Here is a 72,089-nt window from a genome sequence, read left to right on the forward strand (position 1 = left end):
AATGAGAGTTATTTGTTGGTGACAGCACACTGCGTTAAAGACCTGGAGCTGGCATCTTCCCTCCTAGAGTGCTTTAAATACGACGAAATGCACACGTCAGAAAAGCTCTCCGAAGAACTGCGACATGTCGCAAGGGAATGGGGCATTCAAGAAAAAGTCGTGTGTGTTGTTAGCTACAGTGCTGCTAATATTGTGGCAGCTATAAGACTCACAGGCTGGTAACACATACCCTGCTTTGCACACACAATCAATTTAATTGCTCAGAATGGGCTTCCACACATTCAACCCATTTCGAATAAAGTAAAAAAAAAGTTCAATTTTTAAAAGAAGTTCACAGGCCTGCACGAAACTGAAAATGATGCAGGAACAGTTAATGAGCCAGTTCTGACACAAAGACAGGACACTGTTACAAGTTGGAATTCAACCTATAAAATACTGCGAAGAACAATCGAGGTTAAGAATTCCCTAATGACGGTTATCACTCTGAATTATCCGGATCTTCCAAATCTGACTGCAGAGGACATTGCAAGTCTAACACAGGCCTGTGACCTGTTGAAAGTTTTCAAAGACTGCACGGAGGAAAGGTCAAGTGAAAATGTTGTCAGTGCCTCTAAAGTTATACTCCTTAGTCGCTCATTGAAAAAATGGTGTTGCAGGTTTCTTAATATCACTGAAATTCATGTAGACGTGCAGCAAATGGCCGAAAACCTAGCTAAGGACCTAAAATGACGGTTTCGAAATATAGAGGAAAATTCCATTTTCGCAGAAGCAACTTCATTAAATCCCCAGTTCAAAGTACTGGTTTTCCTGATAAAAATTCTGCTGAGAAGGTGAAATTAAACCTGATCAGGCACTGTGAGAAATTTGTGACAAACACATCCACTGCTACTGCAACAATCTCAGTTCCAACCACTGAATCTACTTCTAGTCTCTGGCTCGAATTTGACGAAGTGTTTTCCAGGCTGCAGAGTAGTCCACACCCGAGAGCTGCTGCAGTGGTGGAAGTGGACAAATATTTACAAGAGCCCCTGCTACAGAGACAAGGCAGTCCACTTCAGTGGTGGTCTGAACGGCTGTCAGTATACCCCTCGCTCTTTGAACTTGCAAAAATACGACTGTGTATTGTTGCAACCTCCACGCCGTGTGAAAGAGTGTTCTCGAAGGCAGGACACCTTATAACTGACAGAAGAAATCCCCTGACAGGAAAAAGTGGAACAAATAATGTTATCAAACGGAAATCTCTGAACATTCGCCAAATCCGTTGATGTTTATTCATAAATATATATGTATTTTTTAAAAATAATTAGAACAATCCTTAAATTGACATTTAGTGTAATTATTTCAATAATGTGTATGAGATAAACAATCCAACATGAACGATTATCTTTCAAGCGTGGATTCGACTCATGCTTCAGTTCCAGACTCAGAAGGTAAGCATTTTACTTTCATATTGGCTGTGCGAGTTCACACAGCCAGCCTCTTCGTTTGTATCTTTAATTCATTCGTCTGCAAGCGCTGCCAACGGTAGGCTACCCGTAGAGGCGAAGTATAACTGCACAAAGAGTCACGGGTAATGTTGTCAGAACTGCAAGAAGCAGCTGACGCTGCCTTCCCCTCGCCCCTCACCACACCAACCCCTCCTCAACCTATCGTTCCCCACAAACGCCGCGCGATCCGTCGACAGGCAGTAGAGGGAGGACTGAAGTGAAGGGACGATGAGTGACGTAGCGCCGATGTAGTGGGAGAGGGAAAGGGGATGAGAGTGAGTGAACTAGAACAAAGTGTGGAGTGTGCTATCTGTGAAGAATTTGAAGTACCAGTTCATTGAAATTGAGTGGTTAGTTCAAACTTCACTGGAGTGAAGCGTTCATTTGAACGACTCATTCACTAGCTGGCAGTGCAGCATTTCGCGATGGCGATCTACCTGCCCAGCCGTCAACCGGTCTGACTTTTGTGTCCTACATGACACTTCAACCTTGAACCTTGACCCTAACTTCTTACCGGATGAGCAACCCGGCCACATCTAACGACACTGGTCAAAACACATCTAGACGTGGCATGTTTATCTACGCCGTACTCTCATCTCTATGTGAAACGGTTCTGTACTGTGCCACGTCGGTTGTAGTTCACTGACGCTTTTAACGGGTTGCCAGAGTACAGACACACTTCTTCTACTACGACTGGTGCCGTTTTTACTTTGACTAACGCTTGTCCTAAAAGGTAATTTTATATAATCAAACTCTGCTGTCTACTATTTGTAGAACTTTTGCCCTACTTCGTTTTCTGAGGCTAAAGTGTCCGTTTTTATGTAATAGGACTATTCTGAGCAAATCCTTACTTTGCTTTTGTTTCAAATTCCATCATCTGGTAGCAAGGTGAACTGATGCGACGTAAATGACGTCAATAAAGTAACATCCTATGTTCTCCTACATTTTGAAATCAATAAAGGATTCTTTTACACATCAAAATGAGTAAATATATAGCATTGTGAAATTCGCCTGTACTCCGCCCCTCCATAAACTAATGTCAATAGCGTTAGCAGATTTTTGTGAATCGAGATTACACACTCCATGGTTAGCGGCGCCATCCGGTAGTCGGCGCTTTCGTGTAGTAAAAACATACACACATATATACATTACATACGCGGCCAGTTCCCTGACGGCTGTAGTACAGCCACTCCCTGGTTCCTGCAGCGTTGCGAGTGACGGGCCATACCTACATCCGCACATGGGCTGTGTGATAGTTACCTCTGTCACAGTCTGTGCATTCCAACACAATAGTGGCATTATGAGCAGTGGACCTGTATGGCTGACGTTGCACACTGCGTATCCAATACGACCTACTTTCGGCAAGTTCAGTGCTTGATTTGTGACGATACGCATAGGTACTCCCCGCTGGTGTCTCGGTCTTGGGAAAAAAAAAGGATCGATACTGCAAATTTTGAGACGTGGTATGATAGAACATTATCTTTTTAGTAGTAAAGATGTTGTACAGTCACTTTTGAAATGCACAGAAAAGCGTTAAAATAGCGTCTTAAGAGGCCAGTTGGGAGAAACACATATCTGCCCCCCCCCCCCTTACACTGCCACCGTGGAAGGTCACCACAGTATCGGAACCCGTTTTTTACAAATCAAGCACTAGCTGAGGTTAAAGCTGTACACCACTTACCAAATGCATTTCATGTCATTATTTTTGTCACGGTATATAAAAATTTTCAGTGTGTGCATGGCAGCAAGAGCGATTCAGCTCAACAGATTATGGCGCTGTGTAATGCCTGGCGGCTGATACGTACCAATAAATATTACTACTTGTGTGTGTGAATGGAATTTTAAGCATAAAACGTATTATGCTATAGTTGACCTCTTTTATGCTACGTTTTTGTATTTTAGATCTCAAGAAGTCTCGTCAATGATCTGAAACTAGTAATCAGTAGAGGAGTTTTAGCGCCCTTGAAATACGACTTTTATCCACACATTTTAACATAACAGATCGCCCATCATCCCTTTTGAAAATGGGAAATAATAACGAAAAAGAACTTTAACTTTTGTGCCCAAGGGCATATTTTGCACTGGGTTGACGCCACCTGCGACCGCAATTCTAATTCGGTCTAAATCTCATTTGGCAACCCAGAATGCCAGTTTGATGGCGCATTGTTGAATGTCTAGTTGCTTAGCTTCATTTTTATGGTTGATTTATAGACTAACCATAATTATTAGCAGTTTGTCACAGTTGAGCAAACGTGTTTCTTTTCAGGAAGATTTTCTACATTGAGTCATAGAGACCTGAACGAGGCGGAAATTTTCGCTTAACATCTAATAGACGAACAAGTATCAGAGTTAAGGGATTTCGAGTTCAATTATATAGACATTGAAGAAAATAAAAATAAAGAAGATACGGGGAGGGGTGGGGGCAATGAAGAAACAATGCACACGACAACACTCCCCATATGCTACAAGTTCTGGTACAGTGCATCCAGGAGCAGCTCCAAGAAAACGCAAATGTGGTTCTGCGAACTTGACCCATAAACCTCAACGAAGAAGTACAGCTGGGAAAGAAGTATCTGAATCAATCAAAAAAATTTTCACTCCTGAAATGGTTAGGAAAATAACTGACGATACAATTGTATCATGTGAATGCAAAAAATGGATCCCTTGTTAGCGATTCTGAACTATACGCTGTACAGTAACACATACTACAATATACTGCCCTACTTAACTTAATCTGTTACATTAGTTTGCTTTTAGCATCTAAGATGTACGTACTCACTTTGGATTTGACGATGTATTCGTTGTGACGCCTGATTTGAAACCAACAATCTGCAGAAATCGAATGTTTGAAAATAAGAGATACCCCCCAAATAAGCAAAAAAAAAAAAAAAAAAAAAAAAAAAAAAAAAAAAAAAAAAAAAAAAAAAACATTGGATCTTAAAGCCGATACATTTGTCCGAAAATGGAACAAAAATACGTAGTTTTATTCGGTAAGTCGCAAAAAGAGACGTCCTAAGGGACTTTATAAATACAGCGTTCATGTAGGGTTTAGATGCGACCATTAGATTCCTGTTTATAGCCTAAATACAGCATTCATGTACGGTTTAGATAGAACCATTAGATTTCGATGTTATAGCCAATAAGTCGTTAAAAGTGATGTCGCTATGAACGGTCTCGACTGAATATATCCACAGAACGCGTGGCATGTAATTGAAAAAGTGGCGCGCCAACGCGTCTCCTCGAGGCGTTCAGGCTTGCAGCGAAATGACCACGACGAGAAAAATTGAGGAATTGCAGCCAATATAAGAGGCCTTGCCGACGATGGCCCCAACCACGCGACATTCGCGAGCGGAACAGGAGTAGGCGGGTGACAGTGTGAGGAGAAATGTTGTTGAGAATAGGTTCTGGGTTCGAACCCCAGTCCAACACAAAGCTTCACGTCACGGCATTTCAAATAAGTTACATGTGAAGAAGCAATATTTAGCATCTCTCGTAGTTCGTTAACAAGGACGATAGATGCTGGGTAGGAATCCGCGTCCGTTAAAAATGTTTACGTTATGTAATTTATAGTTGATATTTGCTAACTGATACTGTCTAAAATCGAGGTATATCACTCTCTGTATGCATAGTCAGGAATGACTGTAGGTTTCCGTCAGTCACTAAATCTTTGCTTAGTCTACATGACCTGGGTTTGAATCCATATGCAGAACGAGACGGTTCGTCGTGTCATTTGAAGTTCATAGATATTCTCAACTAGCTGCTCGTCAATAACTTAAATTTGTAATGCCATTTTGCGTTAAATAATAAGTACGGTATGTTACTTTCAAGAAAAAAACATGAAAATGACGAACTTACTACGTGCATTACCTATCCGACGTTACAATGAGAGTGGTAACATTTGAGGTATGTCATTTATTGTCATAAATGTGAGCTTACAAGCGTTAAGGACAGTTTATATGTGATAAGGGGTTCCCTGATATTAGTACTATCGTGGTATTACTTTACATCTTGAGTTACTGCGATACAGAGCAGTGTTTCATAGTGATGACTTGTTGGAAGCAGTTTCAACGGTCAAACGACTGTACTGAGAGGCTATTAGAGGACCTGCTAAACAGCTGCGTTATGCGGGTTGCATGCGATTCAGGCAAAATGCAATTCGATTCGTTCGGATACTTTTGAGCATGACTGTTCGTACATAAGTTGTGTACCAGAAAGGAGTATTATGGGTCCGATACAAGTAGGCATATTCTCACCATTTACGTACGTAATCGTTCATTGCTTACGGAAAGATTCCGGACAGTAACGTACACAGTGTAAGTACTGGCATCAGAGGCGGTACCTTCAGTGTCGGCGCTGTGTGGTCAGGAAGGGGCAAAGTGCAAGCACGTTCTGTGAAAGAAATATTAGGCGCTGCTGTGACTAATAGTAAGGGCACAGAAGTATTTTGTTTGTAAACATTGTAGGGGGTGTTCTTGGAGGCAGATTATCTGTGAAAATATTCCTACGTTATTCAAAGAATTCGTAAATAAAATATTGTCAACCGATCTGACTAAAAATTGAACTAATTTTTGGCATCACATAAAACCAGCAAGCGGATCAAAACCATGAGCTGAGTCGCTCAGTAACCATACTACCACAGAAACGGAAGACGACAGACAGAAGGCGAAATACAGAGCTGCCATGAATCATTCACTCGTTTCCAGAATTCTAAATTTTCCGAAATATTACATGTAGAAATATGATTGGTGTATGGATATAACAGCCAACTCAGCGAGTTTAAACTGTGCCGACCACCTCACATTAACAATGCGGCGCCTTGCCAAAATGCCGACAAAGCGAGAGAAGAGTTTTCTCGTGTTGTAATATGCGGGATATTTGACCAAATGTGGCAGCTGCAATCGTGTAGGGGTGTGAACGAGATTTCTGTACGCGGTCCAAAGAAGTCAACAGCAGGCGCAAGCCGCGAACTCTAAACACCGCAACAAAGTGTGTGGAACACCGTGCGTCGGCAGTCACACATCGAACCGCGACGTCTGCATTTCTCACAACTATTAAAAGCAGAAGGCTGCGGCCGGCGCCTTCTGATTTGCGCCACAATGCACGGACCGGTTGAGGATGGACATTTCGTCCCCATGCTCATATTCAGCAACGAAGCAACCTTGCATTTATCCGAAAATGTTTATCTCCGCCATGTGAGAGTGTGACGTCCTGAGGATCGTCGTAGTTCCTTCACAGAATAACAACGGCCCATTCAAGCTTTGTCTGCGACGCTGGACAGAAAACATTAACCATCGGAGAATCTGGTTGATGCGCCGCAATTTCATGAGGATTTTCAGTAGCCCACACTCACATTGCGGAGGTTAAGTTTTTCAGATATATTCTAGGTTGCTTTGTCGCTGAAGATCAGCATGGAGGTTCATCCTCCAGTGATCCCTCCGTTGTGGCGCGAATCTGAATGCGCCGGCCGCAACCTTCTGCTTTTAATTGTTGTACGGGCTGCAGACGGTACGGTTCGAAGTGTAACAGCCGACGCACGGTCTTCCACACACTTTCCTGCGGTATTTAGAGTTCGCGGCTTGTCGCTGCTGTTGACTTCTTTGTACAAAAATCTCGCTCACCCTCCTCCACGGGCGAAGCTGCCACATGTGGTAAAATATCCCGCATATTCCAACACACGAAAACTCTTCTCTCGCCTTTTCGGCATTTTCACAAGGCGCTGCATTCGTAAGATCAGGTGTTCCGCACAGTCTAAACTCGCTGAGGTGAAAAATATTTCGGAAAATGCAGAATTCTGGAAACCAGTGAATGATTTATTGGTAGCCCTGTATTTCGCCTCCTGTGTCGTCTTCCATTGCTGTGACGGTATGGTCACTGAGCGACTCAACTCATGATTTCGATCCCGTTGTTGTTTTCACGTGAGGCCAAAAGTTCTCTTAATTATTAGTCGGAAAGGTTGACAGTTGTATTTACAAATTCTTTTAATAATATAGATAATATTTGCACACAAAACCTGCCTCCAAGGATTCTCCTGATAATGTTAAGAGTCAAAGTACTTCTGTGCATCCCGCAGCGCCTAACATTTCATTCACAGAATGTACTAGCTCTTCTGTACTAACTAATCACACAGTGCCAAAACTATGTAGTGACTTCAATGCTACTACCTATACTGCGCACATTACCATCTGCCATCTTGCCGTAAGCAATCAACGGTGACGTACGTAAATGGTGAGTATATGCCTACTTGCATCCGACTTTTATTACTCCTTTCCAGTACACTATTCAGTAAGTACGAACATGCAAACCAACGCAATTTCGCACCTGTCTGACGTACTCATAGACCAAGACACAGGTATCGTTAATAGGTAGCGTGTGTGGCCGGCCCTGGTGACCGAGCGGTTCTGGTGCTACAGTCTGGAACCGCGCGACCGCTACGGTCGCAGGTTTGAATCCTACCTCGGGCATGGATGTTTGTGTTGTACTTATGTTTGTTAGGTTTCAGTAGTTCTAAGTTCTAGGGGACTTATGACCTCAGCAGTTGAGTCCCATAGTGCTCAGAACCATTTTTAGGTAGCGTGTGTTTGACTTCCGTAATTAAATCTAGAACTTCTTTCTGTGCAGCCTCAAGAATGAAATATTAATACCCCAATGGCTTTATTCTTCCTGCAAAACAATGCTGAGAAATTTATGTATGATAGTGTTTTCTAACAGGTATGGTGAGCTATCAGTGCCGCTATTCATTAACTTTTAATTCACGTCTTACTGACAGTTTACTTATAGAATCAGTGGCGAGTGGCTGCTTTCCTTACCTGAAATACCGATTACAAGATACGAAGTGCCACAGTAACTGACCTAACGTTCTTTAAAGGGCAGATGGACCTGTACTGTATCACTGGCTTGTACCGATAATGTACATCATTTTCGTTACCACTCACGAATGATTCTGCGTCCTGTTTATTTTTCATTTAAGGCATACTGATTCTGTAGCTGATTTCACTTTTGCCTTTCATCTAGTGATGTAGTGCCCGAACACAAAGCTCCGACGTCATTTGCATGGGAAAATTTAGTCGATAATTTCACATCTCCAGACAAAAACCGATCGTAAAGGTTTGATATTTTGCACAGAAACGAATATTCTTTTAAATGGCGGTTATCGCAAGTAATGCTTTTGAAAGCCATCTAACAATTTGTTTTTGAAACTCGGAAACCGGTAATGGTTTTGTGTAAATAAACTTTCCATATCATATTCATGGTTGACTGCTCTAATTAAGTTATAATCTTTATAATTTTACTGCAGCCTAGTTTCTCATGCTGTTTGTTTTCGAGAATGCAGCGATAGATAGCAGGCACTATATAGTGCGTCTCAAATCAACATGAATGTTATTCAAAAGACCATTAGTAATTGATACGCGTTACCACTGCATTGGAAAGCACGTTTCCTCATAACATTAGCACTAAAAAGTTCAACTCGATTATCCATTATATCATTCAGAAGACGCACTAGATGATACCGATAACTCGCGTCATAAGTATGCACGATAATATTCTTCAGATCCATTTGTTCCTTTTTAGGCCACTCGGCCAATGGGTTAACGAAAATTTGAAAGCGCACGAAAGACTAGAACTTAATATTGCGACGCAGCAAAACGGAGCAAACGAAACAAAACCGTGGACGGGACAGCACGGCCTGTATTAGCCTGGGACGTGTTGACTGCCCGCGCCCACGTGTCAACAGGCGTACGAGGCTGGCTGCACCGATGCCTCTTTGTGCGAAGGCTGCGTCCGTCTTGTGCACACGCAAATTTACACAGGTGTAAACGTACGTTTCCACTAGCTACGAACTGTGCCCAATGCTGAAAAATACTGAACCTGCCGTTCCAATTGCATTAGGATCCATGACAACATCAAAATGGACATAAGACACTCGTCGAAATGTAACGTGCATAAAATATCTGACACAGCAAGAATAATTTTTACTGTAATACTCCATTTCTTTGGCTCTGCTAACTAACAACCATATTGGAACCTGTAAACCCAGCCGGCCGTGGTGGCCGAGCGGTTCTAGGCGTTCAGTCCGGAACCGCGTGACTGCTACAGCCGCAGGTTCGAATCCTGTCTCGGGCATGGATGTGTGTGATGTCCTTAGGTTGGTTAGGTTTAAGTAGTTCTAAGCTATAGGGGACTGATGACCACAGATGTTGAGTCCCATAGTGCTCAGAGCCATTAGAACCATTTGAACCTGTCAACCCAGCCGAGACCTCGGGCTATGCAGCACGTCACTTTTCCACCACAACCTACATTAGAAAAAATACGTAATAAAGCAGCTATGTAAACATCACTGCGTCATGGACTGTGCGGCTGATTCCGGCGGAGGTTCGAGTACTCCTTCGGGCATGGATGTGTATGTTTGTCCTTAGGATAATTTACGTTAAGTAGTGTGTAAGCTTAGGAACTGATGACCTTAACAGTTAGGTCCCATAAGATTTCACACATAAAAAAAACATCACTTCGTTATGTTGTATCCGTAGGTATATATGACGTCACGCAGCACATCATTGCGCCACGGGGCAGTGTCGACGCCCCCTATTGGTAGCTGCGACCTGCTCCAGTCGCCTGTACTGGGAAGACGCGTATTTGCAGAACCTAAGGAGTGTTGATGCTTCAAAAAGGTGAAACAAGACTGAAGTCAGACAACTGCAGACTTTTTTTAACTGGCTAACTACTAAATGGTGTATGACCAAATGGGCCAGAAATGCGACAGCGAAATCCTCGCGAATCGCTTTTTTCTTCAGCAGAGCCATAGAAGTACCGTGTGGTCGTAAGTAAAATGTAGCCACTCACCGAGGTCCATTGTGGTCTGTAATTACCGTATGGCAACGAAATTTGGCAGGTGTGCTGAGGCGTTAATGCGAAACCAGTTTGCAACGGAGGAAATCAGTTCTGGTTTTAGTTACCAGGTGCGAATCTGTCGTTGTGCAACGTCTCGCCGAAGTCTTCGGTGCTCATACTGACAAATTGTGCAGCTGGCGGTTAATAACAAGATCTACATTCTGCCCTTCTCACTTGTTTGACCCTTCCTGCCCACGTTCCGTTGCCAATCCATTACATATGGAAACATTTCTATACGTCTTTCTTCCGTTGATAGAGCCATTTGGTGGCCAAAATCGAAAATAATTCCCTTCCAGTGTAAATCGGTTCCGCAAGGGGGCTTTAGTATACCACGTTTCGCTACCATACAATAGTTGCAGTCCACACTGGACCCCTGTGAGTGGCTCAACTTCAGATTATGAGCACCCAGTGCTACAGTACCGTTACTGCCAGCCCAAGTATCGTGTGAGACACCACACTGTCAAATATTCTGCTGGTGGACAGAACACGTGAAGAATTAAAAGCACCCAGAAACATTGTACACATTCGTAAGTCACCAGCGATCTTAATCCGTAATTATGGGCAATCGATGTGTGCTTCAGAGAGCGAATTCCACACATTATCGATTAAATAGCGGCCTTTTTCTGAAACTGTTTTGGCTCCGGCCACCCTTCATTCGTCAACGTCACATTTCCCGACAATTCAGCACTACTAATCTCGCTACACACGAGACGTTTTGGACAGGTCTTCAATTCGGTGCATCAATTGCGTTGCACATTTTGCGACAGCCGAGTATAAGAACGGAAACCACCACACACACTTCAGTGTCACGAAAGTGAGGACCAGTTGGAGCTCAGATTTCGGGTTACGCATTATTCATAAAATTCGTGGAACTTTTATTTAATCATCCCGTCCCTCACGTGTGAAGACAGTCACTCTTATGTGACATCACGCGTCCTGTGCTGCGATTGGATGCGGCGAGCAAACTGGACAGTTGCTGTGCTGATCTACCTGTTTGCGAAGTTAAAGTTGGCAATTTCATAGTTTTGGTACTCAAATTTGCGTTTTATGACGATATGCAGTCTAAATGATATACGGCATTTCTGAAGTCTTCAAGATTTTGAGTACTTTATCATGCTAAAGTGTCGGTAAATCTGGCGTCAGTGGCTACCGATAATTCCCTAAAAGTGACTTACCATCAGTAACGGGTAAGGCTTCTGTAACAGTATCTGCCTAAACGAAATAGTATTTGCTATAGGTTTCAGTCAAATATAATTAGCAAATGCCGCCACAAATGTAATTCCGACGTGATTCAGTGCTCTGACGGAAACTAATAACAAATCTACGTCGAATCTCGCAAATATTGCACTGGAAATGGCACCAATTAAATCTAGATTCTGTCGTCGTTATAGGCCGCATATAAAAATTTACACTGCAGTTTAATTGTGTCATTTGAACGTCAGATAAAGAAGTTGGCAAGTGACAGTCAATCAGCATCATTCATTCTTTGGTCACGTAAGATACGACTATTGCGCAAGCACGATTGCGACAACTTTTCTGCACAACAAGCCGCAGAGAACACGACGCGTCTCAAAGACCTCTCATGCGTTACTTTGTCTCTTATCAGGCAAATAATAACACGTGACAGCCACACAAAGCACTGCAGAGTTGGGTTCAAATGGCTCTGAGCACTATGGGATTTAACTTCTGTGGTCATCAGTCCCCTAGAACTTAGAACTACTTAAACCTAGCTAACCTAAGGACATCAGACACATCCATGCCCGAGGGAGGATTCGAACCTGCGACCGCAGCGGTCACGCGGTTCCAGACCGTAGCGGCTAGAACCGCTCGGCCACTCCGGCCGGCGCTGCAGACTTGTATAGAGCAAAAAAATTGTGGTGTGTGATCGCTTCTCTTTGATCAGCAAATCACAAACGAAACGTGACGTCACAGAACGATAAAAAGAATACGGATGTTTTATTTCATGAAACGCAAACATTACGATAAATTTTCAAGAATTCGCCAACAAGCAACCAAATCTTCGCCTCAGTCTAACGTAGGTTGGGGAAAGCAACAGATCGCTCGTGCATCACAACCTAAATTCCAGAAAATGTAAAAATACTGAAATAAACACAAATGCCGCGTTTCATCGTCAGAAACATGTCGGCATGACGCCACGAGTTCTGATTCGCGAGTGGAGTACAGGATTCGGAATGCCTACGCACTGAACAACTGCGGACGTCTGATTACTTTGCAGATGAGTTAACGCCTGTAATATCTGACGTTAAGCATGTAAGCGATGAAAAGTTTAGGAACGGTTTGAAATTATTCTCAACGTGTGCTCGAAGTCGCCAAGTGCTCAAATACTGGGTGTATAACGTTCGCGTATTTCAGCGCCGTGCGTTACGTTACCTCGCGACATGCCTTAAGTTTACAACTGTGATACTTTTCTTACTGTGTGAAAGCCGTAACGGCAGGTTATACCTTTGAATGAGTACCTTACAACATTTTAGATGTTCAAATTCGGCCAAATTAAGCGAAATGTTGAAAAATAAACTTCTGTCAGCACTGCAAGCCGCAACAGAGGCAACCGGCAGTCACTCTCGGCTGTCGGTCCAGAATTACAGACAACCACGGTTGCTGGAATCAGTGGCGGAAGACGCCGTGTCGCACTAAAACTCACTCAGTCCGAAGTGCTGACTGTTTCATGGTTTTCGCATACTTGCGTCCTCTACGAACATTGGTTATTTCGTTGCAGTGACTTAACCAGGAACGCGTGGTTTTCGTTTCCAACAACTGTGGTACGAGAAATCTGCAGGAATCGACAATGGTACATCGAAACACTGCCCGACTGAATGTGGCGCTATTTTCCGTTCGTTGCACGCTATTCTCGCTCAAGGTATCAGTGATTAAACGACTGTAACAAGGCGATAAATAACGAATAATAAATTATTAAACACTCGACGCATTAATTTAACAAACTATTCGCCATCCCTAATGTTCGTATCGATCCTAATTGTTAAAGTAAGACAATGTATTAAACAAGAGCAGTTCCGTCGTGAGTTACGCGACAAGCCACACAAAAGCGAGCAGAACAACAGCCGCAGCTTCCAAGTAACCCAGTAGAGGCCGGCCGCCCGCCTCACCTGTCTCTGGTGTTCTCGCCGACAGGCTGGACTGCGCCGCACGCCGACACACGCCTGCCCGCTCCGCCACAACTGGGCCGGACAGACAGCCGGGGCGCGCGGCTGCCCCACTTCTCACCCCCACCACCCCCCCCTCAAACGAAACATTGACGTCATGGGGCGGCGTTGCTAGCTCGGCCCGCGGCATGCGAGGGAACGGCTGCACCAGAGAGCGAGGCGTCTACGTCCGTGTCGGCATTGCCGGACCGCCAGCGTCCATCCCCGCCACAGTCCGTTCATCTCGTTCCGTGCTATACAGCTGGTAACAACACACCCCCCCCCCTTTACATGGGGCTCCCAAAACCGCATTTCGTATACCGATTTCCCAATACCACTTCTGGTGAACGCAACGATGGAACTGAGACGCTGTATTTTGGTCACGGGACCAGGAGAGGTGTGAACAGAAGATTGTATTCGTACTTACACATTAGCTATTCACGGTCATATGACACATTTGTAGTCGATGCAACCGACGTGGTGGTGTTGGGTCCCTATGGGACTAAACTGCTGACGTCATCGGTCCCTAGGCTTGCACACTACTTAATCCAAGTTAAACTAACTTACACTAAGGACAGCACACACACCCATGCCCTAGGGAGGACTCGAACCTCCGAAGGGCTGAGCCGTGCAGATGCCACCGACGCGATGTCTCCGGACTGTTACAGACTACAGTGAAAGGCAGGCGGCAGTTGCAACACAGGTTTCGGCGAGCTCGCTTGAGTGCGCTCCATTGTCTGTTGGCAGTTGTGTGTTAAACTAACTCGCGCCCCTTAATACGAGGAGAAGAAAGTGTTCTTCCTCTAAAACGATGAAAGAAGAGTTCCCTTTCTTGAAGTACACCACGACTATACAAACATACGCTGTGTCGTTCGGTGTTTTTCATTGAACATGGCGTACGTGTCGATAAAACACAACTCACAAAGAAAAACAAACACCTGTTGCCAGTTTTTGCAAGAATTTCTAGCAGCGTAACTTTCTTTTCAAGTACGAATAAAAACAAACAGAGGAAGACTTTGGCGTATCAGGTTGAAAATTATGTCACATTCTAGCTTCGATGGCGTGATGGCAGTGGAAAAGTTTTGTGCTTGTAGGTGAAGCCAGGGAAAAGTTACGGCCACGTATGTGACACGCTTGAACAGTCGAAACGACAAGCGGTGAAGAATGTCATTTAGATCTGACGACCAACATGCATCCACACCTTAAACGCATGCAAAGATTTTTAAACAGGTTTGTACAGTCATTTGGGCTAAAATTGTTTCTTTTGAAAGAGAGAACAGCCGGCCGCGGTGGCCGTGCGGTTCTGGCGCTGCAGTACGGAACCGTGGGGCTGCTACGGTCGCAGGTTCGAATCCTGCCTCGGGCATGGGTGTGTGTGATGTCCTTAGGTTAGTTAGGTTTAAGTAGTTCTAAGTTCTAGGGGACTTATGACCTAAGATGTTGAGCCCCATAGTGCTCAGAGCCATCCATTTGAAAGAGAGTGTTGAAGCATTCCTCATTGGTCCGTCACTGGGCAAACTACAACGACTTTTGTTCCAGTGTCAGTCTGCAACCACTTGCATATTAAGCACTGCCGATAATTCACTGCCGTCCATCCAGCCCGGGAAACGCAATATATGCAGATGTAGACACCTACTTTAGAAAATGTACACATATTCTGTACTGATCGCGGCCGGCCACGTTCCATGATACACAGCCGTGACGTCGTAACATGGACACATTCGTGTCCGACTCTGCAGCACCACGTATACAGCCCCTACCATCGACAGAGCTTGGCCTTACAGTCTTCTTACTCACGATGATACGCTTAGTATTGCAAACGATTTGTCCTACTATTAAGTTTTACCATTTGAATCGTGTAATTTTTGTGCTGCTACACTTTTAATATACTCTCAAAACATATAAATGGCGTACATCTAATCGATCGTTACGAAAACGGTGATCACAAGTGCCAAATGCACAAATTTCCATCATTTTATTTTCTGCATCGACAATCGAATCGTACAACCTTTGTTGTCAGAGGGTTTTTGTTGCAGTTTGCTTCCTCCTCAGCGAAGTAGTGCTGTGATTTCTTACACACTCCAGTCACGTATCAAATCGGTATGAAAGTTGCCTTGATGGCAATAGAGAAGAAATTTATCATTACTAGGTGCTCGTACGAAGTTTGGTGTCCGCTATCCGACGTGTCCGGAAAGTCCATATTAGAAAACTGAACTGCAAACTGGCACGCATCGTTCATGTACGTAATCACTGAAAACCATGTCCCAACCAGGGCAAACACAGTTGCTGAGGTAAAACTAGTGTGTGCTATTAGAATCTTGTCTTTAATATACTGAGTTTACATAGGAAAGTCTCTGAGGGGCTCAGAACATTTCTGTGAATGACGCATACTACTTTAGTTTCGATCAGACCGATGCTTCGAAGTAAGTATCAAAAATTGCAGTTACTGTTCCGTAGTTTATCCACATACGGTTCCGGAGGCAATATGCAGCAGCTTTCAGACTAATCCAGATTTCTAAAAAATGAAGCTACGTTGTCTTCTTGTCTTCAGAAACTGATAGCACCTCTTAGTTCCGACAGGTTAAGCTTATCCGTCCCTCCATGTGGACCACAACGTCACACACGCTATGTTAGTCTTGTGGCGCTGGTATAGATTGAGACCAGAAAGAAAAAAAAACGATAAAGTCATTATAGATAAGTTCCTTCCATTGATTTCCGTGTATGTTATTCAGCTCTCTGTGTATGCAATGCTTTATTTGAGAAGTAAGGATGTGTCTCTAGTTACTAACGGTAGCAAAATTTTGCCCACAGCTGAAACTCCGGTTCCAAACCAGAGACGCCATGAAATGATGTCGCCCTTACTAACGAGGCGATGAAGCGAGTTGATCAACTCTGGGTTAATTTTCTGTTTTTTTTTTTTCATTTTCATCGCTTGTGGGGATAGACTGAAAGAGCGTACTGATATCTCTCTTAATCATCAGAAAACACTATAAGAAATGGTACTCTCTCCCGATGAAATTATAAGAAAAGCCTTCACCTCATCTTCGTAATCGCATTTCTTTCCAGTTCGCCGCTCTGTAGTTCGTTAGTATCATATAAACGGACGATTAAAACGACACGGCGTTTACAATAAACTGCCGCGAAACATGCTGCGGGCAGAAAATTCCGTTACAACTGCAAACAGAGTTGCTGGCGACGGCATTCTTGCGTCAGACGCCGTCCGTGTTCTTACCGAGTTAAAACCTTAGTGGCAGTTCCACAGTATTTTAAAATATTTTGCCCCACGTAGCGACGTAAATGATTCGACGAATTGTTCTGGACAAACGCCGCTGTCTCGATTGAAATTACTGTTGCGAAATCTGACCTGTGTGGCCTCTCTGATAACAGAAAACGTAAAGCAATATTATGATATAGAAATGTCTGTACCTCCCGGTTTTGCGTTGATAACAGTACTGCAAATATTTTTGTCTGAAACCAAGGTGCGAAATATTATACACAGATAAGTCGAATTTAATTTTCCGTCTCTTGCAACCGACAGAGCTTTGTCACTGCCTCAGCGACTGATTGTTGCTGTTAGCATCGCGGATTGTTGCCACTTGTAACTCTCCCGCGAGTAATGGCTGTTATATGGAGTAAATGAGAACGACAAAGAAATTTGCATGCATGTGTTTATCACCGAAATGAGAGCGAATCTATATTTGACGCAGAGACTACGTTTTTAAAATGTACTCACAGCACAGCCTCGCGTATCCCTCAAGTTGCGAGTCGCGTGTCCACTCCCACATGTGAGTCACACTGACAGTCGCTGGCCAGTTTTACCATCTTAACGCATCCGCACACTTCCTGTTTCGCACTCGGCACATTCATGGATGGCCTTCTGTCTCAGCTGCCTCCAGCTGATGTTACTCTACATTCCTGGGAACGAGGCGATTGTGTGAGAAAATCTTCCGGAAAACATGTGTAGAAATCGTCAGAAAATACCGCCAAAATGTTTTTATCCAAGCCAATTAACACATGTGATACTTTTATTATGCTCACCTGGATGACACGCGTTTTGCGGAATAGGGATAGCGGTAACGAGTAGAACGTATTTACACCTCATTGTTTTGAAGACATATTGGCTAGAAAAGTTCCTCTAGAGTCAAGGCGAAGTCTTAATCACGTACGTTGGATTAGCGGATACATTGTCACCAGCCATCGTGAACATGTAATAATCAACTTAACAGCATCATCTGTATTTTATGGATGCGAATTTTGAACTCGTGGCAGTGTGTCCAGCTGTTCACCTTCTGTTTCTACAAATTGCTTTCGTCAATTGGCAACAGATAGAAAACCATCCGTCTAGGGCCTTTAACCACTAAACATGAGAGGAGGAAGACTGCATTCAAGCCAACAATTAATTTCTCTGAAAAGGCGATGAAAAGGAAAAAGCTCGTGTCAGTGGTATTATTTTGTCGTTTGGCTGATCGGCGTCGATCGGGAAAACGAAGATCGCCAAAGCTTTATTTTACGGCGCCTGACTGCTTTATACACCTCTCGTAGGCGCATGTGAAACTGTGCACACACACCACGTTTCATGAGTTCGGCCATAGAGGTAAACATGTACACGGAGCACACATCTATTCTTCAAAACTTAAGTGGATTAGACAGTTACGTTATCTACACTTGGAATCAATTACTGATTTCAACAATTGATCTTGTTGTATTAGTATCACACATGTAGTAATTCAATTAACCTACTTTCCCCAACAGTCACAATGTTAATGCGATAACTATCCTTGTTACGTTTGGCCAGGTAGAGCGACAGCAAACGTTTCAAACACTGTCCTGTCATTTCTTTATTTTCACAAACGACAGAACTACAGTAATTCGACGAATTCCTGTAATGTGGCTCATTTAGCTGGCCATTTCCACAGAAGACTAAATATCGGGAAGGCACGTAGTTTTCTGGCCATTTCCTCAGGACTGCGTGTTATGTGTGGCATTATGCTTTAACAAGTAACATCCGTAATGTCCTATTTTTGTACGGAATAAAACGCAACGATTTTGCTTAATCCGGTACAGATGCCGGCACAATATCGAGATAACAAGCGTAACGTACCAGAAAACTTTACTAGTAGAGCAAATTCATAATAGTGGGTTAGAGGTTCTGTCGTGTCAAAAATTTTTGCCATTTATAGAGTTTTAGATCTGACCACCGACATAGCCTACTTTCATCCAACCCAAGGATTCTGGAATTTGTTTGCTGCGTAGCTTGTGCTGCCATTTGGGTTCAAATTCCCACTGTCGAAAGAGTGTCCAAACATTCGTCAGTGCTCCGTCAATGGGCAAACTGTAGCGACTTTTGTTTCACGTGTGTTTCTGATGGTTAGCAGGCACTTTCACGATACGTCATAGCGACAGCTCACCGCCGTCAGCCCAGCCAAGCCCTAGAAACGCATATGCAGATGCATAGACCTACTACGGAAAATTTACGTATGTTCTACATATAACGCGTTCCATGAGACACAACCGCGACGTTATGACCTCTGCACTCGTGTCCTGTTTATTACGACCGACTTCCCTTCCAAACGCCACATATGCAGCCCCTACCTTATGCTCTGTTCGCTAAGACGATACGTTTAGTGTTCCACAGACACGTTCAGAGTACCAGGTAAAAGGACCGGTGGCGCGAGTAAACATGTTCAGAGCACATAGGGACAGGTACAAAGGCGTGCGGGTTAACACGTTCAGAGCAGTTAAAGGGTTAACAAATAGATGACGTATAACTAATAGGTCGTTTGGAACATTTCGGGTTACAAGTGCCAAACGCATAAATTTCCATCGCTTGATTTCTGCCTCGACAATCGGATCGCGCAACTTCAGTTGCCAAAGTGTTAACGTTGTAGTTGCATCATCCTCCGCAAAGTAGTTCTGCAACATCCCACACATTCCGACCACGTATCAAATCAGTATCAAAGCTGCCTTGATGACGACACAGAATACATTTATGATTAATATTTGCTCCAACAAATGTGTTGTGCACTCTACGTCGTGTTTAAATAGTTCTAACCAGAAAACTGTACTAGAAATTGGCGACAGTTATACGCAATCTTTGAAAACCGTCGCCCAATCACCGGAAACACAGTTGCTGTGCTAGAATCACTGTGTACTACTAGAATTTTTAATTTGTCATTGATGCGTTGACTTTTACGTAACAAAGCGACTGTTGTACTCAGAAGATCTGCATGCATAATGCATACTACGATTCTTCTGTTTCGTTCAGATCGACGCTTCGACGTAAACATTTTGGAGCCAGTTTAGTCAGAACTGGTAACATATTGGTAGTGTGTGATGCTACGCATTCTTTTGGTCATAAGAGACTGATAGATCCTCTTTGTTCCGACAGATTGTACTTCGCCGTTCCTGCACGTCACACAGAGTATGTTAGTTTTGTGCCGTAGGTTTATAGTAAGACAAGAAAGAAAAACAAAAGACACCTGAGATCAGTATATGTAACGAAGTGATTCATTACCGTGTATGTTACTCACCTCTCGGTGTGTGAACTGCTCTGTTTGGAAACTGAGCAAGTGTCGGTAGCAAACTTTTGTCAACGGCTGAATCTCCATTTTCAAACTGGAGGTCGTCCGTACTAGCGAGACGATGAAGCGATTTGCCCACTCGGGGTAAATCTGTATTTTAGTTTCGTTGCTTAGGGGGACTGAAACAGCATAGTGTTGTCTCCCTTAATCCACAGAAAACACGGTAAGAAAGGTTAGTTACGCTCTTCCGATTAAACTGCAGCTAAGAAAAGCCTTCAGCTTATCGTCGTAATCGCAGTTCTTTCCTGCTGACCGCCCTGGCCGGCCAGAGTGGCCGAGCGGTTCTAGGCACTACAGTCTGGAACCGCACGACCGCTACTGTCGCAGGTTCGAATCCTGTCTCGGGCATGTATGTGTGTGATGTCCTTAGGTTAGTTAGGTTTAAGTAGTTCTCAGTTCTAGGGGACTGATGACCTCAGAAGGTAAGTCCCATAGTGCTGAGAACCATTTGAACCATTTTTTGACCGCCCTGTAATACGTCAGAGTCAGATAAACGGACAATTAAAATGATGCGGTGTTTACAGTAAACTGCTGCGAAAACAGCTGTGGGGCGGAAATTCCGTTACAACTGGGAACGGAGTTTCTCGCGACGGCATTCTTGCGCCAGACCCCGTCCGTGCTCTTGTCGAATTAAAACCTTAGTATTTTAGAAAGGTCCATCGCCTTTGTTTCGGCGCCGTATCACTACCGTCGTGCTGCCAGGCAAGGTGTCGACGTCTGCGACGCTGTTTCCCCACGTCGGGACGTAAATGATTCGACGAACTTCTCTACTGGACAGTCGCTGTACATGCTGGAAGTTTTACGAACTCTGATCTGTGCGGCCTCTCTGACGACAGAAAAATATAAAGCCCTTTTCTTATACCAAAGAATGTCTTGTATTTCTGTGTTTCTCGTTGACAACAGTGCTCTAAATATTATTACGTAAAACGCTAGGCGAAGTGTTACACTTAGATGAGGCAAGTAACAGACGAGGGAAAATGTAAGAAATATGGCGCGCTTCCCAGAATTAACTGTTCCCGTCGCTACTCATATTCAGATCTCGGCAGGGCGTCTATTGGTGACACAATATGGTGACCTCATAACATCGATACGATCCTGCACTGCCACTGTAATCGAGTGACCCTGGCCTCAAATTCCTCTTACTAAGGTACTGAAGAAACATTTTTTTCCATTTTAATGTGACTCATTTTTGCTCTAATATGCGTCAAATATATCTTGAAAACGCAAACGGCGGACATCTTTCCGACCGGTTTCTACTCTTCTGGCTACAACCGCCAACTAATAGAATTTTTAATCGCCCTGTCTGCTGATTCAGCAAAAGAATCGCCTGAGCCGTCCAGACGACATGTTTACATCGCTGTGACGTCTTCTTTCCCGAAATGATGCTGTGGTCTCCACAGCACATTTCGGTCACATATAAAACTGGCTCGTACTCGTCTTGTTTACAGTGTGGCAACACGTACAGTTGTCATTTCTGTAGCCTCTTGTCAAGCATGCCGTCCATTCTGCACCGTGTTTGAATAGTCGATACCACACAGCCACAAAAGAAATAAGTGCGCAACCTGTATCTACACTTAATTCAAAACCGTGTACCAGTAAGCGTAACTTTGGTTGCTCAAACGCTTCGAAAGCTTTAACGGACGTGGATGAAACTTTTGAACATCCCTTTGTGTGCAATCTCCTGCTCCTCCTTATACTTTTACTGGCATCCGTAAGAAATGCATCCCCTCCACCGTTTCTTAATGTCTCCTCTCATATTAGATAAACACCGACAAGTTCGCTGTATCAAGGACAGACGCCTAAAAATTATGGAGCTCGCAACATGGAGGCTTCTTGAGCCTAGCAAAACCTATTAAGGTTTAATACGTAAACATGACTGGAGACGAGCGATATCCAAAATTTTCGTCTTCTGAATGTCGTGTTCCTTGTAAACGTCGTACCGTTCACCTTGCCTGCTCAGTAAATAGGCTACATGGAAATTCGCAGCAAATATTAAATTCTGGTCGACGGCTGCGTGGTGCAATAGATCATTGTCCATATATTTTAGGTATGTATTGAGATACTAAGAGAAGCTAATATCACCGTATTTAACAGTGTCTGAGTCATTACTGCCTAATCAGAGACGATATAAAAGGAACAATGTGACCAACGCAGTTAAAAATTTTGTTTTGTTTTTAATGCTTTGGCAATTCACCAACGGTGCATAGTCTTTACTTTCATTAATACAAATTCTGCGGTGTCTCACGTGTTGCCCCATAATAACATGACTGACACTCTTGTCACGATACTTATACATTTGCTACATTACTGCCGGCCGCGGTGGTCTAGCGGTTCTAGGCGCTCAGTCCGGAACCGCGCGACTGCAACGGTCGCAGGTTCGAATCCTGCCTCGGGCATGGATGTGTGTGATGTCCTTAGGTTAGTTAGGTTTAAGTAGTTCTAATTTCTAGGGGACTGATGACCACAGATGTTAAGTCCCATAGTGCTCAGAGCCACTTTTTTTTGCTACATTACTGGGGGACTTTCTGTAATCAAGAAAAGTATTTTACATCTATTTTCTTAGCGCGTTTTAAACGTAGCGTAGTTACCGTCTACTCAGTTTTAAAGTTACAGATCACTACCAACGCATTCCATCATTTTGCCGTTTTTAGCAATTTCTACCAAAGATTAAGTGTACTGGACTCGCTGAGAATTCGACCAACATTCTGTCCGTCTGGCATATACAGGGTGCGGACACACAATGTGACCAAAAGTGTAGGGCACAAAGAATGAAGGAACTGAGTATATAAGCTAGAGGCTGCAAATGAATATCTAAGGCGCTGCGCCAGGGTGAAAATGGTGGTCACTTTTAACATTTACTACAAATAATTTTGTTAATTAAGTGGTGGCTCAATTGCCATTCATTTTTGTCCTTTGAAGAAATATTGAAGAATGAAACATGAACACGTTATTATCTTCATTTCTGAAAAAGGACAGTCTGGTACGTCAGCTAAGTCCGATATGCGTGTAAATGATACTTTAAATTCATCAAGTTCTCACCGAGACGATTGGTTCTGTTTACGTATCCATACTCTGTAAGTTACCCATCATTTTGAGTAAACACATCTGAATGTCAGATTTAAATTACGTTCCTGTAGCGCTGAAAATATGCAGTTTCGTTCCGTAGTTGCCGTACACAAATTCCTGTGTTTCATGCTGTCTTTCCCCCCTGCACTTTTAGTCAAATATGTTTTCCACGCCCTGTATAACGGTGCTGGATCGCTTAACCTGTACTGTTTGTGTTTTTCCCTTTTCACATACGTTACACATATCTGACTGAATGACTTCCAGCCCGGTCGTCCGCCTATATTCCGCCACGTCACTGGAAAGCCAGCACGCGATCCACAAGATCACGAAACCATCACCAGATTCGCATAGTGACACTGAACTGATTGTGAGCACATTTAGACACGCAGACCGTAGTGATGTAGAATCTGAATTTATCTTTCCGTTAGTTCTCCGTCTTCTTCAGACCACACAGCTCCGTCGCTGCATCAACGGTCGATTGTTGCTGTTGGCGCCACGGAATGATGACAGTTAAATTCCGTTTTTCTCCGAAGTACGAAGGATTCTACGAAATTAATAAAAACGGAAAGAAGTAACGAGCGCGGCAAGGAGCAGTCAAACTGCACGTTTCGGGTAGTTTAATGCGATGACAATTTTAAACGGTATAGTACGTACGGGTATGAGTTAACAGCCATTACACAAATCGACATTCAAAGCTACGCCCTCCACACACAAACTCACTAAAGTTAACGTCCTTACCACATCTCATGTAACACACGACTGTCCTTAACTATTTCTTATGAACTACACTTAACTAAGCCTGTAATTCATTACGAAGTTGTCTATTACTACCACTACTCTCGTATTTTTCTTAGGTAAAGTACGAGCAAAATACTCACACGAGATAGCAGTCTTTCTTCTAGCATGCAATCATCCAGGAAACAGTTCCTCCGGCCAGAGCATTTCCTATTGCGACACAAAAAGATTTTGTAATTATCTGTACCAGGAATTCATCTGTAACATTATAAACTGAATATTTAGTAAAAGGGAGAACCGAATTACGTACTGCATAGTGTGAATGAATGTTGCAATTTTGGCGGCAAAAACGATAAACAACCACAAAATAGAAAGCCTTAGCTAGAAATGTGTTCCATCGTAGGGCTGTAGTGACAGCTGAGTCGTTCGTGAAATCTCAATGGCGACCACAGCGGCTGAGGCGCGTTTAGAGACAGAGGAACCGAACAGCAGCAGCACACACCGACGTGTGACGTCACATGGAACCCTTGTCACCGTTGACGACGCGTGACGTGTTTCGCCACATATACTCATTTCTCTTTATCGATGATTTCGCTATTTTTTCACTTTGGAACATCAGTATCTTTTCTTGGTATCAACAGAATGAAACTGAACGCGCTGTATAATACTTTACAACCGCTATGATTATTAACAGTTTTACATTATACTTTTTACCAAGTTCTTACTCGTTAGTTACCGTATTTCGTCACTCAACACTCAGCTTCGAGCAAAATACGTGTACATTTGAAACTTGGCCAGCTTTTACAGGCTACACCTCCAGTAGCAATTGATGCATAAAATTTATGTGTAATATACACGCAAAACTTAATCTACGAAAAAGACAAAGGTCAATCCGTGTTTCTGTTTAAGTGAAACACTCGAGTCTCTCCCTGCTTGGGGCAACGAACTAATGTTTGAAACTCTGCCCACAGCACAATTTAGCGTACCCTGCCAGTTTCGAGGTGCTTGCCTAGTACCGTGTCCCAATCAGTGATCAGTTACGTCGATTTTAATCTGTCCAGAGAGTGCCGTACAGCCGCCCACACATTACTCGATACTCTTCCTACGTAACAGAAACTGTCCGGCCTTTGACTCACGCTGCTGTTCAGATTTTCCGTCTCAAGATCCGCCAGACAGTCGGTCGCTCCCAACACGTGACTCACGACGTCCTTCTCTGAAGATAGCGTCTCTTCCAGCGTCACACCTAACTGATTATGCTTCTCGTTACCCCATGCCACGAATGGTGCTATGTTTTTAGAAGTACCCAACAAAAAAAGAAATAAAACGTATTATTTTAAGTTGCTGAAAATTACTCTTTGTAGGGAGTACGGTCAACGTGATATCCAGATAATTTTTTTCCTTCCTCTTTGAACAATTATAATCTGTGTAGTGTTGGAAAATCACACGAAAAGGAGGGTTTGTTTATTTCCATTCTCTTAAAAAGCAAAACAAAACATAAACTTATTTCATGGTTTTAATACATACTTATTTCATAGCGCTTCCCACGGCTTTGCTCGAGAACGAAGGCAATCTGTAGTCCACACCGCGCCGCCTCTCTGCGTTATACCATACCCTCTGGTACAGCGCGGAGGCGGATTTGAAACCGCAGCCGCCTGTCTCTCTGACGTGGCAGTCTTGCCCGCTCACAATTATTTCACGTTACCTTCTTTCATGCTAACAGGCACCAGATTTCGACGTACGGATGCTCTGTTTTGTTTCACGAAAATACGTGATTTGCTCCGCACCAGCGATACGGAAAGACACATTCTGTTGGCGCCTCGCGATGCAGGAAGCAGTTGCGGAGGATGCAGTGTAGCCGTTGGCCGACAGATGGCAATATGCGACTTGCAGTGTTGAACAGTGAAATAAATAATAAGATATTACAAAGAAATAAACAGTGCAGAAAAGGCTAATACGTCTTTTGGGCGCCATTCTGTCACACAACCATAAAGGACAATCTATAGAGTATAATACTGGAAATAGGATTTATGATACGATTTCAAATACAGCTGTAATTGTAGAACGGAGGAGGAATGTGGAGTGTAAAAATATTTTTTTTGTCTGTCTTCCCGTTCTGGAAAAGGAACGATAGGTGGATATTCACTTTAATTGCGCCAACGAGAATATGAAACGCACTTCAAAAGTACTACCTATGGTTAGCAAATGTGGTTTTCATTAACCGATCTCCGAGTACCATTTCCGGTTCGTATGTGAACACTTTCGTATCGATTCTCGCAATGCGGTTTCAGATGCCGATTTTGCTACTGTATATTAAATGTGAAAGTCGATACCAAAGCAATCCATCATTTTGCAGTTTTGAAGCATATTCGATTTTGTCAAATGCTAAGTATTGAACTGCTGAAAATGCGGTTAGTACTCCTGTCACGTCGTATGTCCGGCATATGTAACGGTACACGATGGCGAACCTTGCTCAATCTGCACTGCTCCTATTTTTGATATGCGTTACACATGCATCGCTTAACGACTTGCCAAACGCGTCGTCGGCCAGTGTTCCGCCACAAGCATGAAATAGTAAAACCATCTTCGGTTTCGCATATTGACGGTGTATTGATTCTGAAACGTTTAATCGGACCTTCAGATCGCAGTAATGGAGAATCTGACTTTATCTTTCCGTCTCCTGCAGTCCACGGAGCTCCGTCCGTACAGCGATTCATTGTTGGTGCCGGCGCTCCAACATGTCGGCAGTTTATCGCGAGTAATGGCTGTCTGCTGACGTAAATGGAAACAGGAAGAAATGATAATAAACGCACAACCACCAGCCAGACTTTGGATTTAGCACAGTAATAAGCGAGTAAACTTGTACATGATAAATTACGTCGATGGAGGGCACATAACTGGGACTACGCTACATAAACCCACATTTAGTGTTATGCCTTCACAGACAAACTTGCAAAAGTTATCTTTCTTCCCAAACGAAATTAGGTATCGTTTTCTTCGCTGAAAACGACACTGACTTCCACTAACCACTGCTGGCGTCATGTTCGCATGTGCTCCTTTATGCCCTCTGTCCGCATATAAAAATAGTTCAATAATTGTAACGGTAGAGATATACAAAATATCACCCTCTGGCTTCATAATTATCATGTCTGCATTCACACATGTCATGTGACGGTCGACCACCGGTTTCTTCACATGCAGTGATAACGATTTATGGTCGTGAAAGCGAATCTCGAAAGTGACCGTTCATCCCGACTGAAAGTAAGTGTCGTATTCGTCATTGAAAAATGATATAAGTGATAATATTTCCCATAATCGATCATTCTCGGAAGCTAAACGTTTGGTCGACCCATCATCGTAATTACATTTCTCCTCAGTTCTTAGGTTTTCAGGCAATCAGCAAAATATATGCGTACAATTACAAAGACGTGCAATTTATAAAATGCTGCGAAAAGAGGTGTGGACCGAACATTCCGCTACAACTGGGAACGGAGTTTCTCACAGCGACATTCTTGTGACACACGCTCTCGGTGTTCTTGCCGCGTTAGATCTGAATAACAAATTTATCCAGCCGACTGCAGCCGTGCTGCGAAAGAAGGTGTCGATGTCGGCATGCCGAAAACGTAAACAAATGTCCGATATCCTCCGCAGTCTCTCAACGCTAAGACAACAGCCGCCGTGCCGGTACAAGCTACTGCTGAACGTTCTCGTCTCTACGGCCTGTCTTATAACAGAACTGATGTCCCTTAGTTTTAAGTGAATACACATAACGTAGCTAATTTTGGCTAGTAGCGATCGTAGTTTATTTACGACGCTATGGCAGCATGAAAGCGGTGGTCAGATTGAACAGTAACTACGACATACTTACCTTAATTAAGAGGTAGCTCATTTTCGTTTACTTTGACGTTTTTAACACATGAAACATGATCATGTGATTGTTTTCATTTCGGAAGAAGTGCTGTCTGGTACGTCAGTTAAGTACGATACATGGAAATGAGATGCTTTAAGTTTATCTTGTTCTCACCGTGAAGACTGGTTAGTCCAAAGACTGTGTTTAGGTATTCATTTTCTGTGAATTACCTTTCATTTTGAGTAAAGACGTCCATATGACAGATTTCGGTTACGTTCCTGTAGAGCCTACAATACGCTGTTGCGACCCTCAGTTGCTAAAATTCCTATGTTTCACACTATCTATTCGTCCTACACCTTTGGTCAAACGTTTTTTCCTAATCCTGTATAACGCTGCTGGATGGCAAACCTCGCTCAACCAGCACTGCTCAAATTATTCATTTTTTTACGTACGTTACATATACGTTGTTGGATGACTCCCAACCCGGTCGTCCGCCTATATTCGGCGATGTCACTGAAGGCCAGCACGCTATCCACAAAATCACGAAACTAGTACCATAGTTGCATATTGACGCATTACTGATTGTGAGTACATTCACAAATCCAGATGGTAGTGACGTAGAAGCTGCGTTGACTTTTACGTTAATTCTCCGTCTCTTGCAGCCGTAAGACCTTTGTCGCTCCCTCAGCGAATGATTGTTGCCGCTAGCGCCGTGGAAAGCTGGAATTTTAAACTCTCCCGCGAATAATGGCGGTGGTGTGAAGTGAATGTAAACGATTAAAAAATTTACACGCAAGAGTTCGTTATCAAAATAAAGAGTGAATCCTTGCTTGGCTTAGCGACGTAATGTTTAAAATTTTCTCATAGCAGAACCTCGCATAGTCCTCCAGTTGCGAAGTGCGTGTCCATTCAAACACGTGAATCACAGCCCTAGTCGCTGGCCAGTTGTACCACTGTAACGCATCTGGACTGTGCTGTTTCGCACTCCACACATTCACGGGTGGCCTTCTGTCACAGTTGCCTCCAGCTGATGTTATCCTAAACTCCTGAGAATCAGGACATTGTGTGAGAAAATCTTCCGGAAAACAGGTACAGAAATCGTAAAAGCATAACGCCAAAACTTTTTTTATCCACGCCAGTTAACGCATGTGATACTGTTATATTATGCTCACCTGGGTCACACGCATTGTGGAGAATGGGCGAAGCGATAAGACGACGTGGAACGTATGTACACTCCAGGGCTCCTAACACATAGAAGGGCTACAATAATTCCTATCGCATCAAGGTAAAACCTTAATCATATACGTAAAACTGGCGGATACGTTGTCACCAGCCATCGATTGTGAAGATGTAATAAAGGAAGTTGACAGCATTGTCTGTTCCGTATTGATGGGGATTTTAAGAACAGTGTGAGACACGGTTTCGCTTCCTGCCAATGTTTTCAACTGTTGGCCTTCTGTTTCGACAGATTGCATTCGTGCCTCCAAACAGACAAAAAGAAAAGATCTAGCGAGGGCCTTTACACACTGCACGTGAGAGGAACAGGACCGCATTAATGTTAACAATTAATTGATTGGAAAAGGCTATAAAAAGATAAAAAACCATGTGTCACCGTTATTATTCTGTCGTCCATCTGGGCAGCATCGATCGCGGGAACGAAAGCCACCAAACCATTATTTTACGGTGCCTGACTGCGTTATAACCCGCTCGTTTGCGTGGTGAAACTGTGGACACACATCTCCCTTACCTTGGACCGTAGAGACACACATATAGACGGCGCATGCCTCTATCACTGCCGTGTTGATGTTTGCAAACAAATGGATTAGACAATTAAGTATCTGTAGCTGGAATTAAGCACTGCTTTTTACAACTGAAGTACTAGTTCTGCTAGTGTCACACATGAAGTAATTCAGTTAACCTTAGTTCCCTAAGACTCGCATTCTTAATGCGATACGTATCCCTGTCCATTTGGCTACGCGAAATGACAGCAAGCGTCTCAAACACTGTCCCGACAATTCCGTATTTTGAAGAACGACAGAATTACTCATTCGATGAATTCCTGCTCTTGTTGGACTTGGCTCATGAACCTGGCCGCTTCCACGAAAGATCAAATGTTTCCTGGTCATTTCCTCATCAGTATGCGTGATAAGTTTTACAGTACTTTATAGATGAAATAACATCCGTAATGTCTGCTTAATCCAGTACAGATACCGATAGCATATCGAGATAAAAGGCGCGATGTACCAGAAAATGTTACTGGTGGAGGACACTAATATAGTGAGATACAGATTAATATTATGTTGATCGACGTACATCCCCTCTTTCAACCCTTGAAAGGATTTTTAACAGTTTTGCTCCATAGCTTGTGCAAGCAGTCATTTGGCTTGAAATTCTCCCTTTTGAAGGAATGTGTCCAAACATTCCTCAGTGCTCCGTCATTGTGCATAATGTAACGACTTCGGTTTCATGTGTGTTTGTTATGGTCGGTAAGTACTTGCTTCTTAAGCAGTGCCGACAACTCACCGCCGTCTACCCAGCCCTGGAAACGCACATACAGATGTAGACACCTACTTTAGAAAATTTTCTAACGTTGTATACTCCGCGGCAGACCTCGTTCCATGATACACAATCGTGTCGTCATAACATGGACACTCGCGTCTTACTCTGCAACGTCACATATGCCGCCCCTACGATCGACAAGAGCTTAGGCCTTATACTCTTCTATCCAACATGATACATTTAGTATTCCGAAAGATTCGTCCTATTATCAAGTTTATGATTTTAAACGGAGTACCTTTTTGTTCTGCTACAGCTGTAAAACCTCTTAAAACATATCAGTGGCGTAGAACCAAACAATCCTTTGGCGCACCAATTACCATCGCTTTGTTTTCTGCCCCCACTATCGAATTGTGCAACCTCTGTCGCCAAAGTGCTAACGTTGTAGTTCCAGCCTTCTGGGCAAAGTAGTGCTGTGATTTCTTAGACCTCCGACCACGTATCAAATCCGTATGAGTTGCCTTGATAATGACAGAGAAGAAATTTGCGATTAATAGGTACTTGTACGAAATTTGATGTCCGGTCTCCGACATGTCTGAATAGCCCATACTAGAAAGCTGTATTAGAAATTTGCGCGAATCGTATGTGTACCTAATCTTTAAAACCATGTTCCAATTATGGCAAACAAATTCGACCGATTGTTCTGTGGTCTTTTGACGCTAAGACAACAGTCGCTGTTGCGAAATCTGATCTGTGACGCCTCTCTGATGACAGAAAATGTAAAACCTTTTTATGATGCAAAAAATATCTGTATCCCTCGGTTTAGAGTTGATAACAGTACTGTAAATATTTTCGTCAAAAACACTAGTTTGAAATATTAAAGTTAGATAAGCCATGTGGAAAACGAGGGAAAATGTTGGAAATATGGCGCGCTTCCCAGAATTAACTGTTTCCATCACTTCAGTTGCGTAACATATATTCAAGTCTCGAGGGCATCCGTTGCTGATACAGTGTGGTGACGTCACAACAACGACACTCGCGACTCATTCACTGCGAAAGATCCTGCACTGTCGCATATGCTTCCTCTGTAACCGAGTGTGTCTGGCCTGACATTCTTCTTACTAAACTAGTACACTGAGTACTCGCAAGTTTCGTGCGTTTATGAAGAGACATTTATTATTTATTTTTTACATTTTGTTGTAATGTATATCTAGTGCACTTTGAAAACGCAAACGGCGGAGATCTTTCCTATCGGTTTTATATCTCTTGGTTATGGCATCCAAGTACATAATTATTTATCGTTTTATCTCCTGATTCAGCAAAAGGATCGTACGAGTCGTGTAGTCGACATGTTTACATCGCTGTGACATCTTCTTTCCGGAAATGCTGCTGTGGTCTCCTCCACATTACGGTCATATATAAGAACAGACCCGTACTCGTATTGTTGACAATGTGGAAACACGTAAAGATATCATTTTTATAGCCTCCTGTCAAGGATGCTGTCCATTCTCCATCGAATTTGAATAGTGCATACCAAGAAGCTGCGTGAGAAATAGGTGCGCAACCTATATCTACACTCTTATCAAAACCAAGCTCCAAAAAGGCTTCCTACATTGTAACTTAATGTGAAAAACGTTATTTCATGCGGTCTGAAGCTATCGGTGTGAAGGTATACGACTGTTGCATTGGACAGGAAGTTATTTTTTGTATGCATTCAACCAAAAGAATTTCGCTTAATGTTTTATTAAATCGAAACTTACAGACACGGTTATATCTACATCTACATCTACATCCATACTCCGCAAGCCACCTGACGGTGTGTGGGAGACGGCACCTTGAGTACCTCTATCGGTTCTCCCTTCTATTCCAGGCTCGTATTGTTCACGGAAAGAGTGATTGTCGGTATGCCTCTGTGTGGGCTCTAATCTCTCTGATTTTATCCTCATGGTCTCTTCACGAGATATTCGTAGGAGGGAGCAATATACTGCTTGACTCTTCGGTGAGAGGATCTAGGAGCTTCAGTCTGGAACCGCGCGACCCTTACGGTCGCAGGTTCGAATCCTGCCTCGGCGGGCATGGATGTGTGTGATGTCGTTAGTTTAGTTAGGTTTAAGTAGTTTTGTCTAGGGGACTGATGACCTGAGATGTTAAGTCCCATAGTGCTCAGAGCCATTTGAACCATTTGTGATCCACTTCCTTTGTTTTCGGACTGCATTTTCTTAGGATTCTTCCAATGAATCTCAGTCTGGCATCTGCTTTACCGACGATTAATTTTATATGGTCATTCCATTTTAAATATCAAAAATGGTTCAAATGGCTCTGAGCACTATCCGACTTAACTTCTCAGGTCATCAGTCGCCTAGAACTTAGAACTAATGAAACCTAACTAACCTGACGATATCACACACATCCATGCCCGAAGCAGTATTCGAACTTGCGACCGTAGCGGTCGCTCGGTTCCAGACTGTAGCGTCCAGAACCGCTAGGCCACTCCGGCCGGCTCATTTTAAATCACTCATAATGCCTACTCCCAGATAATTTATGGAATTAACTGCTTCCAGTTGCTGACCTGCTATATTGTTGCTAAATGATAAAGAATCTTTCTTTCTATGTATTCGCAGCACATTACACTTGTCTACATTGAGATTCAATTGTCATTCCCTGCACCATGCGTCAATTCGTTGCAGATCCTCCTGCATTTCAGCACAATTTTACATTGTTGCAACCTCTCGATATACAACAGCATCATCCGCAAATAGCCTCAGTGAACTTCCGATGTCATCCACAAGGTCAATTACATACATTGTGAACAGAAACGGTCCTACGACACTCCCCTGGGGGTGATTTTTCAACACCATTAAGGTATATACATTGTTTCTTCTCTATTAAAATCTTTCATTTGCTAACTATGCCTATCAGTAGTTAGTGCCTTCCGTAGTTTGAATCTTTTATTTAGCTGGCAGTAGTGGCGCTCGCTGTATTGCAGTAGTTCGAGTAACCAAGATATTTGTGAGGTAAGTGATTTGTGAAACGTGTAGGTTAATGTTAGTCAGGGTCATTCTTTTGTAGGGATTTTTGAAAGTCAAATTGCGTTGCGCTAAAAATATTGCGTGTCAGTTTAAGCACAGTCATGTATAATTTTTCTAAGGGGACGTTTCATATGTCGACCCTTAGCCGAGGATACCTCACTGAAACCTTCTGATTTTTTCTTGTAGTTTGTGTAATTAGTGTAGCTTTTGTTTATTGCTAGCGCGTAATTATAGAGAGAATTTCCTTTGTAGTTGTAGTTTTTCATTGTACACAGTTGTGGCATGCATGTAGATTTGCACCAAGTATTTCGCAGCTGCGCTTACAATTAACTAGATACTATTTTCAATGCTATGTTAATGTGTTTTGTTATTTTGCTCTTCAAATTGTGCTTTTCTGTGTTGTTGTGTGAATTATTGTGACAATAATGGCGTGTGAAAAACGTAATACTAGGCTCCAAAGTAAACTGAGAAATGACAGTGAAGACGAAAGCAGTGTGTTAGCGCCACCGTGTAATGAATTAACTAATGTTCAACATAGTAATCTGGTAATTGTGCATAGGGAAATGGAGGGGGCGGCAAACAATGGCGTAGACAGTGAAACAAATAGTGAACAGGGAAGCATTATCGATCGATCGGTCGGCAACAGCTCGCCTCAGGAATCCGAAATGACAGGACACAATCTTGCAAATACTGCAGATTCAGGTTTTGCGTCCTCATCGTTTTCTCAAATAAGTCAAGACACATTTTCTGCTTTTCAGAATGCGAATGTTGCCGGTGAAAATGCACTGCCAAAAAGCATAGAGAAACACATTCCAGACACTAATACATTATTATTGCAATTAATGCAACAAATGGAACAAAATCAGAGACAAACACAGCAAAAGCTTCAAAAGTTAGACACCACACTTGAACAAACACGTGAAGATTTAACTACTGAGTTACATAAAGTCGAATCGATATGTCAAAAAGTCTGTAACGAAGTAAAAACACAAATTTGTGAGCATTTCCAACCTATTTTTTCGCGTCATGAAAATGCATTACAGAAACACGAAGCAGCCATAAAGTAACTGCAAACTATTGTTCATGAAAATCACGACATCTTGCAAGCTAAAATTGACTCAGCTGCATCTACCGATTCGGTTATGCAAATTGCAAACACTCAGGAAAACTTAAAGGACACAGTAGATACGATTTTAACACAAATGGACACTCTGAAACTTGGTTCAGAAAAACACACTGAGGAAATAAGTTCACTTTTGGAAACAGTAGCCGAACTTTCAGATCAGTTCACTAACTTATCTACAAAGGTAGATGATGATCTGAATGACACAAGACCTGTAGCCTTCACGGACACTGAAGAATATGAACAAATTAGAAAATTCAAACAAAATCAAAATCAAATCAATACACAGTACAAAAGAGAAATCCGGGAAGTACAACATCAGTTGGCACAAGTAATACAAGAATTACATATTTCAGAGGAAACTCGTGCTCCAGTATGGGAAGAGGGACATAGAAATACGGAACAACCACAAAACAATAACACAGGACACTTTGGAAATCATGAAAGAAATTGGCAAGGCGCATTGGATTTTGAGATGGAACCACCGAAACGAAGTAACAATGAGCAATGTGCGACTCGCCGACACGATGATTTTGACTATAAGCTGTTCATTACTACACGTAAATTCAAAACATTTGAGAATTCTGGCAACGACATTCATTCACAAGTGTGGCTCCATCAATTCTCTCATTGTTTTCCTCCCAACTGGTCATTAGAGCACAGATTAGAATTTATGTGTGGCTACTTAGAGAATGAACCAGCTGAAAGAATGCGATTGGTCATTCACGATTGTCACAGTGAAGGAGAATTTTACCATGCCTTCCTCTCAGCATATTGGTCTCAAGCAACACAAGACCGAGTAAAACATAGCATCATGATGATGAAACACTTTGAACAATCTGAATTTTCCAGTCTTGTCAAATATTTTGAAGACATGTTGCATAAGAATCAATATCTTTCAAACCCATACAGCCCTTCAGAACTCATCCGCATTTGCTTAATGAAATTGCCTGAACATTTAAGAAATATTATTTTGGCAGGACGTTGCATAGACGACATTGAAGCTTTTCAGGGACTCTTACAAGAATTAGAAATTGACACAGACAGTCGCGGGATGCGAAAACAGGAAAACAATCACTACAGGTCACATCCCTCACAATTCCGTGACGACAGAAACAATAACTGGACACGACAAGTCTATTCTTACAACGCAAATTGTGACCAAAACAGACACCACCCATATGACAACCACTGTCAGAGTAATAATAGTTAAAGAGAAAGATCGCATTTCCGTAGTAATGAATATGACAGAGATTACCATAGAAACAGACAATGTGGGAACAAAAACAATTATTATCAAGGGAGACAGAATAACTTCAGACGAAACAGTTCCGCGCAGTTACGATTCCGGCAGAAATTCTCCACCACATGACCGACAAACAAGAAACTATGTAAACTACCGACAAAACGACAGACCTGAATTCCATCAGAACTGGCGGGATTCAAACTCAGCAGGGCACTCTCGACAAGGTGAATTTGTAGAAGTTAGGTCTCCTAATCCCAATAACGACGCACGCCAACAAAGAGACAGACAATGACTCGCACCCCAGGCAGCCACGTGCGCCGGCTGGCTCAGGGAAAAATTACGTAGACGCTAACCTTGAGAAAAATTTTAGCATTCTTTACCGATGTACCATATACCACATGATAATTCCACTGGAGCTGAAACTCTGCGTACTAGGGAGAGTAAAGGTTTACATCACATTTCACATGTAAAACCGTTTATTGAAAGATAATCTGCTTTTTAACTTTGTCTTTGCCATAAAACCTTTCACTTTACATTACTAGTATGCTTTGTCAGACTTTGAACCTGTTAACATGCAACAATGTTTGAAGTTAACTATCCAGTCTAGAACCTAGGGAACATATTTAGACAGTATTTACAGATGCATTGATATAGTGAACAGACGACACAGTGTTATTGTGTGTACATTCTTGCTTCTTAGTTGCACGATCACGTAACGACTATAAGGCTCACATACTTAGAACATATACCGGCACTGATAATGAGATTTTCATGCAACATTTTGGTTTACTTGAGAAGACATTCTTTATTTGAAGTACTTTCTGTGGGATTAAAGATGATTTAGCATTTGGTTTCTTTGACAGCTACACGATTATATCATGACGCTATTAATATGTGACACAATTTATATTGTTGCTTTTGCGGTGTATCTTTTATATCTGCACAGTTTTTCTGAATTCTTCTGGAAAGTAAAGCATGTTATAGTAGTAACTTTTGCAGTATAGCTACAATGAGACAGCGTTTTTCGTAGCACAACAATACGTCATATTATAGTACTTTCTTGATCACAGTAAGGTGCGTAATAACTACGATATATATATGCAAAGCCTTTCACTTTCGTTTATGATGAGGTAAGTACATTGACTTCAGCAGAACTTTGCTTACAGAGGCCGATAACTACGACACTTCCACAGAATTATCTTACAGCAAGACGCACATTTAGCGCTACAGGACACATATTTGAGTGATTAATTTTCCACTTAAATCATTTATTTTTAAAGATATTTGAAGTACAATGATACAAAGATTTTCCGTGATACATTTCATTCCATTGCTGTAATCTGTAACACCTGAGGGTATAATTACATTAATCCTCAGGGGGGTACACGCTTACTTTGTGTAGCATGTGTTTGGCAAGCACAAGGAGCCCTAGCTAACATGGTATTTGCTTATACAACTTTACACATCGGTACCATATTTCTCTAACACGCAAATTACACAGCTATCTGGTCATTTAACTGGGAGATAAACATTTTTTTTACTACATCAGTGACACATGTTTACGCAGTTACACGGTTGGGTAACTTCACTCTTATGAAATTGTATTTTGTCTGTACTTTGTGAATTGTTCATATTTTTTCGGAACCATTGTGATACTATGAGAGCTTTGAATGATGTATTTGGTATGGGATCATGATTTTTAAAGTACGTTTGAGGTAGATGACACTATTGAAATGAGCGGAGAATTCTTTTTAGGTTTTGAAATTATTGAAGGAAGCTACGACGATTTTGAGATTTGTCTGAGGTTTTATGATGTTATGATGACGATGTGTATTACGCTGTTGCGGTATGCTTATGACCAATAAGCTGATGCTATATGAGGAATTTGATTATGCTACATATTTATTATGATGAAATATTGAAGAAGTGTCGACGAATACGTATATTAATAATGAGTAGTGGTTAGGGACTCTGATTTGTGGAAAAGGATGTTGGAAACCAAGAATCGTACTTTAAGAGTTATGAAATGTGTGTAAATGCGTGAATGTATCACAATGCCGACAAAAACTTTTTGAACACTGTTATATACATAGGATTTTGTTTCTACACATTTGTAACGCAAATTCTCGACCTGTGAAATTTTTATATGAGACTCTTACTGTTGTCGTAAATATTTCAGTAAGAAAGTTGAGTGACCTTCACGTAATGCGTCGTGGGCACCCAGATGGGCGACAGTCGCCTGGAAAGAAGTCATTAGTGAGTGCCTTTCAGAGGCACAGGTAGAAAAACAAAAAGAGGCCATTATCCTCGCTATTGACATTTCTTTGTAGAAAGCATCGCAAATACGACACGCTCAAACTTGAAAACATATGATTGCACTTTGGAGCTCTTAATTTATGATATTTATTAAAATGCCTAATGAAATGATGAGAAACATTTTTACATCTATTGTCTTTCTAGTTGAGAGATTGCTCAATTTGTTTAATATCTAGTTTCTAGCTGCCCTGCAGCATTGGTTAAAATAAAATTTTATAGATGTACTAATATAAATATTTTCTGTCTACAGATCGAGTAAATAATAAATTTTTTTAAAGAAAGTGAGGGTGCACAAAAAGACATTTACCTTCACAGGAACTGCATTCATAATTTTCTTTTCAAGTACTTGGTCATTTATTTTGTAGAATAAGTTGTGGAGCACCACTTTAATGACATAGATATTAAGATGTGAATATACATTTCCCTTATCTGCGTTGTTGTCTTTAGTGTACAATTTTTTTTGCTTGAGCTATGTCATGTTTAGATATAAGTTATTACATTTGCTGCTGCTGTTTGCCAGGCATAGTGCTACTAAATTTCAGTTGTATTACTCTGTTAAGCTAGTTTTACTACCAATTTCTTGTTGCTGCATGTTGGCTCATATTAGTTGTAATCTTACATTGCTTGGTAATTTAGATTTACTGTAGCTTACTTTGCCAGTTATTTTTTTATCATTGCTGTTTGTGTTACTTGTTTTGTGTTGCAGCATTGCCTCGTCCCTTAGTTTATGCATCTGAGCTCAGTAGATTTAAGTTAGCTTAAGAGGAGGTAGACTACATAATAAACTAACTATGATGAATTGGAAGAAATGCATTGAGAAGTTTTACGAAAAAAGCACAGAAAGCAGGTATAGATAGGACATTTTGGAAATAATGAAGAATGAAGGGAGATCTCCGAGAAGTAAAGAAAGTTTGCAAAACACTGAAAACAATCCCTGGCCTTTCCCCCTGTGTTGTTTTGCTATGTGTTTGTGTACTCTTGTATATTTGTGTTTTTCCTGTCTTTATGTGTTTAGCTAATACGATTTATGTTGTAGAATTTTTCTAGTACTAAGGTACATTCACGATAATGAGGAATACTGTTATCCTCAAATATAATTTGCATTAACAATATGTTATTCACTTTGTAAAGATGTTTAGACATTATTAATTCTGTTCTGTTCCTGTGCTCAAGTGTGAAATTAATGTTTCGAAAACAATTCTCATTATTTTATATATTTACTTATGTCATAATTCCTGTAGCACTGATGTATATGTATATTTCTATTCTTTTGTAAAGCCTGTTGTACTACAGATGTTATCTGTATTATTATGTTTTTAATGATTTATTTTATACCTTTGTTATTGTATTCTAATGTTATAAAATAGTAATTGACACCAGTTCATCAAATTAAGTAACTTGTAAGTTACGTTTCACTGCACACGTTTCTGTTGGTCATAATATATGCACAGTATGTGAGAATTTGGTACTGTTAGTGTTTGCACGTCTGTTAATAATTCAGCAAAGGACTGGATAACAGCATTGCTGGTTCTAAGGACATTTCAAACAAATTTTTTGTGAGTGGACAAGTGGTGGTTTATAAACTTGCTATATTCTCCGCAAGACTCTTCGATGGTGATTGTGCACATGCACAGTCGCAACAGATGGCTGCTGGCCGTCTCTACAAGGACTACAGTGGGTCTGCATCTTTGATGGCCCACCAGTACCATTATTTCTACAAGGACTACAGTGGGTCTGCACGTTTGATGGCCCACCAATACCATTATCTCTACAAGGACTATAGTGGGTCTGCATCTTTGATGGCCCACCAACACCGTAATCTCTACCAGGACTACAGTGGGTCTGCTGTGTGATGACCTACCTACCAATATTCTTCAAAACTTCGACTGACTCTGCTGTGGGTTTGCTCTGTTGTGGCCTACTCCCTGTCTGCATGTCAAGAGTCAGCACTGTCTTTCCGTTGGAAGGACAACACTACTTCTTCAAGAGTGCATGGAAATCCACTACTTCTGTGTACAATTTCTTTTACTGCTCAGACTTTGAGAAAAACACAGCAATTTTACTGTGATGAATGATCAGGACTTTCTTTATGGACTGTGAGAATATTTTAGCTTTTGACCAACATTGTATCAATAAGCGTGTGTATATGATTTCTTTTTTATTGTAATTATGAAATTTTTTTTCAAATCTGTATTGGCCACTGCCCAAAACAATTTGTAAAATTTTTTGTGGGGAGCATGGGGGCTATGTAAGTAGGCCGTTTAGGTTGTTTTGTATGAAAATCACTGGCTGTGCTGTGTGCAGTCTGTGGCTAGTTTGCATTATTGTCTGGCATTGTAGTGTTGGGCAGCTGGATGTTAACAGCGCGTAGCGTTGCGCAGTTGGAGGTGAGCCGCCAGCAGTGGTGGATGTGGGGAGAGAAATGGCGGAGTTTTGAAATTTGTAAGACTGGATGTCATGAACTGCTATGTATATTATGATTTTTCAACACTATTAAGGTAAATACATTGTTGGTTCTCTATTAAAATCTTTCATTTGCTAACTATGCCTATCAGTAGTTAGTGCCTTCCGTAGTTTGAATCTTTTATTTAGCTGGCAGTAGTGGCGCTTGCTGTATTGCAGTAGTTCGAGTAACCAAGATTTTTGTGAGGTAAGTGATATGTGAAACGTATAGGTTAATGTTAGTCAGGGCCATACTTTTGTAGGGATTTTTGAAAGTCAGATTGCGTTGCGCAAAAATATTGTGTGTCAGTTTAAGCACAGTCATGTATAATTATTCGAAGGGGACGTTTTAAACGACTGTGGGGAACTGTATCAAACGCCTTGCGGAAGTCGAGAAACACGGCATCTACCCGGGAACCCGTGTCTATGGCCCTCCGAGTCTCGTCGACGAATAGCGCGGGTTTCACACGATCGTCTTCTTCGAAACCCATGCTGATTCCTACAGAGTAGATTTCTAGTCTCTAGAAAAGTCATTATACTCGAACATAATACGTGTTCCAAAATTCTACAACTCATCGACGTTAGAGGTATAGATCTGTAGTAATGCACCTCTGTTCGACGTCCCTTCTTGAAATCGCTGATGACCTTTGACCTGTTCCAATCTTTTGGTACGCTACACTCTTCTAGAGATCTAAGGTACGCCGCTGCAAGAAGGGGGCCAAGTTCCTTCGCGTACTCTGTGTAAAGTCGAACTGGTATCCAATCAGGTCCAGCGGCATTTCCTCTTTTGAGCGATTTTAATTTTCTATCCCTCTGTCGTCTATTTCGATATCTACCATTTTGTCATCTGTGCGGTAATCTAAAGAAGGAACCACAGTGCATTACAGAAATCGATCTGATACGCAGTAGTGCTGTATCGTGCATCGCTGGCTAATTTCTAAACTTCCGCAACCACACTCAGCGTCTCAATCTAGTGGCACTCAGTAAATACACCGAAACTCGCAGCAGGTATCAAATTCTAGCAGGCCACCTTAATGAAAGCCTTGAGGCAAAATTTACCACCTTCCAGTATAATCAAAACCATTAATAAATATAATAGTGTTTGCCTTCGGTCGGGAGTAAAGACGAAGGCTACATGCATGGTTCCATAGATCGTTGTCTATGTATTGAAGGTATATATCGAGATACAATGAGGAGTCGCCACTTCCAAACCACAGAAGCCATATAAGTATTTCGAGGTTACTCACTACTATAGGAACAATGCTACCAACACAGTGGAAAGTTTTGTTTAATTTTCCATACTTTGGCAATTGACCAATGGTGCATAGTCGTTCCATTCATTAATATCGACTCTGTAGGGACACGTGAGGTGCCCTGTAACAGCGTGAGAGACATTTTTTTCACCACGTTTATATATTTAGTACTTTACTACAGGACTCTTTGTAATCAGGAATCAGGAAATACAATTTATACCTTCTTTGATAGCGTCTTTCTCACACGTATCTCATTTCCTTTAGCGTACCTGCCTGTCTGCCTCCGCATTACGCCGTTTTCGGCACATCACTCTGTCACGTCACGTCACGTCAAGCATATATAACACAACTGGATGACAAAGCTCGCTCACCCAGCGCTGCTAAGGTTATGTCTTTTCTTTTAAACGTGCGTTGCACACATATCACCTGTCGGGTCGTCCGCCTATGTTCCGCCACGTAACAGGAATGCTAGCGCGGGATACACAGTCATGAGACGAGCAGTTTTCCGTGATGACACTGTCGTGGTTTTGATCACACTCAGTCACAAATGCAAATCCCAGTAACGCCCAAGCCGAATATATCTTTCCGTCGGTTCTCCGTCTCCTGCGGCCGACACAGCTTCGTCACTGCCTCAGCGACTGACCGGTGCCGCTGGCGCTCCGAAATGTCGGCAGTTTGTCTCTCGCGAGTAATGGCGGTTTTCTGACACTAGCGAAAACGAGATTTTTTTTTCAATCTACTTCGCGTAGCCCGTCATTTACGTAATGCGTTTCTACTCCCACATGTGAATCACATTCTTAGTCGCTGGCCAGTTCCACCATTTTAATTCAGCCAAGACAGTGCAGTCCACACAGATGCCTACTGCTGATGTTAACCTAAACTCACTAAAAGGAGGAGCTTATGTGAGGAAATATTCCAGGAAACACTTGAAATGGTCAATGAATATCGTCAAAACATTGTTATACGAGCCAATTAACGCATGTGGTACTGTTTTATTTCATCAGGGTCACACGATGTATCGTATTTACGCTCTAAGGTTATGAAGACTTGTAACGGCCGGAATGATTCATATTGAGTCAAGGCGAAATCTTAATCGTGTATATTTTGTCACCAGCCATCGACTGTGAATATATATATATATATATATATATATATATATATATATATATATATATATATATATATATATATATATAAGTTGACAATATCATCTGATCTGTAGCAATGTGGTATCTAAAAGCTGTGTGAGAAACTGTATTACTTCGTGGCAATGTGTTCAGCTGTTGTTCCTCTGTTTCGACGGATTTCACAGATTTCATTCGTAACTGGCAACAGGAAAAAAAAAATTATAATAATCAATTCCAGGACCTTCATACACTGCACATGTGAGGACAAAGACCACATTTAAGTCAAACATAAATTCACTGAAAAGGCGGCGTTAAATTCAAACAAAATTCTGTCTTCCACATTCTCTCGTCGTGTTTTTGGGCACAGCCGGTCGCGAGAACGAAGGCAACCAAAGCTTTAGTCGGCGGTGCCTGACTGCATTGTACGCTGCTCGTTCGCCTGCGTAAAACTTTGGACACACACGCCTTTTCGTACAGACGACCACATACATACATATATAGACGGCGCATGCCATTAGCACCGTAGTAGCCTTGATGGCGCCAGAGGAGAAATCTATCAACAGCAGCTGCTCATACGATATGCGGTGACAGCACGCTCTCGTGTCCGAATGGTCGATAGCATAAAACTACTAGGAATTGGCGCTACCAGCGTAAACAGAATTGTTATGCTAGAACTACTGTGTACTACAGAAATATTTAGTTTGTTTAACACACTGACTCGGCGTAAGAGAATGTCTCTGGAATTCTGAACATTTCCGTACGCATACCACGACTCCCCTGTTTCGTTCGGACCGGTGCTTCGATGTAAACATCGAAACTTCCAGCTACTATTAAAGTTTCGGAACTTATCCACATACGGTTCTGGAGAAAATACTTAGCAGCTTTCAGTTTAGTTGAGACTGGTATATATGATGCTGCGTTTTCTTCTGGCCGTAAGAAACTGATAGCGCCTGTTTGTTTCGGCAGATTATGCTTAATCGCTCATGCACGTACAGCAAAGCGTCACACAGATAACGTCACTCTTGTGCTGTCCGTGTACATCGAGACTTGAAAGAAAAAAGCGCTTGATATCACCATATTTTACGACGTCTCATTATTTCTTGTGTATGTCATTCAGCTCTCACAGCGTGTACTGTTTTATTTGGGGTCTAAGGACACATTTGTAGTTAGTAACGGCGGCATACCGACAATCTTTCTTTCCGCGAACAATAGGAGACTGGAATAGAAGGGAGAACCGATAGAGGTGCCCTCCGCCACACACCGTCAGGTGGCTTGCGGAGTATGGATGTAGCTGTAGATATAACCGTTTCTGTATGTTTCGATTTAATAAAACATTAAGCGAAATTTTTTGATTGAATGCATGCAAAAATAACTGCCTGTCCATTGCAATAGTCATATACCTTCACACCGATAGCTTCAGAACGCATGAAATAACTTTGTTCACATTAAGTTACAATGTAGGAAGCCTTTTTGGGGCTTGGTTTTGATAACAGTGTAGATATAGGCTGCGCACCTATTTCTCACGCAGCTTCTTGGTATGAAGTATTCAAATTCGATGGAGAATGGACAGCATCCTTGACAGGAGGCTATAAAAATTATACCTTTACGTGTTTCCACATTATCAACAATACGAGTACGGGCCTGTTCTTATATATGACCGTAATGTGGAGGAGACCACAGCACAATTTCGGGAAAGAAGATATCACAGCGACGTAAACATGTCGTCTACACGACTCGTGCAATCCTTTTGCTGAATCAGGAGACAAAGCGATAAATAATTATGTACTTGGACGCCATAAGCAGGAGAGTTAAAACCGATCAGACAGATTTCCGCCGTTTGCGTTTTCAAGTTGTATTAGACATACATTACAACAAAAGTGAGACACATTGAAACGCAAAAAAAAAAAAAAAAAAAAAAAATGTTTCTTCATAAACACACGAAACTTACGAGTACTCAGTGTATTAGTTTAGTAAGAAGAATGTCAGGCCCTACACATTCGATTACAGAGGAAGCATATGCGACAGTGCAGGATCTTTCGCACTGAATGAGTCGCGAGTCTCGTTGTTGTGACGTCACCACAGTGTATCAGCAAAGGATGCCCCCGAAACTTGAGTATATGTTAGGCAACTGATTCAAACTAGTGTTTTTGACGAAAATATTTACAATACTGTTATCAACGCAAAACCGAGGAATACAGATATTTTTTTGCATCATGAAGAGGTTTTACATTTTCTGTCATCAGAGAGGCTGTAAGTAGGCTGTTTATGTTTTCTCTATGTAAGTAGGCTGTTTAGGTTTTTTATTGGTAACGCCACCTCTGTATGACAATCACTGGCTATGCTGTGTGCAGTCTGTGGCTGCTTTGCATTGTTGTAATACTCGCCATTGTAGTGTTGGGCAGCTGGATGTTAACAGCGCGTAGCGTTGCGCAGTTGGAGGTGAGCCGCCAGCAGTGGTGGATGTGGGGAGAGAAATGGCGGAGTTTTGAAATTTGTAAGACTGGATGTCATGAACTGCTATGTATATTATGATTTTTCAACACTATTAAGGTAAATACATTGTTGGTTCTCTATTAAAATCTTTCATTTGCTAACTATGCCTATCAGTAGTTAGTGCCTTCCGTAGTTTGAATCTTTTATTTAGCTGGCAGTAGTGGCGCTTGCTGTATTGCAGTAGTTCGAGTAACCAAGATTTTTGTGAGGTAAGTGATATGTGAAACGTATAGGTTAATGTTAGTCAGGGCCATACTTTTGTAGGGATTTTTGAAAGTCAGATTGCGTTGCGCAAAAATATTGTGTGTCAGTTTAAGCACAGTCATGTATAATTATTCGAAGGGGACGTTTTAAACGACTGTGGGGAACTGTATCAAACGCCTTGCGGAAGTCGAGAAACACGGCATCTACCCGGGAACCCGTGTCTATGGCCCTCCGAGTCTCGTCGACGAATAGCGCGGGTTTCACACGATCGTCTTCTTCGAAACCCATGCTGATTCCTACAGAGTAGATTTCTAGTCTCTAGAAAAGTCATTATACTCGAACATAATACGTGTTCCAAAATTCTACAACTCATCGACGTTAGAGGTATAGATCTGTAGTAATGCACCTCTGTTCGACGTCCCTTCTTGAAATCGCTGATGACCTTTGACCTGTTCCAATCTTTTGGTACGCTACACTCTTCTAGAGATCTAAGGTACGCCGCTGCAAGAAGGGGGCCAAGTTCCTTCGCGTACTCTGTGTAAAGTCGAACTGGTATCCAATCAGGTCCAGCGGCATTTCCTCTTTTGAGCGATTTTAATTTTCTATCCCTCTGTCGTCTATTTCGATATCTACCATTTTGTCATCTGTGCGGTAATCTAAAGAAGGAACCACAGTGCATTACAGAAATCGATCTGATACGCAGTAGTGCTGTATCGTGCATCGCTGGCTAATTTCTAAACTTCCGCAACCACACTCAGCGTCTCAATCTAGTGGCACTCAGTAAATACACCGAAACTCGCAGCAGGTATCAAATTCTAGCAGGCCACCTTAATGAAAGCCTTGAGGCAAAATTTACCACCTTCCAGTATAATCAAAACCATTAATAAATATAATAGTGTTTGCCTTCGGTCGGGAGTAAAGACGAAGGCTACATGCATGGTTCCATAGATCGTTGTCTATGTATTGAAGGTATATATCGAGATACAATGAGGAGTCGCCACTTCCAAACCACAGAAGCCATATAAGTATTTCGAGGTTACTCACTACTATAGGAACAATGCTACCAACACAGTGGAAAGTTTTGTTTAATTTTCCATACTTTGGCAATTGACCAATGGTGCATAGTCGTTCCATTCATTAATATCGACTCTGTAGGGACACGTGAGGTGCCCTGTAACAGCGTGAGAGACATTTTTTTCACCACGTTTATATATTTAGTACTTTACTACAGGACTCTTTGTAATCAGGAATCAGGAAATACAATTTATACCTTCTTTGATAGCGTCTTTCTCACACGTATCTCATTTCCTTTAGCGTACCTGCCTGTCTGCCTCCGCATTACGCCGTTTTCGGCACATCACTCTGTCACGTCACGTCACGTCAAGCATATATAACACAACTGGATGACAAAGCTCGCTCACCCAGCGCTGCTAAGGTTATGTCTTTTCTTTTAAACGTGCGTTGCACACATATCACCTGTCGGGTCGTCCGCCTATGTTCCGCCACGTAACAGGAATGCTAGCGCGGGATACACAGTCATGAGACGAGCAGTTTTCCATGATGACACTGTCGTGGTTTTGATCACACTCAGTCACAAATGCAAATCCCAGTAACGCCCAAGCCGAATATATCTTTCCGTCGGTTCTCCGTCTCCTGCGGCCGACACAGCTTCGTCACTGCCTCAGCGACTGACCGGTGCCGCTGGCGCTCCGAAATGTCGGCAGTTTGTCTCTCGCGAGTAATGGCGGTTTTCTGACACTAGCGAAAACGAGATTTTTTTTTCAATCTACTTCGCGTAGCCCGTCATTTACGTAATGCGTTTCTACTCCCACATGTGAATCACATTCTTAGTCGCTGGCCAGTTCCACCATTTTAATTCAGCCAAGACAGTGCAGTCCACACAGATGCCTACTGCTGATGTTAACCTAAACTCACTAAAAGGAGGAGCTTATGTGAGGAAATATTCCAGGAAACACTTGAAATGGTCAATGAATATCGTCAAAACATTGTTATACGAGCCAATTAACGCATGTGGTACTGTTTTATTTCATCAGGGTCACACGATGTATCGTATTTACGCTCTAAGGTTATGAAGACTTGTAACGGCCGGAATGATTCATATTGAGTCAAGGCGAAATCTTAATCGTGTATATTTTGTCACCAGCCATCGACTGTGAAGATATATATATATATATATATATATATATATATATATATATATATATATATATATATATAAGTTGACAATATCATCTGATCTGTAGCAATGTGGTATCTAAAAGCTGTGTGAGAAACTGTATTACTTCGTGGCAATGTGTTCAGCTGTTGTTCCTCTGTTTCGACGGATTTCACAGATTTCATTCGTAACTGGCAACAGGAAAAAAAAAATTATAATAATCAATTCCAGGACCTTCATACACTGCACATGTGAGGACAAAGACCACATTTAAGTCAAACATAAATTCACTGAAAAGGCGGCGTTAAATTCAAACAAAATTCTGTCTTCCACATTCTCTCGTCGTGTTTTTGGGCACAGCCGGTCGCGAGAACGAAGGCAACCAAAGCTTTAGTCGGCGGTGCCTGACTGCATTGTACGCTGCTCGTTCGCCTGCGTAAAACTTTGGACACACACGCCTTTTCGTACAGACGACCACATACATACATATATAGACGGCGCATGCCATTAGCACCGTAGTAGCCTTGATGGCGCCAGAGGAGAAATCTATCAACAGCAGCTGCTCATACGATATGCGGTGACAGCACGCTCTCGTGTCCGAATGGTCGATAGCATAAAACTACTAGGAATTGGCGCTACCAGCGTAAACAGAATTGTTATGCTAGAACTACTGTGTACTACAGAAATATTTAGTTTGTTTAACACACTGACTCGGCGTAAGAGAATGTCTCTGGAATTCTGAACATTTCCGTACGCATACCACGACTCCCCTGTTTCGTTCGGACCGGTGCTTCGATGTAAACATCGAAACTTCCAGCTACTATTAAAGTTTCGGAACTTATCCACATACGGTTCTGGAGAAAATACTTAGCAGCTTTCAGTTTAGTTGAGACTGGTATATATGATGCTGCGTTTTCTTCTGGCCGTAAGAAACTGATAGCGCCTGTTTGTTTCGGCAGATTATGCTTAATCGCTCATGCACGTACAGCAAAGCGTCACACAGATAACGTCACTCTTGTGCTGTCCGTGTACATCGAGACTTGAAAGAAAAAAGCGCTTGATATCACCATATTTTACGACGTCTCATTATTTCTTGTGTATGTCATTCAGCTCTCACAGCGTGTACTGTTTTATTTGGGGTCTAAGGACACATTTGTAGTTAGTAACGGCGGCATACCGACAATCTTTCTTTCCGCGAACAATAGGAGACTGGAATAGAAGGGAGAACCGATAGAGGTGCCCTCCGCCACACACCGTCAGGTGGCTTGCGGAGTATGGATGTAGCTGTAGATATAACCGTTTCTGTATGTTTCGATTTAATAAAACATTAAGCGAAATTTTTTGATTGAATGCATGCAAAAATAACTGCCTGTCCATTGCAATAGTCATATACCTTCACACCGATAGCTTCAGAACGCATGAAATAACTTTGTTCACATTAAGTTACAATGTAGGAAGCCTTTTTGGGGCTTGGTTTTGATAACAGTGTAGATATAGGCTGCGCACCTATTTCTCACGCAGCTTCTTGGTATGAAGTATTCAAATTCGATGGAGAATGGACAGCATCCTTGACAGGAGGCTATAAAAATTATACCTTTACGTGTTTCCACATTATCAACAATACGAGTACGGGCCTGTTCTTATATATGACCGTAATGTGGAGGAGACCACAGCACAATTTCGGGAAAGAAGATATCACAGCGACGTAAACATGTCGTCTACACGACTCGTGCAATCCTTTTGCTGAATCAGGAGACAAAGCGATAAATAATTATGTACTTGGACGCCATAAGCAGGAGAGTTAAAACCGATCAGACAGATTTCCGCCGTTTGCGTTTTCAAGTTGTATTAGACATACATTACAACAAAAGTGAGACACATTGAAACGCAAAAAAAAAAAAAAAAAAAAAAATGTTTCTTCATAAACACACGAAACTTACGAGTACTCAGTGTATTAGTTTAGTAAGAAGAATGTCAGGCCCTACACATTCGATTACAGAGGAAGCATATGCGACAGTGCAGGATCTTTCGCACTGAATGAGTCGCGAGTCTCGTTGTTGTGACGTCACCACAGTGTATCAGCAAAGGATGCCCCCGAAACTTGAGTATATGTTAGGCAACTGATTCAAACTAGTGTTTTTGACGAAAATATTTACAATACTGTTATCAACGCAAAACCGAGGAATACAGATATTTTTTTGCATCATGAAGAGGTTTTACATTTTCTGTCATCAGAGAGGCTGTAAGTAGGCTGTTTATGTTTTCTCTATGTAAGTAGGCTGTTTAGGTTTTTTATTGGTAACGCCACCTCTGTATGACAATCACTGGCTATGCTGTGTGCAGTCTGTGGCTGCTTTGCATTGTTGTAATACTCGCCATTGTAGTGTTAGGCAGCTGGCTGTGAACAGCGCGTAGCGTTGCGCAGTTGGAGGTGAGCCGCCAGCAGTGGTGGATGTGGGGAGAGAGATGGCGGAGGTTTGCAATTTGTCATGAACTGATATATATATTATGACTTGTGATGATATTAAGGTAAATACATTGTTTGTTCTCTATTAATATCTTTCATTTGCTAACTACCCCTATCAGTAGTTAGTGCCTTCAGTAGTTTGAATCTTTTATTTAGCTGGCAGTAGTGGCGCTCGCTGTATTGCAGTAGCTTGAGCAGCGAAGATTTTGTGAGGTAAGTGATTTGTGAAAGGTATAGTTTAATGCTAGTCAGGGCCATTCTTTTGGAGGGAATTTTGAAAGTCAGATTGCGTTGCGCTAACAAAATATTGTGTGTCAGTTTAAGCACAGTCACGTATAATTGTTCAAAGGGGACGTTTCATATGTCGACCCTTAGCCTAGGATACCTCACTGGAATCTTCTGATTTTTTCTTGTAGTTTGTGTATTTAGTGTAGCTTTTGTTTATTGCTAGCGCGTAATTGTAGAGAGAATTTCCTTTGTAGTTGCAGTCTTTCATTGTTGTATAGTAAAACAGTTGTGGCATGCATGTAGATTTGCACCAAGTATTTCGCAGCTGCGCTTGCAATTAACTAGATATTATTTTCAGTGCTATGTTAATGTGTTCTCTTATTTTTGATCTTCAAATTGTGTTTTTCTGTGTTGTCGTGTGAAATACTGTGACAATAATGGCGTGTGAAAAACGTAACACTAGGCTCCAAACTAAACTGAGAAATAATAGTGATGACGAGCGTAGCTTATCAGCGCCGCCGAGTAATGAATTTACTAATGTTCAAAGTAGTAATTTGGTAACTGTGCACAGGGAAATGGAGCGGGCGTCAAACAATGGCGTGGACAGTGAAACAATTAGTGAAGAGGGAAGTATTATCGATCGACCGGTCGGCAATAGCTCGCCTCAGGAAGCCGAAATGACACGACACGATCTCGCAAATACTGTCGATTCAGGTTTTGGATCCTCGCCGTTTTCTCGAATAAGTCAAGACACATTTTCTGCTTGTCAAAATGTGAATGTTTCCGGTGTAAATTCACTGCCGAAAAGCACTGAGGAACATGTTTCAGACACCAATGCATTGTTATTACAATTAATACAACAAATGGGACAGACACAGCAAAAGCTTCAAAAGTTAGACACAGTGGAACAAAATCTTAAAAAGTTAGACACAATGGAACAACACCAGAGACAAACACAGCAACAGTTAGACACAGTGGAACAAAATCTCAAAAAGTTAGACACAATGGAACAAAATCTTCAAAAGTTAGACACTACACTTGAACAAACACGTGAAGATTTAACCACTGAGTTACATAACATTGAATCGAAATGTCAAAAAGTCTGTAATGACGTAAAAACACAAATTTGTGAGCATTTTCAACCTATTTTTTCGCGGCATGAAAATGCATTACAGAATCACGAAGCAGCCATAAAAGAACTGCAAGCCATTGTTCATGAAAATCATGAGACCTTGTGGGCTAAAATTGACTCAGTTGCATCTACCGATTCGGTTACGCAACTTGCAAAAACTCAGGAAAACTTAAAGGACACAGTAGGTACTCTGAAACTTGGTTCAGAAAAACACACTGAGGAAATGTGTTCACTATCAGAGAAAGTAGCCGAACTTTCGGATCAGGTCACTAACTTATCTACAAAGGTAGATGATGATCTGAATGACACAAGACCTGTAGCCTTCACTGACACTGAAGAGTGCGAACAAATTAGGAAATTCAAACAAAATCAGAATCAGATTAATACGCAACACCAAAGAGAAATCCGGGAAGTACAAGATCAGCTGACACAGTTAATACAAGAATTACGTATTTCAGAGGATACTCGTGCCCCAACTTGGGAAGAGGGACTTAGAAACACGGAAAAGCCGCAAAATAATAACACAGGGCATTTCGGAAGTTATGAGAGAAATTGGCAATGTGCACCGAATTTTGAGATGGAACGGCCGACACGACCTAACAATGACCGATATGCGACTCGCCGACATGATGATTTTGACTATAAGCTGTTCATTACTACACGAAAATTCAAAACGTTTAAGAATTCTGCCAACGACATTCATCCACAAGCGTGGCTCCATCAATTCTCTCATTGTTTCCCTCCCAACTGGTCATTGGAGCACAGGTTAGAATTTATGTGTGGCTACTTAGAGAATGAACCAGCTGTAAGAATGCGATCGGTCATTCACGATTGCCACAGTGAAGGAGAATTTTACCATGCCTTCCTCTCAGCATATTGGTCTCAAGCCACACAAGACCGGGTAAAACATGGCATCATAATGATGAAACATTTCGAACATTCTGAATTTTCCAGTCTTGTCAAATATTTTGAAGACATGTTGCATAAGAATCAGTATCTTTCAAACCCATACAGCCCCTCAGAACTTATCCGCATTTGCTTAATCAAATTGCCTGAACATTTACGACACATTATTTTGGCAGGACGTTGCAAAGACGACATTGAAGCATTTCAGGAACTGTTACAAGAATTAGAAATTGAGACAGACAGTCGCCGGATGCGAAAACAGGAAAACAATCACTACAGGTCACATCCGTCGCAATTCCGCGATGAAAGAAGTAATAACTGGACACGACAAGCCTATTCTTACAACGCAAATCGTGACCAAAACAGACACCACCCATATGACAACCACTGGCAGAGTAATAATAGTTACAGAGAAAGATCGCATTTCCGTAGTAAAGAATATGACAGAGATTACCTTAGAAACAGACAATATGGAAACCAAAACAATTATTATCAAGGGAGACAGAATAACTTTAGACGCAACGGTCCAGCGCGCAGTTACGATTCAGGGAGAAATTCTGCACCATGTGACCGACACGAAAGAAACTGTGTAAACTACCGACAAAACGACAGACCTGAATTCTATCAGAACTGGCGAGCTTTAAACAGAGCTGGGCCCTCTCGGCAAGGCGAATTTGTGGAAGTTAGACCTCCTAATCCCAATAACGACGCGCGCCAACAAAGGAACAGACAATGACTCGCACCGCAGGCAGCCGCGTGCGCCAGGTGGCTCAGAGAAAAATAACATAGACGCTAACCTTGAGAAAAATTCCAGTATTCTTCACCGACGTATACCGCCTGACAATTGCATTCAAGTTCAAACTCTGAGTACTAGGAAGAGTAAAGGTTTACACCACATTTCACATGTAAAACCGTTTATTGAAAGATAATCTGCTTTTTAACTTTGTCTTTGCCATATAACTTTTCACTTTACATTAGTAGTATGCTTTAGAAACTGTTACCATGCAACAATGTTTGAAGTGAAATATCCAGTCAAGAACCAAGAGAACTTATTTAAACAGAAATGACGAATGCAGTGTTATAGTGAACAGACGTCACAGTGTTATTGTGTGTGTACATTCTTGCTTGTTTGTTGCACGATTACGTAACGACTATAAGGCTCACATACTTAGAACATTTACAAGTACTGCTAATGAGATTTTAATGCAACATTTTGGTTTATTTGAAAATACATTCTGAATTTAAAGTGCTTTCTGAGAGATACCAGATGACACAGAAGTTAGTTTATGTGACAGCTACACGATTTTTATCACGACGCTACTAATGAGTGACAATTTACAATGTTGATTTTGCGGTGTTTCTGTTTTATATCTGCACAGTTTTCTGAATTCTTCTGGAAATCAAAGCATGTTTTATTAGTAACTTTTGTGGTATAGCTACAAGGAGACAGCCTTTTCCATAGCACAACAATACGTTACAGCACAGTACTTTCATCATCACAACAATAAGCGTAATAACTAAGATATCTATACGCAAAGCATTTCACTTTTGTGTATCATAAGGTAAGTACATTGGCTTCTGCAGAACTTAGCTTTTGGAGGAAAATAACTACGACACTTTCACAGAGATTATCTTACAACAATATGCACATTTAGCGCTACAGGACACGCATTTCAGTGATTAATTTTGTACTTAAAACATTTATTTTTAAAGATTTTTGAATTACAAAGAAAGTTTTCAGTGATACATTTCATTTCATTGCTGTAATCTGTAACACCTGAGGGTATAATTACATTAATCCTCAGGGGGGTACACGCTTACTTTGTGTACCATGTGTTTGGCAACCACAAGGAACACTAGCTAATATGGTATTTGCTTATACAACTTTACACATCGGTACCATATTTCTCTAACACACAAATTACACAGCTATCTGATCATGTAACTGAGAGATAAACTTTTTTATTATATCAGTGACAGATGTTTACGCAATTACACAGTTGGCTAACTTCACACTTATGAAATTGTATTTTGTCTGTACTTTGTGAAATGCTCATATTTTTTCGGAACCATTGTGATACTATGAGAGCTTTGAATGATGTATTTGGTATGGATTCATGATTTTTAAAGTACGTTTGAGGCAGATGACACTTTTGACATGAGCAGAGAATTTTTTTAATTATTGGAGGAAGCTACGACGATTTTGAGATTTGACTGAGGTGTTATGAGGTTATTTTTACGACGAAGATGTGTATTATGCTGCTGAGGTATGTTTATGATTAATAGGCTGAGGCTATACGAGTTATTTGAATATGCTTCATATTTATAATGACGAAATATTGACGAGTGTCGATGGATACGCATATGTGTAATAAGGTAAGGAGTAATGAATAGTGGGTAGGGACTCTTGACTTGTGAAACAGGATGTTGGAAACCAAGAAACGTACTTTAAGAGTTATGAAATGTGTGACTGTATCACAATGCTGACGAATATTTTTTTTGGACACTTATATTTATAGGATTTTGTTTCTACAGATTTGCAACGCTAATTCTTGACCTGTGAAATATTTTTAAATGAGACTGCAACGGTAGCAGAAACTGCTGTCGTAAATATTTCCGTACGAAAGTTAAGTGACCACTTGCACGTAATGCGTCGCGGGCACCCAGCTGTGTCAGACGCCTGGAGAAAAAGCCATTATTGCGAGCCCTTTTCAGCGGCACAGGTAGAAAAAAAAGGGGACGTGGGACGTGTCAAACACCTGGAGAACGAGCTATTAGGGTGTGCCTTTCATCGCTAATGCGACACCCTCGTTACTTGAAAACATATGATTACACTAGCTCTTAATTTACGATATTTACTGAAATGCCTAATAAAATGACAAGAAATATTTTTACATCTGCACACCTGATTATGACAAGCGTCTTTCTACGAGAGTTGAGAGCTACTAACTTATGAAATGTCACATGACTACTGAATGATATTTTTATGCTTTGCTTTTCATAGTTGCTTATTTCATTTGACATCTGTTTTCCAGCTGTGTTGCAGCATTGCTTTTATAAAATAAAATGCATTTGCTAATGTGAACACTTTCTGTCAACAGATCTATTAAATAATTATTTTATGATCCACATTCTTTAAAAAAGGAGCACTTGGAAAGGAAAGAACAATAAGAAGGATCTAGTAACAGTAACACATAATTTTCTTTTCAAGTACATGGTAATATTTCTTTTTACAATCAGTTGTTGTGGTGCACCACTTTAATTACATAGATATTAAGATGTGAATATACATTTCCCTTATCTGCATTGTTGTTTTTACTGTAATATCTTTTTTGCTTGAGCTATGTCATGTTTTGATATAAGTTATTACATTTGCTGCTGCTAGCTTTGCCAATCTGTATTTCTTGTCATTGCTGCTTATATTAATTGTTTTATGTGCTGCTGCATTGCCTCGTCCCTTAGTTTAGCATCTGAGCTCAGTAGATTTAAGTTAGCTTAAGAGGGGGTAGACTATATAAGAAACTGACTATGGAGAATAGGTAAAGAAATGCATTGAGAAAACAGGTTTAGATAGGATTTTCTTGGAAATAAATGTTGAGGTAAGAAATGTATGAACATATAAATACAGAAAGCATGCTTAGATAGAATTTTTTGGGTGGAAACAAAGGATGAAATAAGAGGAAAGATATATGAAGTTTTGGGTTGGACTGCAGTACCACATGTTACACTGAAAACGAACCCTGTCCTTTCCCTTTTGTGTTATCCCACTATATGTTTGTGTACCCTTGTGTATTTGTTTTCTTCCTGTCTCTGTGTACAGTTTCATAGAATTTTTTCTTCTATTAATATTAAGCTACATTCACTATGATGAGGAATACTGTTATCCTCAAATATAATTGGCATTCATAATATGTTATTTACGTTATAAATATGCTTACACATTATTTATTCTGTTTAATGCTCATGTGTGAAGTTAATGTTTCAAAAGTTATTGTGATCTTTTATGTATGTACTCATGTCATAATTCCACTGATGTATATGTTTATTTCTATTCTTTTGTAAAGCCTGTACTACTAATGTTATCTGTATTGTTATGTTCTTTAATGATGTATTTTGTACCTTTTGTAATTATATTTTCGTGTTATAATATTGTAATTGACACCAGTTAATCAAATTAAGTAACTTGTAAGTTACATTTCACTGCACACGTTTCTGTTGGTCATAGTATATGGACAATATGTGAGAAGTAGGGACTGATAGTGTTTGCACGTGTGTTAATAACTCAGCAAGGGACTGGATAACAGCATTGCTGGATCTAAGGACAATTCCAAAAACTTTGTGAGTGCACAAGTGGTGGTTTATGGACTTGCTACATTCTCCGCAAGACTCTTCAATGGTGAATGTGCACCTGCACAATCGCAACAGATGGCTGCTGGCCATCTCTACAAGGACTACAGTGGGTCTGCACCTCTGGTGGCCCACCAATACCATTATCTCTACAAGGACTACAGTGGGTCTACATCTTTGATGATCCATCAATACCATTATTTCTACAAGGACTGCAGTGGGTCTGCACCTCTGGTGGCCCACCAATACCACAATCTCTACCAGGACTACAGTGGGTCTGCTCTGTGATGACCTACCTACAATATTCTTCAAAACGTCGAATGAACTCTGCTGTGGGTTTGCTCTGTTGTGGCCCATTACTTGTATGCATGTCAAGAGTCAGCACTGTCTTTCCGTTGGAAGGACAACACTACTTCTTCAAGACTGCATGGAAATCCACTACTTCTATGTGCATTTTCTTTTACTGCTTGGACTTTGAGAAAAACTCTGCATTTTTACTGTGATGAACAATGTGGACTGTCTTTATGGACTGTGAGAAATTTTGATCTTTTGACCAACATAATATTAATAAGTGTGTGCATTTTATATCTTTGTTACTGTAATTGTGAAAAATTTTTGTCAAATCTGTATTGGCCAGTGCCCAACACCATTTGTAAAAATTTTTGTGGGGAGCATGGGGGCTATGTAAGTAGGCTGTTTATGTTTTCTCTATGTAAGTAGGCTGTTTAGGTTTTTTATTGGTAACGCTACCTCTGTATGACAATCACTGGCTATGCTGTGTGCAGTCTGTGGCTGCTTTGCATTGTTGTAATACTCGCCATTGTAGTGTTAGGCAGCTGGCTGTGAACAGCGCGTAGCGTTGCGCAGTTGGAGGTGAGCCGCCAGCAGTGGTGGATGTGGGGAGAGAGATGGCGGAGGTTTGCAATTTGTCATGAACTGATATATATATTATGACTTGTGATGATATTAAGGTAAATACATTGTTTGTTCTCTATTAATATCTTTCATTTGCTAACTACCCCTATCAGTAGTTAGTGCCTTCAGTAGTTTGAATCTTTTATTTAGCTGGCAGTAGTGGCGCTCGCTGTATTGCAGTAGCTTGAGCAGCGAAGATTTTGTGAGGTAAGTGATTTGTGAAAGGTATAGTTTAATGCTAGTCAGGGCCATTCTTTTGGAGGGAATTTTGAAAGTCAGATTGCGTTGCGCTAACAAAATATTGTGTGTCAGTTTAAGCACAGTCACGTATAATTGTTCAAAGGGGACGTTTCAAGGCATCACAGATTAGATTTCGCAACAGCGACTGTTGTCTTAGCATCGATAGACCACAGAACAATCGGCCGAATTTGTTTGCCATAATGGGAACATGGTTTTAAAGATTAGGTACACATACGATTCGCACAAATTTCTAATGCAGCTTTCTAGTATGGGCTATTCAGACACGTCGGAGAGCGGACATCAAATTTCGTACAAGCACCTACCAATCGCAAATTTCTTCTCTGTCATTATCAAAGCAACTCATACGGATTTGATACGTGGTCGGAGGTTTAACAAATCACAGCACTACTTTGCCCAGAAGGCTGGAACTACAACGTTAACACTTTGGTGACAGAGGTTGCACAATTCGATAGTGGGGGCAGAAAACAAAGCGATGGTAATTGGTGCGGCAAAAGATTGGTTAGTTCTAGGCCGAGTTTTTACAGCTGTAGCAGAACAAAAAGGTACTCTGTTTAAAATCATAAACTTGATAATAGGACGAATCTTTCGGAATACTAAATGTATCACGTTAGATAGAAGAGTATAAGGCCTAAGCTCTTGTCGATCGTAGGGGCGGCACATGTGGCGTTGCAGAATAAGACGCGAGTGTCCATGTTATGACGACACGATTGTGTATCATGGAACGAGGTCTGCCGCGGTGTATACAACGTTAGAAAATTTTCTAAAGTAGGTGTCTACATCTGCATGTGCTTTTCCAGGGCTGGGTAGACAGCGGTGAGTTGTCGGCACTGCTTAAGAAGCAAGTACTTGCCGACCATTACAGACACACATGAAACCAAAGTCGTTACGTTATGCGCAGTGACGGAACACTCAGGAATGTTTGGACACATTCTTTCAAAAGGGAGAATTTCAAGCCAAATGACTGCTTGCACAAGCTACGCAGCAAAACTGTTAAAAATCCTCTCAAGGGTTGAAAGAGGGCATGTACATCGATCAACATAATCCTAATCTGTATCTCACTATTTTAGTGTCCTCCACCAGTAACATTTTCTGGTACATCACGCTTCTTATTTCGATATGCTGTCGGTATCTGAACTGGGTTAAGCGGAAGTCATAGCCTGTTATTGTGCCTAAAATTCACTCATTACGAATGTTCTTCTATAAAGTACAATAAAACTTATCACGCATACTGATGAGGAAATGACCAGGAAACTATATGCTTCACGCCAAAGTGTCATTTGATCTTTCGTGGAAGCGGCCAGGTACAGTCGTGGACAAAACGAGCGAGACCCCTCGCCTTTTCGTTATGCTGACCCGCACGGCTTTAAAGTCTGCTACACAGCATAACAGGCAAGGCGACGAAGTGCCACCAATATACTACGCACAGGCGTGAAATTGACAAACTATCTGAACTTTTTTAGACTGTTTTCAATAATTTGTAAGACTATATTTATGCTGATTAGTGTGTTAAATACAACACGTAAATATAAGACAGAACTGAAAGAAGAAACGCTAATTGGTATGATCTGTACCAAAGAAAATGAATTTCAACTTATCGAGATAACATAACTGTTTTAGTAAGACAAAGAACCCCAGATCGTTACGAATTAGCAAAATATTATCCGCATTCGGCCGCGAAACGGTCTGTGTCAACGTTCAGACCAGTCATACTGGATTACCGTTGCTGACCTACCATGAAAGTGTGCAAATTCAGCAATGCGTGAAGATTCATAACGAAATTCAGTTAAAAATCATTCAGTGCCAAACTTAAGTCAATTCCATTATTGACAGAAGCGGAAAAAGTAGGCAGTAACATGTATGAAATTCTACAAGAGTGTCATATTGACATCCACAGGGCGCCAGTACAGAATAAAGGTAGCGATAAAACGTATTGGGGGCGCGAGAATTTCTTAAAATTGCTTTACTGATATTCTACCTGCCTCCATCGAGATTAGAACCGAAAACAAACCAGAGCTTCCTTTCGCTACGCTAACAGACAACCCCGGCAAACAGCCCTCTATTATTACCCCAGACATGAGTAAGCCGGCAATTTCGCAATGAAAACGGCAAAATGATCTGCAGTTTCTGTTGCATAGAGCTTTCTGGACTCATAAACATGAATTTTCTTCCTTTATGTCACCGCTTATGTGACAATCATTCGGGATGTTTATCGAAATAACAAAATACTGTTATTAGAGAGTAAATTTAGTAGGATAATTCTGGACCACCCCAGGAAATAAACGGTTACATAGCTGCCAAACGTATTCTACACTGTTTCGAATTCTCCACTAGACTCGCCACAGCCAGAAAACGTTCATTAGCCGAAGTGTTTCTTAAGCTAGCTAGCAATGGGAATGTTCGCACTTCTAAAACGCGGTGGTATTAATACTGGGATGTGAATTACCACGTGTATAGGCAAATGGATTCTATTTGCATTCCTGTAAACGTGATTTAGATCGAAAGCGTAGCTACGATTAATATGCTGATGTATCGACTGCAACTAGAACATTTCAAATAAAGAGTAGGGGGTGTTATTTACACGGCCCTCATCTTCAGTAGCTTTCGTAGCTGTTTTCGTTGCTAGGATTTCTACACCTAAACCGGTAAAAACGGAACCCTACTAGTCTCACTTTCTTGACCGTCTATCGGTCTACCCAACCCTTAAAACCCGTTTATCTCAAGAACGGGTGGACATAATAAGCGGAAATGTATCGCACTTCTTGCGGTAACCGGTTCCTTGGTGGTGTAAATAAGTGCGCTTCTATGTCAACGCAATATAAAGATACGGCCGTCTATGTAAAGAAAATTTACGCGAAAGGTCCAAAAATGGGTTCAAGAACTATGCGACCAAACTGCTTAGGTCATCAGCCCCTAGACCTAGAACTACTTAAACCAAACTAACCTAACACACATCGATGCCCGGGGAAGGATTCGAATGGACGGCGCAAGCAGCCGTGCGGTCCGCGGAATGACGCCGTTGAAAGCACGACTAACCCGCGCCAGCAAGCTGTTAATATCATCTGATGTTGCTAACAAGTTATTTACTTCTGGTGAATGATTTTCTGCGCAGTTCATTTAAGACAGAATAACTAAAATACACTCCTGGAAATTGAAATAAGAACACTGTGAATTCATTGTCCCAGGAAGGGGAAACTTTATTGACACATTCCTGGGGTCAGATACATCACATGATCACACTGACAGAACCACAGGCACATAGACACAGGCAACAGAGCATGCACAATGTCGGCACTAGTACAGTGTATATCCACCTTTCGCAGCAATGCAGGCTGCTATTCTCCCATGGAGACGATCGTAGAGATGCTGGATGTAGTCCTGTGGAATGGCTTGCCATTCCATTTCCACCTGGCGCCTCAGTTGGACCAGCGTTCGTGCTGGACGTGCAGACCGCATGAGACGACGCTTCATCCAGTCCCAAACATGCTCAATGTGGGACATATCCGGATATCTTGCTGGCCAGGGTAGTTGACTTACACCTTCTAGAGCACGTTGGGTGGCACGGGATACATGCGGACGTGCATTGTCCTGTTGGGACAGCAAGTTCCCTTGCCGGTCTAGGAATGGTAGAACGATGGGTTCGATGACGGTTTGGATGTACCGTGCACTATTCAGTGTCCCCTCGACGATCACCAGTGGTGTACGGCCAGTGTAGGAGATCGCTCCCCACACCATGATGCCGGGTGTTGGCCCTGTGTGCCTCGGTCGTATGCAGTCCTGATTGTGGCGCTCACCTGCACGGCGCCAAACACACATACGACCATTATTGGCACCAAGGCAGAAGCGACTCTCATCGCTGAAGACGACACGCCTCCATTCGTCCCTCCATTCACGCCTGTCGCGACACCACTGGAGGCGGGCTGCACGATGTTGGGGCGTGAGCGGAAGACGGCCTAACGGTGTGCGGGACCGTAGTCCAGCTTCATGGAGACGGTTGCGAATGGTCCTCGCCGATACCCCAAGAGCAACAGTGTCCCTAATTTGCTGGGAAGTGGCGGTGCGGTCCCCTACGGCACTGCGTAGGATCCTACGGTCTTGGCGTGCATCCATGCGTCGCTGCGGTCCGATCCCAGGTCGACGGGCACGTGCAGCTTCCGCCGACCACTGGCGACAACATCGATGTACTGTGGAGACCTCACGCCCCACGTGTTGAGCAATTCGGCGGTACGTCCACCCGGCCTCCCGCATGCCCACTATATGCCCTCGCTCAAAGTCCGTCAACTGCACATACGGTTCACGTCCACGCTGTCGCGGCATGCTACCAGTGTTAAAGACTGCGATGGAGCTCCGTATGCCACGGCAAACTGGCTGACACTGACGGCGGCGGTGCACAAATGCTGCGCAGCTAGCGCCATTCGACGGCCAACACCGCGGTTCCTGGTGTGTCCGCTGTGCCGTGCGTGTGATCATTGCTTGTACAGCCCTCTCGCAGTGTCCGGAGCAAGTATGGTGGGTCTGACACACCGGTGTCAATGTGTTCTTTTTTCCATTTCCAGGAGTGTATATTAGATGTTACGGAAGACGAAGGACGCCTAATTCATTTCCCTCTCTTTATTTATGATTTTAGATCCGCAATCTGAGCATACGTATTATCCATAACCACACTTTAGCGGCACACAGGTATGTGAATGAAACACATTGGCGTACAGTTTTAGACATAAAAACTGACCGCCAGTCGGCCGCCACAAAGACTAAGTCCGAGTCGTTCACTTAACGTGGCCAATAAAACACAATCTGGCAACACTGTTAGATGCGGAAGTGTTTGGAGGAAGTGTTGTCTACTTCCGAGATGTTCTCGGATTGTGTGAGCCCGTGCTCTAGTGGTGGTTGGGTTAATGGATCAACAACGAACTGAAGCGCGTGTCTTTCGACGTCCGCCCCGAGCAGATACAACGAACGAAAACGAACAAAATGATATAAACTTCGTGCATTCTAAACTTATGGTCGCCTGTTCGCGTACAACTGTTTTTTTTCTTTTTACCACATTTCGGTCTAAAGTTATGAGTCTGATTGAGCATCGAAGATAAATCGCTTAACATTCTACCTACCAGCAATAACAAGTATTCCAGAAACAACTCCGCAGGACAGCTCGCGGCTGCGTCGCGATCATAACAGCTTTCGCTCGAGCGTTTCCTCGCGCTGCAGCGGCTACCGGCCACCGGCCAGACGCCACCCGCCGTCTGAAATCCGGCGCCGCCCATGTGAACGCGGCGCCTCGCTCTCTGTGTATGTATCAACTGTCACTTTCGAACTGAAGTTCTAGTTATCATCTTGCAGTTAAGCATTGGATTTTGCATACTAGAAAATCATGATCTACAGTTAAGCATTGTAAAATTGAGTCGCCAGTGGAAAAAGGTGTAACATCTGCAACACAACGTTTACTTTTGGTATAACAGAGGGGTGAATGCAGAGGAGGCAGCTAGAAAGATTTGAATTGTGTTTGGAGCGAGTGCTTTTGGGAAAAATACGCCAGAAAAAGATATTCGTGTTTCAACAAAGATCGTTCTGGCATGAATGATTTTCCACATTAAGGAAGTTTCGCCCACTGATATATGTGATAGATTACCATTTTACCATCATGCGACATTTGCATCCAACAGGCAAAGTTCAGAAGTCTGCATGCTCTAATTCGAAACAACAAAAATCAACGGAGTGACTATTATTGAACGTCATCAGGTCACTCATCGAGCATTCCTATGCAGTACTGTTACTGGTGACGTGTCATGATGCCTTTATTGTTAACTTCCTAAGAAGAAATGAAGGGCTCAGCCCCACGAAAAGTTGTAAACTCCAGGAAAGAGTAGTGTGAACTTATTATTTTACATCTGATAAATCCAAAAGTGTGTCTTGGGCTACGAATTCTGCCCCCAATGTGTGTGCAACACAGCTGGAATTTGTTGCCAAGAACTGAGACACCTTTCGGTCGCAGTGTAAGAAAATCGAGCAACAAAACTACATCACCTATGCTACTGCATGATAACGCACTATGTTGCTTTGAGAAACAAAACTATCGAGGAGATTGATAGGAAAGTCGTCTCTCAGGCACTTGTATTGATAGCGAAGTGCTCTCTCACTCAAGCACTTGTCCCTCTCGTCATATATTTGTAAAATTTTACCTTTCCCGCTCTCGATCGATCAACCGTCGAGGCAATTCATTTCTATACGAAAATACTCTTAACACTACTCTGGTTTAATGACATCGTTAGAGTCAGTAGGTTTCTACAGGTGTAGAATTTGTAAACAACTTTAGCATTGTCAGATGGTTTTAGATATCGTGAAAGAAAATTTTGCTGCTGATTAATTTCTCTTTGATAATTACTGTTGCGTTTAATAAACTAATGGAAAATGCAATTCAAATATTCACTTTACTAACACAAATTAAATTCAGCTTACTACAGAAACATCACGACGGCAGTCTATCTTAATAAAGCATTAAGTGTCTGTGAGACGATTGAGCCTATTTTAACACGATTAGTAGTATATTACCGACTTTTGACTTCGAAAAGATCTGTATTTATTTCATATCCTGTACCATTCGTCAGTATTATGAAAATGTGACATTTCATAGCTAAAATCATGTATTCACAACAACAAAAAATATGTCGGCAGAAAACAAAAGTGGAATTATGAATCTGCCTGTACCGTACGGTTTTCACTCTGACACTAAGGTTTACTGAAAGTAGCAAGACGAATTTTGCTCGAGCGTTGTCTTACGATTCCCTTATTGAGTTTTTATCTGCCTGCTTGTAGCTGTGCTACAAAAGAATTAAACATCTGGCTTTCAGCGAGTCTCGAAAGGCGAACGAAAGCAGCTTGCACCTGGTAGCTAAGCATGTTACCTGGGAACTGGTTTTTTTCCTAAAGTGGGAAGACATCCTTTTGTGGTTGAATTGTTGGCAAATGTCAGTCAGTCGCGTGCCTTTGATCTAAGCGTTTCGGTGTGTTGAATTTGTACCAATGATTTTTCTACAGGCTTTTTCTGTCCCAAATAGAGAGTTGATGTCTCCCATTAGTATTTTCACGTCATCTTGGTGAATTTTGCTCATAGTATTTTTGAGTGTGTTCCAGAATTTTTCGACATTTTCGGTGTTTTTGTTATTTTCGATGTTGGTGGGGACACGTGCATTGATGAGTGTATATTTTTTACTGGGGCTCTGACTGAGCATAGTCATAAATCTCTTGTTGATGGGCCGGCCGTGGTGGCCGAGCGGTTCTAGGCGCTTCAGTCCGAAACCTCGCGACTGCTACGGGCATGGATGTTTGTAATGTCCTTAAGTTAGTTAGGTTTAAGTAGTTCTAAGTTCTAGGGGACTGATGACCTCCGCTGTTAAGTCCCATAGTGCTCAGAGCCACTTGAACCTTTCGATTGTTGATGGGTGTGATTTCTTTGACAGAGTTGATGATAGATCTGTGTTCGAGAAATGCAATGCCGAAGATTGGTACGCCTTTCGCTACCTTTTGTTGTATTTTACCCTTGAAGATGCAATGGTTTCCCTAATGCAAGATTTCATTGTCAGTAAGTCGTGGTTGTTGAAGAGCAAGGACGAGAATTTTTTGCCTGTCGATTTCTTTTGTGAGATTATTTAGTTTTTGTGTTTGGATCAATGTATCGATGTTTACTTTTAAATGCATGTTTTTTCCTTGTAGGGAAATTTACCAGAGAACTTCGATATTCTCTGCCGTGCTAACCTGGACTCCCCAGAATCCGAAAATCCAACTGCCGCCTGTGGACAGCCGGGTTGTGTACCACCTGAGGTAAAGTTGACTTTGCTTGCATAGGTCATGTTTGCTTGTGTTTCATTGGTTTGGCTTGGGTGATACCAGGACCAGACAGGACCAGAGGGTGTTGAACCCTTTGAAAGCAAATATTTTCAGCCAAGCTCATTGAGCTAACAGACGGTGATCAGAGAACTTGTGTTCTGAAGTGAATGTAAGACACACCGAAAGCATCGAAGGATGTGCATAATCACTTTGCTCCTTGCCTACTCGAACGATGAGAATCATAACTTCTGCTTTATCAAAAACGCGACAAAGTGGCATTCGATTTTGTGAGAATAACTCTTGGTTAACGCCCCACATGTCGCACTGTGAATGCTGACAACGTGCACATGGTGTGATGGTAGTCACTGCAGGGGAGAGACGGCGGCGCCATCAGATTGGGGACTGGTCTGGGGGTCGTGGGGAGCCACCTGTGACAGGAGGCCAGCCGTGGTCGCTGTGGGGCTGAGAGGTGGGGGTAGTGCTGCCGTCTCTGCCTGGGAATGTGTATTTACTTGGAGAACAGAGGGCAGCTTACTGGAGGCGAGTCCTCCACAAATGAATAGTAGAACACACAGTGACAACGATAGCAGGGGGTTCACTAAGATCATTGACTTACCATTGAGCTGATCAGTTTACACAGTTTCATGAGTTCCCCTTACCAGTAGCTCAGCACAGGAAACAACAGTCTGTACAAAGTACATGTGAATGGTGCATACAAGTGTCAGCTGCTGTGCTGGAGCGATACCAAAACTATTGGACCACATGGTTTCAATATATAACGAGGTAAATTACACAAAAATTGGAATGGAAAAAACCATTTCGTGGACTTAACGGGGTTCAACGATCATCAGATTTCTGTAGATAGTGTGTCATGGAACAGGGACCAGATTTTAGGAGACATAGATAGTAAACAGCAGTGCCAAAAGTGTCTTTGTGTTATTTAGTGCCTGTTTTCTCGATCGAAATAAACTCAAAATACGAAAAACTGAATATAAATATAGGAAAGGTTGAATTACAGCAGTGATACTAAGTTATGCATAGTTGTTAGCATTTGCAATGTCTCTTCCTGAAACTTTTACTTGCCCAAGACATGGCCAGCCACGCTCCTGTGCCATGAGAGTACACAGGGGTTGGAGCTGGTTCTGCCCTGGGATCATAATGGCGACAGCGTCAGTTTTCACACGTCCTGTGTGTCACGCTGGCCAATGGATACATAACAAACAGCCCAGTAGCTGTGTAGGAGTCACCACCGGGCCATGCGGATGCCGCAACACAAAAGGAAGCGACCTCTGTGTTCGTCCACAGTGGGGCCACCTGAAGGCTACACATCACTCCAGCACAGAGTCAGACTAGAGCTAGCCAAGACAACGTTTCCGTTTTACCAATTGCTGCTACTTACCTGAGTCGTAATTTATGTATGCTACAGTGCAGATATTGATCATTGCATATTAGAAATAGATATACAAAACCTAGCAATTAAATTTTGTGAGCTCACCGCTGTATCGAAGCGTTACAGTTCCATGAGTTTTAGACCAAATGCCTTTCGGGTACTGTCAAGTAACAACTTTCTCCAGTAAGATGTTTTCCATTATACGATGAGGTGGTCAGACAGCGAATACATATGATCTTTTCAAATTGCAACATGGTTTTAATTGTTCCATAATATGAAGCAAGTGTGGTAATAATAGAAGACAATTACTGATTTTTCAAATGGATAAGCACAGTTTGTACTTGTTTTCATAGTGAATAGAGAGAAATGAAAGGGGAATCAAATATGTGACATTCAATTTCGAAACTAAATGCTATTCTTCCCATGGAGCCAAAGAACGATGTAGAGATCGACTGCAATAGTCAGTTAGTTCTTACAAGTCAGTATTTCGGACTTACTTTTAGAGTGTTACATGCAGATGACACCGCCAGATGTCATTGTAGCTCTGTGAAAGTACACCTCATTCGAGCACAACTGATTCTCTGTGATTAGGAGAGCAGATAAAAAAGACCATTAGTGTTGGTCGTATTGAGTATTGTTACCAGGCCTCGTAGACTGTATAAGGGCCGTGAGCAGACTCAGATTTTCACTGATCACTTTGAAGGACGCAGAGATGCTTTGTACGCATGCTGAAGCATTATAAGCAGCTATCACGATTAATAAATGACGTCATTCAGGGTCTCTGTTTCGCTGGTTGATCGAATTGTGCAATAATCACATTTTGGATCGTTCATATATTACAGTGCCCAAATGTTTAGTGGCATGGGAACATACTGAATATTGAAGATCCTTTAGACCACATCTGAACAACCCAATGGAAGATCACCACATAATCAGCCGACCTCGTCGTAATCCATTTATATCTATGCCTGCTAGCCAAGACCAAGTGATGGACTAAAATCAGCTGCCTCTCTTATCCATACCATTGTTCAGAGGGTTATCTATTTATTTATACACTGAAGAGCCAAAGAAACTGATGCACCAGCATAAGATAGTGTAGGGTCCCAGTGAGCACGCACAAATTTCGCAACATCACGTTACATGGACTCGACTAATGGCTGACGTCGTGCTGGAGGGAACTGATAACATGAATCTACATCTACATCTACATTTATACTCCGCAAGCCACCCAACGGTTTGTGGCGGAGGGCACTTTCCGTGCCACTGTCATTACCTCCCTTTTCTGTTCCAGTCACGTATGGTTCGCGGGAAGAACGACTGCCGGAAAGCCTCCGTGCGCGCTCGAATGTCTCTAATTTTACATTCGTGATCTCCTCGGGAGGTATAAGTAGGGGGAAGCAATATATTCGATGCGTCATCCAGAAACGCACCCTCTCGAAACCTGGCAAGCAAGCTACACGCGATGCAGAGCGCCTCCCTTGCAGAGTCTGCCACTTGAGTTTGCTAAACATCTCCGTAACGCTATCACGGTTACCAAATAACTCTGTGACGAGACGCGCCGCTCTTCTGTGGATCTTCTCTATCTCCTCCATCAACTCGATCTGGTACGGATCCCACACTGATGAGAAATTCTCAAGTATAGGTCGAACGAGTGTTTTGTAAGCCACCTCCTTTGTTGACGGACTACATTTTCTAAGGACTGTCCCAATAAATCTCAACCTGGTACTGGCCTTACCAACAATTAATTTTATTGATCATTCCACTTCAAATCGTTCCGTAGGCATACCCCCAGATATTTTACGGAAGTAACTGCTACCAGTGTTTGTTCCGCTTTCATATAATCATACAATAAACGATCCTTCTTTCTACGTATTCGCAGTACATTACATTTGTCCATGCTAAGGGTCAGTTGCCACTCCCTGCACCAAGTGCCTATCCGCTGCAGATATTCCTGCATTTCGCTACAATTTTCTAATGCTGCAACTTCTCTGTATACTACAGCATCATCCGCGAAAAGCCGCATGGCACTTCCGATACTATCTACTAGGTCATTTATATATATTGTGAAAAGCAGTGGTCCCATAACACTCCCCTGTGGCACGCCAGAGGTTACTTTAACGTCTTTAGACATCTCTCCATTGAGAACAACATGCTGTGTTATGTTTGCTAAAAACTCTTCAATCCAGCCACACAGCTGGTATGATATTCCGTAGGCTCTTACTTTGTTTATCAGGCGACAGTGCGGAACTGGATCGAACGCCTTCCGGAAGTCAAGGAAAATAGCATCTACCTGGCAGCCTGTATCTAATATTTTCTGGGTCTCATGAACAAATAAAACGAGTTGGGTCTCACACGATCGCTGTTTCCGGAATCCTTGTTGATTCCGACAGAGTAGATTCTGGGTTTCCTACAACGACATGATACTCGAGCAAAAAACATGTTCTAAAATTCTACAACAGATCGACGTCAGAGATATAGGTCTATAGTTTTGCGCATCTGCTCGACGACCCTTCTTGAAGACTGGGACTACCTGTGCTCTTTTCCAATCATTTGGAATCTTCCGTTCCTCTAGAGACTTGCGGTATACGGTTGTTAGAAGGAGGGCAAGTTCTTTCGCGTACTCTGTGTAGAGTCGAATTGGTATCCCGTCAGGTCCAGTGGACTTTCCTCTTTTGAGTGATTCCAGTTGCTTTTCTATTCCTTGGACAGTTATTTCGATGTCAGCCATTTTTTCGTTTGTCCGAGGATTTAGAGAAGGAACTGCAGTGCGGTCTTCCTCTGTGTAACAGCTTTGGAAAAAGGTGTATAGAATTTCAGCTTTACGCATGTCATCCTCTGTTTCAATGCCATCATCATCCCGGAGTGTCTGGATATGCTGTTTCGAGCCACTTACTGATTTAACGTAAGACCAGAACTTCCTAGGATTTTCTGTCAAGTTGGTACTTAGAATTTTTCTTTCGAATTCAATGAACGCTTCACGCATAGCCCTCCTTACGCTAACTTACTTTCGTTTAGATTCTGGTTGTCTGAGAGGTTTTGGCTGCGTTTAAAGTTGCAGTGAAGCTCTCTTTGCTTTCGCAGTAGTCTCCTAACTGTGTTGCTGAACCACGGTGGGTTTTTCCCGTCCCTCACAGTTTTGCTCAGCGCATACCTGTCTAAAACGCATTTTACGATTGCCTTGAACTTTTCCCATAAACACTCAACATTGTCAGTGTCGGAACAGAAATTTTCGTTTTGATCTGTTAGGTAGTCTGAAATCTGCCTTCTATTACTCTTGCTAAACAGATAAACCTTCCTCCCTTTTTTGAAATTCCTATTAACTTCCATATTCATGGATGCTGCAACGGCCTTATGACCACTTATTCCCTGTTCTGCACTTACAGAGTCGAAAAGTTCGGGTCTGTTTGTTATCAGTAGGTCCAAGATGTTATCTCCACGAGTCGGTACAGATCTTTATTTATGGAAATATACAGTACAATCACCAACAAATTTTAAATACTCACATACTCCTTTAGCTTTAACCCAAATGAATACAGACTCATTTAGAGATATTTTTCTCTTATTACGAGTATACAAAGACAAGGCAGACGGCAACATATAAGCCTAGTCCAGGTACGTTAGGAACTCCATTACCTCCACGTACAATGGCTACAGTGAGCCAACCATTACCATGAGAGAATGTATCGTTAATGTCAATACTAAAATTAAGTCTACAACCACAGAAAACACAAGGTCCGTCGACAAGTGCAGTAGCAGAAACACTCTTAACTGGTATGCGGTTCTTCTTGTCTCCAGCTGTTGTGGCGAACTCGATGTTCTCGATGGTTTTGTAGACTGTCTGTCGCCGTTCAAAACAGACAGTCTACAAAACCATCGAGTCCCATTTCCCTCAAACTGCCCACTCCACACACTATTACAGAGCCTCCAACAACTCGAACAGTCCCCTGGCTCATATTCAGGGTCCATGGATTTATGAGGTTGTTTCCATACCCTTCACGTCCATCCGCTTGATACAGTTTGAAACGACTCTTGTCCGAGCAGACAACATATTTCAGTAATCCACAGTCCAATGTTGGCCCAGGTGAGGTGTAAAGCTTTGTGTCGTGCAGTCATCGAGAGTGCATTAAGGGCCTTTGGGTCTGAAAGCCCATATCGATGATGTTTCGTTGGATGGATGACACTCTGACACTTGTTGAAATCTGAGCAATTTTCGGAGGGGTTGCACTTCTGTCATCTTGAACGATTCTTCTCAGTTGACATTGGCCCCGTTCATGCAGCCGCAGCTATGTCAGAGATTTGATATTTTGCTGGACTCCTGATATTCATGGCACAGTTGTGGAGCGGTCGTATGGGAAAATCCCCACTTCATCGCTACGTCGAAGATGCTGTGTCACATCACTCGTGTGCCAACTACAACATCTCGTTCAAACTCTTAAATCTCGATAACCTGCCCTTGTAGCAGTAGTAAGCGATCTAACAATTGCTCCTGGCACTTGTGTCTCATATAGGCGTTGCCAACTGCTGTGCTGTATGTTGCCTGTTAACATATCTTCGTATTTGATTACACATGCCTATGCCAGTTTCTTTGATGGTTCAGTGTATATGTATCATATTCCACTTTCTTAAAGGCAATAACCGAGTACCTCATGTATGTAACTTTTCATGATAATCTTTCATATTTCCTCACTCTTTTTCTACTCTGAGCATTAAAATGAGTTCAGAATATCAATAATACTACTTCTTTATTATTCTTACTTCCTTGTGCCATTATGTCTGCAACATTTAGATGTTACACATCTGCTGCTTGACATGGGGTTTTTCTATGGCTTGTATTTCCTCTCCCACTCTTGTATTCCTTTGGAGTTACAGAAAAAGTTAATAGCTTTTCGTTATTTTCTTGCCTAATTTTACAGTTATATTTATACCTACAGCTATCAGCACTGTAACGACTGCGTAT

Source organism: Schistocerca americana, chromosome 11 (assembly GCF_021461395.2).
Source record: "Schistocerca americana isolate TAMUIC-IGC-003095 chromosome 11, iqSchAmer2.1, whole genome shotgun sequence".
Taxonomy (NCBI): domain Eukaryota; kingdom Metazoa; phylum Arthropoda; class Insecta; order Orthoptera; family Acrididae; genus Schistocerca; species Schistocerca americana.